This window comes from Eutrigla gurnardus (genome assembly GCF_963514095.1).
Source record: "Eutrigla gurnardus genome assembly, chromosome: 21".
NCBI classification, from domain to species: Eukaryota; Metazoa; Chordata; class Actinopteri; order Perciformes; family Triglidae; genus Eutrigla; species Eutrigla gurnardus.
In genome coordinates, this window is record NC_139932.1 from 13,657,349 (window position 1) to 13,718,296 (window position 60,948).

Here is a 60,948-nt window from a genome sequence, read left to right on the forward strand (position 1 = left end):
CGTTCTGTGACATATGTTGGAGGCCCCATTTGTGAGGCCTCAGAAAGAAATACAGCAAAAGTAAAGCAAGAGAGTAGAGAGGCTAAGCAGTGAAGCCTCACACCCTGATCAGGCTTGGCTAGAGAGTGTGTTTTTTTTTTCCCCCCCTTCTTCTTCTTCTTCTTTTGCCACAGCAGTTGCCTGGGTGACGCTTCACAGACTGCGCTGACCTTCCACAATTTCCAACCGTCAATCTAAATGGGAGCCCCTTATCTCATCTCCTCTCCCACTCACACCCCCTTTTCTTTGTAGATGTGCACATCTTTTTATTCTAAATCCAGTCATTATTGTTCCTCTCCACTGGCCAGCAGGAAAAGCCCTGCTGAAGTTGGAGAGTTAATTGAGCATGTCTCTCTCACTGCAGGCTCTGAGGGCTGTAGCGACTGGCTCCACTGTCTGGCTGCTTGGTTTGCTGGCGAGCCTCTTTCTGCTCGATGTATTTGCCTAGATTGCCAATGCGGGGCCTGGCTGAGGATGTCTTGTCCACCGGACTTCACTTGAGCATTCATGTCTCGGCTGCGGCAGCATCCGCTCATTACGGAGAGAGAAGTGTCAGAACCGGAGAAACCAGACGGCTAAGACTCCTCTAATGTAATCTGGACATAGAACTTTTTCCTCCTTAATGATATGATAGCCTGACTTTATTTGAACTGGTGCCTTGTCAGGCCTAACAGCTTGAAGTTACAGGACTACGGCGCTCCCAGCGTTGCAGGATTCAAGGAAGAGTTTCCCTCCCAAAACCGCTTGGCTATGCAAGTCCTGTGTGCTTTTATGATGTGAAATCCACATAATCTGGTACAACTGGTTACCTAGGCAACAATTAAAAAACACACTGAACGGACTGATGTATCTCAGAAAGATTTAAAGCCTAATCTGGAATGTTTTCCCCCTCCTTGGGGGAACTAAAGGTGAAGTCAGTTATCTGCCATTATTTGGTTTTAAAACATTCCCAGCAGTATCCAACATCTCTGCCTATTTGATTCACTTTGAGCATGTCTCTCTCCTGGATGCATTCATCCTCCCTAAACTCCTGAGTTGGAGTGGTTCGCCTCAGGCAGAGGAAGCAATAATGTGAACCCTGGAGAGCTATTCAGAGTGAAGAGGAGAGTGGAGAGGAGCCTCCTCCACTGTTCTCCTCCAGCGGGCCGTTTGGGAGGCTAAACGGCGCAGATATCCCTTATTAAACCATCTGGCTGATGCTAATTAGATTATCAGAGATAAAGAGAAGGAGTTTTCTTTGTACATTTTAATGAGATAATGTGTCAGGCGATTGCGGGGAGAAGCGTTATTTTCCGAGTGCAAAGACTTTTCAGGTGAAAGTGTATAGGAATGAACAGATGCGGAGGAGTGATTAATAGTGCTTATCTGGAAAACATCTTACCTGCATAAGTGGAAAAAAAGGTCTTTTAGTAGCTTTCTTACGATATGAGTTTGACAAAAGTGCCTCCCTTGGCTTCAAAGACAGTTTGGAGAACGAAAAAACATATCCTCAAACATAATAACAAATAATGTGACCATGTCAAACATGAAACTGAAACTACCACTTGTCCGACCTCTGCATATCGCATCATTTTTAGCAAAAATCTTCAGCTGCAGTTGCTGAACTCGACCACCGAGTGGTCCTGCAGCCATCCAGGCATACAGACGGCCACACTTCCAAGCTAAAGATAGTCTTTGAAGCTCTTGCCCCTAATGAGCGTGAGGAGGGGGGACTATTGATTAGGCTTGTCACCAGAGAAGAACATAAAAGTACACATTCAATAAGGGACTTCATATCCCGTTCGGCTAGTGTAAAGGTTAAGTGCTGGAGAATATCGCCAGGATCAATAATTGTCTGCAACTTCACGTATGGTCCACTATCAGTGCCTACCCTTGCTGCTGCTGCTTCACATCACTAACTGAAGTCACATATGAAATGCCACACTTATGGGGCGTATGGGATCTAAAACAAACATCATTTTTGCATGTACCCCCTTACTGTACATCGAAGACAACGTGGTTGCGAGCCATCAACACATTGCAGCGGCGGAAATTGGAAGCTTATTAAGATTTAATAGCTTACGTACATAACCGCTGCGCATTCCCCTCTTACAATAAATAACCAACTCAATTTCCCTATGGTAATGGAAAGAGAGAGGCTCCTTAAGGAAGACAAATGAAGGGTTTGCAGCACCGGGTAACAACATTAGCTGGCTAATTAAACAACAATGGAGGATGCCGCTGACTCTCGCCATAATTATGCAATGTGGTTTAATGAAAAAGGTTAACTGTGCAGAAAGAAATAGAACCTCGGAGGCTCGTCACGCCAGGCGAGGACGGCTCCCAACAAACACAATTCCCCCTATTTGTCTCCCTCTTATCGAGGCAAAGCGATACGCATTTCTGCAACTGCATTGTCTCTTCCCTAATGGCAACTCTATCCACTTCACAGATGAATGCATGAAATGGAGATTTGTATTATGTGGCCCACAGTATTGCTGGGTTGTCCTCAGTGCTTGCAGAGGCTGAAAAGAGGAAGTTAGAAAGTATTGTTAAGCGATCAAGATGTTCAGTGAGTGTGTGATTGTGTCTTTTTTTTTGTTTTAAGCGGTTTTCACAGATTCTAAAAAGAAAAGACTGGCTGGGAAAGTAGAAAAAACTACAGCCCATTAGTCGTCTCAACAATCACACCTAAACAGAATGGTTTTCAATATGATTTAAAATGTCATTTCAGGCCGATGTGATCCGACTCAGTTTGCAAGAATAGGATGCGAACGGTTTGTTCCAAGCAGAGGCCCCTTCTTCCTGCTTCCTCTTCAAAATGCAATTAATTGCGGTTCCATGCTGTGAGGTGTTCATGGCTATTCCATGTGGACCCATTTTCATGCAGACACTTAAATATTCTATTAATTGATAATGTAAATACCCTTTGGGTTGGGAAGATCTCTGATGCGTTGCCACCGAGCCATGCTGGAGACTCCGGCATCAGCGGTTTATGCAGAAACGCTTTCAGTCCTGAACCCCGTCACCTACCGGGGAGAAAAAATGTGGGTTTGAGCTTATTTTAGATCACACAAAAGACTGTTTTTTACATTGTGGCCCATGTGCCCATTAGACACGCGTGTGAATGTGTTTTTATTGCGTTAGAGGTTGCACTTCAAACTGTTGGGTTATGTGCTTGCCATGAACCTTTTTCCCCTCCAATAAAAACCTGGGGAATGCTGGGAACGGGACGCAGGTGGGAGAAAGACCAAGAGAAAGATGTCTCTAGCTGATTTCACATGTTTATCCTCCAAAAAAAAAAGAGAAACTAATGATTTCATCTCTATAAATAAGGCAGTAACTGTCACATGTCCGCGTAAAGCCGAGGAAATCATGTTTTGATTCCTCGATCTGTTTATCACCACTAATAAATGCATTAATTACTCCTTAATTGTTTATTATCGCTCCCTGAATAAGCGTTTATGAGGTTCCGGCTGCCACTGTTTGCACTCCATTAAAAAGATAATTCATCAAGCTACAGACTGGCATTCATCTTCAGCAACTAATGAGATAAAGCAACAGCGAAAATCATCCAAATCCAAAGTGAAGAAGTCTGATTGTCACCTATATCAAAAACACATTTTCTGAGCAACAACTGATCTTCAGGCTCCAACAAGTGGAACTGATTACACCAACAAATATCATGCATGGACACTCATTTTGCAGCCTTCCCTCACACCCCATGCTGGCATTCTCTCTTTCTAGGTTATCTGTCAAAATATATGACTTAAATCACAAACAAGACGAAGACTGTCTATGATGAAAACGTCAGCAGCTCCAAGTTCTAGAGATATTTCATAAGCATGACCTCGTCTGACAAGGGAATAATAAGTGTGTGCTTTTCAACAAAAAAGCCATATATTCGTCTCATGCCGCGGATTAAGTAAGGTAAGCAAGTTGCTTCTTGTGCGTGTCGACAAGCTCCTAAAAGCACTCGCCCAACAGAGCCCGGCGTACTGCATGCAATCTCCTGCCGAGGCAGCCGGTTATTTATTCACAGCAAGCCGCTGCTGCTGAGGAAGATTTGAAAAACAACTGTAATGATCAATTATACAATTCTGTGATTGTACATATTGTATAAGTGTTAATTATTCACTAAACAAAGTGACATAAAAGTCCATTAGTGCTGCTCCTCCACTAAACAAGAAATCACTCCCAGCGTAAGCCCAATCTTAGGAATTATGTTTTATTGGTGTGGTGTTTAAAAAATGCATGATACAAAATATTTATCTTTATTTTTTCAAAGGCCCGGGATGCAAATCTCTGATGATGAGCTTCTAAATGGATGGTGTCTTTTCAAAAATGTATGCGCCTGCACAAAGCCCCCCTCCCAGCATGCCGCGCGAGAGGCTTTTTTCATGAATTTGTTATGAAATGTGGGTTGACAAATACGAAAACATGAATATTGAAAGCATTTACAGCATTTTACTTTATGAGTTGACACATTTAATATGCTGATTAAAAGCCTACAGTACTAAATTACTGTGCGTGACTGCGTGTGTGAGGCTGCCCATGTATTAGGCACTCAAAATGCATTCTGCAGAGAGAGGCTCACTTAGAAAACATTCTCGTACCTCAAGGCTTCACAAACACACTTGCATTACATAGATAAGATGCTGTTGTGCATTTTGTACAACTTCACAATATGCACTCATTGCATTCATCAAACCCCCCCCTCATGCCTTATTTGAATGGAAGTGCATTAAGCTTTAATACGGACGCCTAAACACAAGCGAGCAGCTAGCGCACAAGCACGCACACATCAGCAACGCGGACACAAAAGGCAGCCAAAGATTACCATTTAACTGCTTTAATGTAACCGCGCGTGTTTGATTCTTGAAAATTATCACAAAAGCAAGGAGGCAGATGTTGAAAAGAAACGCATTGATAAGCAAATTTGCAATGATGTTCTTTTGTGTTTGCGATCGAATGAGTCACAGTGTGAGCTGCGGTTTGACTATTTGACAGAAAAATCCAGAACAAAAGATGCTAACGGATATAGTGAGCTGCGGATGACATTTCAGGGAAGGAGGGGAGAGAAAGGAAGTATAACAGAATTATTTTCTAATAGAGCACATCTACGGTAATTTAGAATTCTCACTACCCCTCATTCTTTTGCGGGTAACACACCTCACTGCAGGGAATTCCACTTCTTACTCTTTTTAATATTCAGTGTTTGAAAGGAAAGGAAAAAAAAAAAGCCCACTGCTTTGCTCAGAAAGAAAACGGGTAGATTGTCAGAGAAGAAAAACGATAAATAGCACTACAACTAGCGTGATTGAACCTTGTTGTGTGAAGATCAGAGTCCCAAAATCACACCTGACAATTCAAACACCAAAAGTTATACACACACACACACGCGCACACACACTTCACGTGTCCCCTGTCTCCCTCTCCGGGGTGCTGCTTTATTAATGACTTCGACACATAAAAAGCATCCGGAGGACGGGAAGTGTCACTCATCAAAAAAGGCTGTTTTTGAACAGTCTTGGCGCATGTTAAAGAATTATTCTCTTTCATAAGGACAAGAGACAATCAGTGATTGCCAGGGTGTTTTCAGATGACCAGACTGTGAATCCTCATTCTCAGACATGGCATGAATATTGTATGTAAAGTGTGCAAAGTTGGGATGCCTGGTGGGAGGAGAGGGAGGACTGAAGGCTGTAGACATTTGGTGCTGTTCATTATGACTGTTTGCAATGGGAAAGAGTGTGTGGTTTGTCAGTGTGTGTGTGTGTGTGGGGGGAAGAGACAACGAGAGAGTGATTAATTGCATTGATTTAATGCAATGTTTTGGGTAAATACAGATAGGCGTAAACCACAAATGAGTTGAACAGATCAATGGTATTGATTTTTTTTTTTTTTTTTGTGAATAAACTTTCGGGTCTGGCTCAATAACAGCTGCTTTTCTACAACACTGACCTGCCAAGGCCAGTAATAACAAACCCGCGATATGACAGGTGAGTGAAAGCCTCACTGCACACAATATACACAACAGAAAAATCAACCTGCAATCATTTGGCTCTTCGCTTACATAAAGACACACACACACACACACCACCTTATAAATAACACTGCTCATGCAAAGACCACACATATACATACACATAGGTGCATCACAGTCCCACACACAGGCACCGCCGTACAAATGCCAAGCAATGACACACACTCGAGTGCACACACACACACTGTATTCCTGTGTGATCTCGCCTGTGCCTTCCCGGACTGGAACAAATAATGGGGGGGAAGTCGACTTGAGATTTTGAAGCTCTCCCTGTCTGTGACACTGTGTCAGCCCTGCATCTCCCTCAACCAAACACACACCTTTGCTCCCCCCTTACTAAAACAGCATAGGGAACAAGGCCTTTGAATAATAAATACTCCCAAGTTTCCACACAACTCCGGCCAGAGATGCCCGTCCGCAAACAATGTTGATGTGTGGTGGAGGAGAGCCCGTGGAAGGAGCCAGGATGAATACAAGATACATGTTCAGACGCAACACAGGACTGAACAGGGGGGCTTCCAGGAAGCGAGTCGGGCCTGCAGAGCGAGAGAGCTAGTGGCCTGGAACTTCAAAATCCCTGTGTACACACAGACAACTGACATCCCTGCAGAAGGTGGAACAAGTGCAACATAAGCAGAAATAAAGAAAAGAATATTTTCCTTGTGAAATCTCAAAAAGGAAATCGGAGGAAGCGGATTCCCCCTAATGAAAGAAACAACGCAGGGAAAGAAACCTCAAATTTTGAAGGAAGTTCACACACATGTACATGGAATAAGCGTAGGGCAGAACTTCACCACCTGATGCACATGCTTTTCCAAACTTTTCTCTAAAAATCAGGCCTTGTTAGATAGTGTCCTGCCATTTTCCCGGTCAACATAAGATTCCTGAGAACTTAAAACGTCCCAAAGGCCATGAGGCATACAGTATTAACAGCTCACCCGCGAGACAGAGGGATGATAACGAAGCGGCCTTCCATGAGCTGCACAAGGTGGCCCCCATACTTCACTCCCCTTCGGGGGGTGCACCAGGGGAGGGTGAGGCTCGGGCTTGATGAACAGGGGGCCATTGTAGTAGTTGATGTGTCCATCGTCGGGGGCCGATATTTAATCCTCCGGTTCCGCAGCGTGGCCTGAACATGACAGAAAATCATTAGCCAGTGTGGGCTGTTAACTGTCACATGACTGATTGAATAGCCAGTGAGCCATGGAGTTTTTTGTATGGCAGTTAAACGTCTGTCCTGAGGACTCGTGGTGGCGGTCCATTGAGGTCAATGATGAGGCAGATTTGGCTGACAGCCACTCCTACCCTCTGAGGGATGGAGCTCCTTGATGTCTAGCATCTGAGGAGGGAGCAAGTAGGGGTCAAGCCAGCGGAGGCTGGATCAGTGGTGGAAGGTACCTCTGGAAATGAAGTACAGTACAACTGCCAGTATAATTCTGAGGTACAATTCCATGTTCTGCAACTGTGCACTTCTAATATTGTACTTTTACATGCACCTACTGTTCATTTACCTAAAGGTTTTATAGGAGTAGAGTGTTGAGGCTCATATAAACACTAAAAAAGAACTCATTGATTAAAGGATGTGGACGTTTTCTGACATACTGTATGCTTTGGAATGACAGCCTTTGACATTAAACATAGACAACAATCTAAAAAAAGATATTTCATTAAAATAACAGCATCCTTTACATCCCCTTTCCTCTTTTCTTTCTCTCCAGTGTTGAAGTCCAGCCCTTGCTTAGCTGCCCTCTGTAACCTAGACATGAGCTTGGTTGTGTTATTCACCAGGGCTGAATCTCCATACCATTCCCTTGTGGCCTCTGTCTGTCTTGGAGGAAGTCGGAGGCCTCCCTGGCTGGGGTGGGGGGTTGTGGGGGGGGGGGGGGGGGTTAAGAGGACGGATCACAGATGCCATTAATGCGAGACAATTCTGCCTCTCCTTTTCACCACGCTACATGTTCATTAAAGACCCCGCTGTTAAATGTTTCTCTCCATTTCCTCGTTTTTTATTAAAAGGAATACATGAAAGAAGGAGTGGAGAAAAAAAAAAGAGGTAGCAAATTGTCAAATTATAAATTAAGCTGCTGCTTCAATTATTTGCTTGGTTTGATAATAACGTGGTTAATTTTTGAACGAGGTTAATTACAAGAGGGTTAATGATATTCTAATAAAAACCAAGAACTCATCACATTTTCCCGCCTAAATTACACTGACATATATGAACCAAATATTTTCTTCAATTAATTCGTAATTGTTAATAAATATTTTACAATTCAAAGGGGGAGCACGGCGGTGCCGGGGCCGTGTTTTGGATGACATATTTGAACAGATTCTCGACACATTCTGTAACAATAATTGCGATAGCTGACTTCTCACCGGAGGTAATCTGACTCTTGCTGTCTTTGGTAGGTGGCCAATTTATTTCATGAAGTGGGGCAGATATTGCACTTGCTGCTCGTGGTGTTAGTGTGTGTGTGTGTGTGTGTGTGTGTGTGTGTGTGTGTAGGGGGGAGAGAGAGAGAGAGCGAGAGAGGGACAAACAGGGGGCAGGTAGATGTGATCGCTCATTCACACTATAGCTGCTTGACGTTGAGCCCTACGGGGCATGATTACTCGGCCCTGGGTGATCCTTCAGCTCTCCGCCTGACACTTACTGCCTGTCCCCTTCCCTCGCTCTCCTTGAATCCCACCGCCTTCATTCCTCTCCTCATCCATCTCTCTACATCTTCTTTCTTTAACTCTTATCTCACCTTCTCCCTCCTGTTTTTATGCTCACACCGTTTTTTTTTTTTTTATTTACACGCGTAGTCGTGAGTCTGTCTTGATAATGTCTTTCTGCCAGTCTGATAAATAAAGCTGTTTGTCTTTTTACAGTACCCGGGACACTTACAGTTTATGTGTCTTCATCCACCTCTACTATTTATCAGACTCCAGACATGCTTTCACTGTTTATGCGAGTCCCCCGTGGCACATTCCAACAAGACTATTAGATTTCATGTGCTGTGGAATAAGTAGTATGTGCACTGCAGACTTTAGGGGTAAACCACTTAGAAATTATAGTAAGTTATAAATAATAACAGTGAAATAAGTATTTTTACAGTTACATTTGAGGTATTGGTAGAATAAGTTATGTTGAATGAACATTGAAACCATTTCCACTCTTGATTGCTGCCAGTATAATATACTTTAATTAGACCGTTTACAGATTGCTCTGCTATTTTGTTTGTGTTTTTTTAAAAAGATAAATACAACAGGCCCAGACAAACGATCAAATAAATGTCAGATTGTTGCGGAGAGGAAATCATCACCCTGTTAGGCTAATGATTTGCTTTCCCCAACGAACTGACATTTTTACGATCGTTTTTATTTTCCTACGCCGCAAGTTTCTTTCTAACACCGCTGCCATCAGTTCATTAACTGTCACCGTAAGGACTGATCAGGAAGCAACACACGGTAAACCAAACAGCATGTGGCATAATCCACGGGAGATAGCTAACCTTCACATTAAATTAAAGAAGCCTGACATCTAAACATCATGGATTCATATTGAAAGAAGGAAGCATGTTTCCACATCAGATCTGACCGTCTCGAGCAAGACGCCATCCATCCACAAACCCTTTGCTCCTGCCATCAACTGGTTGTTGCTGCTTTTATGTCACAACTGAAAGGCACAGTACTGAATAAGTGCAGTGCAAACTAATGCTGGAAATAAACGATGGCAGTTGATATTTAAAGGCACGGGGAAGAGAACCAAAGTGATTGTAGGGAATGCTAATCGTAGGTATACGCAAACATTTTATCAATGGAAAGCAGTCCTTTTTTATGCTTGATGGAAATCAATCATCCACTCAATAGGCCCAAAATCATGTTCAGGAAAATCCTCCAAAAGGCATTTGTGTTTTATTGTGGATAAAATGTAATTTGGGTTAATCCAAAGTAGTAAGGGAGAAAGAATAAAGACTACTTTGCTTGATGTCCAACACCAGTCTCCTTTTTGACAAAAAAAAGTTGAGGGGATAAAACTGTTCGGAATCAGGGCTCATAGTCTAGGGTTTAATCTCCTCTTGTTAGGAGGACACAGGGGACTTGCGGTGACTTCTTTAGGGGCCTGAAATATTACCATGATGGGCTAGCAGCATCCTTTCATGCTCTATCCAACAGAGTTCATATAGACATGCTTGGCTTAAAACCACCTTGTTAACAAAAAAAAAAAAAAAGAGGAGAGGGAACAAAAAAATTGCACTCTGTAAAAATCCTGACACTTCTGCAATGTGCGTACTTGAATTTTTCAAACGCTTGTCTTTTCTTTACCATAATAGATGTCAGTTCCCTCTGATGTAGCTCAAGTAGGGGGAGCAGCACGTAGGGTCTCACTCTTTTTCTGCATTTGAAGCTATCACTCAATAGCGGATCTGTGTTGTTCGACATCAAACGGAGAAGACATTCGCGCCATCACCTGCAGAGTGCTCCAAAGGGATGAAGCAAAATATCTTCAAATCACTTGTCCAAGACATTTCCCCCTATTAAGGCTGCCTCCACACAGGCTTTTAGGCGGAGACAGGCCCTTTAGATAAGCTAACCAAACCCGAGTGTTACAGCTGGGAGATCAGACACACAGTCTGTGTTCCATTACAGAACTCTCTTACAATGGCATGCCATTAAAAAAACGAAGAAAGCTTAACATTTAACAGTGCTGAATGGATAGAATCACTTATTTTCTATTGAAGCAAACAGCTAAATATATTAGAAAAATTAAATATTGTCCACAATTCACATTTTTTGACACAAATACTGACTATACATCTGACTATCATAATATTTTATACTATATTTGCAGTTCATTCTCACAATACGTGGATTGATATCCAACAATCAAATGACAAGACATACAAAAGGTTGTGGATGGAAACTGAGTCAGTCATTTTGTTTTTGTTTTCATATTTTTGAACGTACTGAATTTACGAGGTCTCTGGTCAAAAGGGCCAAATTTTTGGTCAAATATCTGCTGTCATTTTGAGTAAAACGTGAAAACATTTCAACTCTTCACTGTGTGTGCGCCCATCTTTTCTGTATGAATGTGTATGACTCCCAACAGTGAATATGTGGTTCCAGCACTACACAGTGCTAGATGCGTTTTGGTGTGTGTGTGTGTGTGTGTGTGTGTGTGTGTGTGTGTGTGTGTGTGTGTGTGTGTGTGTGTGTGTTGTAATCTCAGCAGCAGATCATGTTTTCCAGGCCTCAGATGAGGCAAAGCAGCTTTGGCAGCAGGCCGTTTCATCTCAGGCACTGGGGCCCAAAACAAAGAGAAAATGATTGATTGGATGATGAATTATTTAGAGGTGGAGGGCTGAGGAACGAACCAGCCATGCTAGAGAGAGAGAGGGAGAGAGGGATAGAGAGAGCACGGAAACAGGAGAGAGAGAGCGCGAGTTCAGCTTCCCTTTATCACTTTCTCTCCTTGTAGAAGATGGGAATCCGAGTAAAAACTTGCCCCTAATTGTACTAATGCGTGTCACCGCAAATTTGCCAAAATAAAATATTGATGCGGACGCGGTGACAGGGCTGCACGGTGCCGAGCGCTGATTGGAGAGGAGAGGTGTTTGCTCAGGGATCTATAGGACGTTTGAACCTACATGTAACACTACACCGAAGACAGAGGGGGAACAGCCCTCCTCAGCATCACACATCCGTCCTTTTTCACCACTCTCCGTCTGCATCTCCACCACTTTGAGGGAGAAAACGCCGCCATCGCCGAATGTTTAGCCTGCAAGCTTACCTGCAGGTAAGCAAACATTATTTCGGATGGCAGCAATTACAGTCAACACACTTTCCTAAAAAAATGTCAGCGACAAAGCTCTTTGTGAGGGGAACGCAGCTCCACAGCACAGACCCTTATGCGATGCCCAGTCGGACCACAGGGGGCACTGATGTGATATGTGAGAAGGAGACAGACGAGTGGAGAGAGAGTGTGTGAGAGACGGAGGGAAAGAGAGTGTGGGAGACGGAGAGAGGGAGGGAGAGGAAGAGAGATGCAATGAGGCAAGGCTACAGGGATGAACGCAAAGCGTCTCTCTCCCTCCATTTTTTCAATATCCCCTCCTCATGAAATTTCATTTGGATTGTAAATGTTCAGTAATTTACCATCATAAATGTGTAATGGGCCCCTGAATCCAATGACATTGTGCTGGCTAATCAACTCATTTGAAAATGAATATAGATCTATTAAAGGGAACTCAGCATTTCCCTTTTGTTAAGACTGGCGTGCTGTCAAACATGGGAACACTTCCTAAAAGGGGTTTTTTTTTTTTTTTGGAAAAAGGGGATGCTCTTCGGGGAAAAGGGAAAATAATCTACTCATCACATGTTTTGATCTTAAACAGAGATGATGAAAGAGATTAAGTGCTTGCGCTAAATTCCGATTTGTTTTTGACGTTAGAAATCTGACATGTAATCGACTTAAAGAGAGAAAAAAAAAGGGCGGGGGGGGCTAATTTAAAACCTCATTCAAAAAATAAAAGCGGGGACAGGAAGTTAATGACACTTCATTTTCAGCTGGGAGAATATAGCAAAATTAAATTCTTGAATTTTAAACAGTTTCTCGGTCCCACAGCAGACAGCCACAGAATCCTCCAGAAAACATACAAAAACACACACACACACACACACACCAGGATTACTGCTTCTTATCTATGAGAGACGGGGCCCGAGGCGCTACCTACAAACACTTAATCAAAAACCAAGTTCAACTCGTGGCAGCCAGTGACTCTTAGAAATAGAGAGTGATGGAGAGTGCGGAATGCAAATTGCAAATGTTGGGAGTCTGTCGACGTGTGTGCATGTGTGTGTACAGTATGCCCAACTCTCAAAGCGAGTAAATCAGCCCCCTGGTGAAAACCAATAAGTTACAGTGTGTGTGTGTGAATTAAATTCACAGCCCTTTAACGGAGCATCAGTCGGGCACTTTGAGGACCCGTTTACAAACCTGACCACTGGGCCAGAAGACACCAAATGACAGCAGCTCAGGCTGAATCTACATGTTGTTTTTGATAAAAAAAAGTTGTGATACGTACTCTTCAAGCTTGATAATCATGCATTTTTCAAACAGACAAACGATTAAACCTCCAGCATTGGACAACAAAGCTGATATTGACATCCTTGACCTTAAAAATACAGAGACATTAAAACATTTTCCTTTCCATTTTTAGTTATCATACAATGCACAAATGTACACTGTTGCACACAAGTTTTAAAGACAAGATACATACTAAATTAAAACTACAATCAGGGCCTGATCCAAATGCAGTCTAAGTGGCACAATTATGTGCTTTCCGTTCACTTTCTCCTTCTTTCACACCCTTGCCTTCCTTTCCCTTTCCTCTCTGCCCGTATTCCCCTCTCGGTCCTGATGCAGCAATCAAGGAAAAGAACTAATTTATCAGGCCTGATGGCAGCAGGGGGTGTATTGTGCACCGGTGGGGGGGCGCTTGGTTAGCCTGAATGCACGGCTTAAAGGAAAACACCACCGCATTTCCATACTAAACTATGTTCTGCTCTGATCTTAGACGAGGTGATACATACCTCCCTCTCCTCTGTGCGTGCACTCAATGGCTCTTGCGCGCACTCCGCGCAGCGCTAATTTGCTAGCATGTAGCTTGTCCTTAGGATCCAAAGGGGGGTGAAGTTAGAAGCGACCAAGCACTTCCACGTTGTCCCTATTTAAATACGGTTACGTGAGTAGTTACACGACCCAAGTTTGGTTACACAAAATGAAACATGCCAATTTTTCTAAGCGGATAACAAGGATAACTATATAGTATGGCGGAATAACAACTGGAAGCACTTCGACGTCGGCGCAGTAATATCATCACTCAAAACATGACGGGACTATATACCTTCTGCTTGTTTTCACAACCCTGTACGATGCACGTTATAACCATGATGTTTGATTGTTCACAAACTATCTTACTACAACCTGATGCTTCCTCAACTGTGCACAAACTACTACAGCTGGTGCAGGCGACGGCGTGCAGGTCACGTAGGTTCTATTGACGGAAGTAAGAGGGGGAGCGGAGTGATGATATTACTGCGCCGACGTCGAAGTGCTTCCAGTTGTTATTCCGCCATACTATATAGTTATCCTTGTTATCCGCTTAGAAAAATTGGCATGTTTCATTTTGTGTAACCAAACTTGGGTCGTGTAACTACTCACGTAACCGTATTTAAATAGGGACAACGTGGAAGTGCTTGGTCGCTTCTAACTTCACCCCCCTTTGGATCCTAAGGACAAGCTACATGCTAGCAAATTAGCGCTGCACGGAGTGCGCGCAAGAGCCATTGAGTGCACGCACAGAGGAGAGGGAGGTATGTATCACCTCGTCTAAGATCAGAGCAGAACATAGTTCAGTATGGAAATGCGGTGGTGTTTTCCTTTAAGGCTACTGCCCTGTTGTAAGGTCATTGTAATTAAGTCTTGGCTCACAGTGGTTTGACTGTGCCTTTGAGGTTCAAATGTCTTTCCCCTCCATCCTCAAAAGTCCTTTCCAGCACCATTTGCTTATGAGATCATACATGAAAAAAAAAAAAAAAAAAATCTTATCCCACACCAAATATTAGGCTCGGTCTGTGAATATTGATTTATCTGTGGACTCAGATGGGTTGGAATGAGTTAGATTCCCCTAACTTCCTCAGTGATTACTTTGTGGAAATAGAATATTAGAGTTTCAGTGATTGCTGCAGATGGAAGGCGCAGGGCTCAAACGAACACTTAAGATTGCTAATCTCGGATCCTAAACTTGCTCTCACTTCAATTACAGGATTCCGGAGCGAGGAAGAAAAGCAAGGAGATGACCTATTGATACATTTACAAGACTGTACATCTGTGCCATCGCCCTCCTGCTCTCCATCTCTTCCTTTTGCTATCTCTTACAAACTTGCGCTTGTAGTCTGAGAAGTAAAGAAACAGATGCTGCAAACTTAGCCTTGACCACTCCAGTCGTATTACACCAACTCAAGTCCAATCCACTAAGAGCGGCCGGCTCAATCAAGTCCTTCTGTGATGGCGAAGTGGTCCAGATGTGGCTGCGTCATTGCACTGAGTAGCCCCAGGTGTTAGACGGCCATGCTCCCCTTTGCATTCTCTGCTTTTTCATCCTCCCCTTCCCTTCTTGTTGTTGTTGCTGTTTGCCCTCCTAAAACTGGGTGAGACCTTGTCGACCACCAAAGAAAAAAACGAAGATTCCCTCCTAAAGTTTTTACCCAACTGCTGACTTACACTGTATGTCAATCTCACTGTCGAGTGTGGCTCTGCACTTTATCACCAAGTGCTTGTTGTGCTCCTCAAAATGCTCATTATGAGAGCTAACATTCAGCATTTCTGGAAACAGGATGCATGAAGCTGAGTGTTCCTGCTGATGCAGTTTTCATAGTATCGTGATTTGATTCAGCCAAATGCTGAAAGCAAAGTTAGTGACCTAAAATAGCCAGAAATCAATGCATCAATGAAGCATATTTTCAGAATAGAAAGACAATCAAATAACTGTCATTCAGGGGTCAGTAAAGATGACCACCTGTGGGAAATACGCATACTGTATCCAAAACTCCTACTGCATAAAACAGTGCGACAAAAACCATGGAACCACAGCTGACTTATAGGATCACAGAACAAATTAAATACCACAATGAGAGGATTCATATAGTTTTTCCAGGACAAATCACATGTTTGGAAAAAACCCACGTTGTTACATAACACTAGAGGCCAAGTACAGGCGCTGGTGAAGCTCCATAGGGTATGGATTTTCTTTTTTTTCTACTACTTTCCAGGACACATGCACGTCAATGCAGACACACGCATACGGGAATTCAGTCCATCTATAGTGGATTCTTCCATGACGACAGTCATCACATTGACTGGGGAGTTACCGTTCCCAAAGGGAGGACAAAGACTGCCAGATGATGCAGAGGTCCAGGTTCAGTTCATCTTTCTCTGAGGAACTCTTGAGTATTGGAACAGTCTGAAGACAATGAATGCATAATTAGGCATACAAATTGAATGCAAAGATGCGAATTGATGCATCTTGCATGCATCATTTCGGTGTTGACACACCTTTAGGCTCAGACATGGTGGTGAAGTAGCACTTTAAATCCACAGACACCCCTCACACGCTTTTTTTAGACCAAAAAGTAAGAGCTTCTGAAATCTGTTTGGTACTTCATGAACACAAATATAACCACAAATTGCACTAAAGATTGCATAGACCATTAAACAGCTTTTGTAGCAAACAACAAAAAAAGGACGCCTCTGAAAAACACATTTCTTTGAATTTAAAGCATATAAATAAAAAGTTTTGCAGTCATTCGTGCAGTCCTTGTGACATGATGAACACAGGCACCCAACAATATACAAGGCTCTTATTCCACTTACATAACATAGTGGGATTATAACTTCTTCTTTTTTTTTTCCCTGTGCCTCAAAATGCTCCTCACACGTCTGACAGTGGGCTGAGCTGCATTTCAACTAGCGGTGTACTGTGGCGTATCTTTGAACAACCAAACAACTCAAGTGAAGTGCCTGCAGTCCTTTAAGCACTTTATCCTCAGAGCTTCATTGGGCAACAGACAGGCACAAAAAAAAAAACAAGACAAAAAATGCAAATTAACTCAACACTTCTATATGCCATTCAAAACCACCGCAAAAAAATAAAATAAAAAAGGCAGAGTACATTTAAAATGTTTTAGAATGCCAGACTCATAACTGCACTTTACAACAATGAGGAGAAGGGGGGAAAAAAAGATGGAGTTGTGAGGAGTTAGAGAGATGTGTTCTTTTCTGGGGCTCCTAGGCATCACGTTGGGGATTCCATGCGTCTCATCATCTTGTTTAGAGTGCATTAGCAGCCAGTGACACAGACTCCCTCCCTCCTCATCGCTCCAGTTTTCTTGTTGTCGGGCAAAGTGTCCTGAGGCATTAACAGCAACCCTCAGCACTCCTCCTCCTCCTACACCTCCTCTTCACGCAGAGATATGCCGGGGCCTAATTTTCCATCAGCAAAAGCATGAAATCAAGACAGAAAGCCGCACAACAAGCACTCTTAAGAGGGACGCGTTGCCAGTTCACCCACCCATACAAGCATACGCACACACACACTTGCAAACACAGAGGTGCGTGCGGGGGACGTGTCCTAACTTGTGAATAAATTATGAAACCAAGTGGATGCTAAGCTAAAGCGACAATCAGGAGACTTGTTGACGAGAGCGCGAATGTGACTTTGAGAGATGGTTTGACAAATTTCATGGAAGTCAGCAGCCCGTTGTTATTTTGAGACTTGAAATGATGCAAAATATTGTATCCAAACACTTGCTTTTACTTGTAACAGAGACAGAAAGTGATGTAAGGATTAATATAAAAGTGCCCTACTGTATGTCAACTATGTAGAGAATAACACATGAGACATGTTAAACTTTCCTTCCATACTTTCTGTTGAATTGTCACAATAGAGACACAGGAATACCAACCAGGGCACATCAAGAGAACTGACATCAGGTCTTGATTTTATAACATGACAGTTAATGCAAGCTTTTTATGAGTGGGTGCGTTAGGTCGCGAGTGTGACCACAGCCATACTGACTTAATTATCTTTCTGAAACGGACAAGAAAACTAAGATAACGACAGAAGAGCTGAAAAATAAGCTTCTTTGAAGAAGTTCTTGTGACTCAAGAGGACCAGATTCCCCCCTCCCTCCCCCATTTTTTTTTTTTTTTTTTTTCAGAGCAGAGACACTGAGCATATGTTATCAGAGACGATCTGCTCGGCTAAACTGGAAAGTACTGTTTCTTAGTTTTCCGCCAACTGAAAAACAAGGCAGTTAGTTATTAGGACAGTAACACTGACAAACACGGCGGAGAGCGGGAAACTCTTTTTCGACTACACACAAACACAGAGCGGAGAGAAAGGGAGCTCACAGTGCTGACTGACAAAGATGCCCTGCAATATAGATGACGAGAACAAAGCTCCCCATAACAAACTCCAGTCATATTGAGACGATTTCCTTTTCAATAATGAATCGCCATCAGCATCGGGCGTCAATACTGCCTCTGTGTGTTGTGTGTGCCAGCGTGTGTGTGTGTGTGAGTGAAGGGGAAGAGGAAGAAGAAGAAAAAAAAAAACATCTATCCTCAACGAGAACAAAACTTCTATATTTAATCTGTGCTGAGAACAAGCAGCCATGCAAAGTCAAAAACAAAACGGGGATGGCAAGCTGAGGCTTTATGTGGCATGCAAATCACATCCGGACCAACCAGCTGCTGTGAGCTTATCCCCCACATCTTCGTGATTGACAGGATTTTTAAAATGTGTAGATTATAAATATTTATAATTGACTTAATATTGACTGTATTCTCTCTGTTTGGTTGAACTTGTGTGGGGGGGGGGAAGAAAAAAATAAGGCAAAATAAAAAAAAAAGCTTTAATTTCTCAAAAAAAGCACAATCCAGTTCATCTGTAGCTCCATCTTCACATAAATTACGCTCCCTGTGCGCCCCACAGTGTGTGTGCGTGAATGTTCAGTAGCCTGTTTTCCTCGCTGAGGATAATGAGCGTTGCTTTGAATTTTTCTGGAGCTGTCAGGTCTCCTTGAGAGCTCCAGTGTTCTCAGAGAGGGTCAGCACGGTCACTGTAAAGTCACGCCTCGCCTTATAGAAGGTGACAGTTGGAAACGTGGGCCGGATCTCCAAAAAATTACACCAATAAAAACACCACGAGGAAAGCCTAATCATGGCTGGGACGGGAGCCCAGTCTGGAGAAAGGGCAAATATTTAGAGTGGTTGCAGCAGGGGCAGAGCTTGCCCGTTGTCGTACCTCCTCCGTTGTACCCGATGACCTCGCACTCACCCACTGAGCATTCCAGCATCCAGTGCACACGGCCTCCTGTCCTCTATGTCATCCTGTTGACGACGAGCTATTTCCCAGAAAAAGAAACACTAAAGACAATCTGACCTGAATAGCTTTTTGATTTTTGCTTCGGTTCTGACTAGAGGAGGACTTTTTCAGACTTTCTCCACTTGCTCCTCTACTTATTTCCCAAATCAAAGGTCATATTCCATTGACTGCCAAGGTGTTATCACAGTCCAGCTCCAGAAGAAAAAGCTACAGTTGGGTGGAGGACAGGTGGAGGAAGCGCGGTGCCAGTGTCGAAACGGGGATGGGCCCCAACCTCTAAGAAATTGAAATAGCTTTTGCCCTTTGATTGAATTGCGCTATGTGAGCTCACTACACTGTGTAAGCCCTCTCTGTGTCCGTCTGTCTGTCTAACTCTCTTTCAGCTCCACATCAAAAAGGCCATCTGCAGTAAAAAAAAAGAAAAGAAAGGCCAGCCAACACACCATGCGCTCCCATCTCATCCACAAGTTTCCTCCTGCCCAGCATCCAGACACGGCACTGCCCACCGTCTCATCAATTTTCCTCTTTGATTTAATCACAGAGTGAAACTAAAGTGGCATTACAAAGTTTTATGTGTTCCACAACCGAAACCATCTGAAAACCAGAAATGCCAAGTTACGATCTAATATAATAATAACAATAAAATAATAAAAAGAAAGAAATTAAGTCTTATTAAAAAAGTGTGGTGCCAAACAAGTATACAAGGATTTATTTTACAGTCTCAATAATGCAAACTGCTTCCTATCCCACAGAGCATTAGGATTTTAAGTGAGCATGAAACACAAACCCTTCAAGCAGATTAAATTTCAAATCAAGCAGGCCATGTAAATGATGTGGTGACAGGGGGCCCAGTGCAATTAGCATGCCAGGCTAGTGTTAAAGCAATTAGGCAAAACAGACGGCTAGAGCACCAGGGCTAAGCATGGGAAGGGAGGAAGGACGAACATTTCCATATTCTTCTTCAGGACATGAGTGTATGCGCATGTACGCACGATGTGTCTGCGCGCGTACGGTTTGTTTGAGGTCGTTTCGGCTCTCAACTTGTTTGTGGATTTCTCAGAGGGAATCGGAGGTTAATGGGAACTAGACTTTGTTTACTGAAATCCTATCCAGCCATTTTGGAGAGCAAAGGCAGGAAAGAAAAGACTAAATAACAAACGCCGCTTTCCTCAGAACAAAAAAAGAAAACAAAAGGAATAAAAAAAAACACTGACTCTCCAGTTGCTTTGGGGATTCACGAAAACATTTACTGGTAAACAAGCCCAGAGCGGAAACTCTGGGAAACACGTTGGGGAAAAAGCAGACACATTTGGGTAAATCTCTGAGTTGGAGCTATCAAAAGCGGTGTCGCACGCGGAGACGTGGCAGGAAAGGACCACCTGGAGACGAGGGATGACATCCGTTTGAGCGTAAATTACTCAAACAAGCATGCCAGGGAATGGCATTTTATGCTTGATGTTTCCCCAGTGGGAACGCTGGCGGATGCCGCTAATTCAAACAAGGAGTTAGGATACACAGATGCAACTAGAAAACAAACACGTCGCACGGCGAGTTGTGTATGATGGCGACACGGGCCTTTTGGGATGCAAAGTAGGACAGCGACTCATCTCTGTCTTCAGCGACGTGGGAAGAACACCAGCGATAATGAGGAGGAGGACATGGAAGTAGGATCGTACCACTATGTTTTGTTTTAGTGCACAGTATCATTCTCTGTGGTGTTGTGTGCACAGTCGAGTACGCTACAGTAAACAATACGCTTCCCTGGTACAGAGAGACTGCTTACATTTAATATCTAAAATCACGCTTTCAAATGAAATAAACAGCACTGCTTCCATTGTCCATATTGCACTATTCCTGATAATATACAAATATTTGTATCAAAATAAAACATAAGAGGTCCGTCATCTGACTTTAGCGCAATTTCGTTTTGTCTGCTTTCTGTTAAAATGAGTAGTATACAGTATATAATCTTCAGTTTCTCTCATCAATGAGACGTTGATTTAATGATATGGCCAATTTTGTGAGAATGTTTAAATTTAATTGCATTAAAGAGGTCTCTTTAATTGTCTGGGTCCAGTGTGTATGTAAATGGGGGTAGAGGATACAGGATTTAGAGTAAGGGTTATCTATCAAATTAACCGAAACATGAAGGAGATGTATTAAAATGCCACATTCTTGCAAATTACAAACAACAATGGATTTTATGCATTTCAGGATATATCATTTAGGCTTATAGTGTTAAGACACATACTTGATGAAACCAGCAATTTGCACTAATCTGGATCTTTTTCCACAATCATAAGTACACATTATGAAGCAGGGGAAGGGACAGGCTCATAAAGGAAGTGACTCATGCTGGCAATCTAACATTTGTTGACTCTTAAATTGTCTGGTGGCTGTCAATTTTTTGGACAAAAAAATGCTTGAGTGTGTACGTGTGCGTTCTCCTGTCACAGTTTCCTGCATGCCGTTAAAGTGTGTGACCTGAGAGAACAGCCAATCGGGAATAACACAAGCCAGGACATGTGCTGTAGCCTGTGTGTGTGTGTAAGCCAGGGGTTGCTTAGATACCACTTTCCATACAGTGAACCGAGGTGAAACATAATTACAGATCTCAGTGTGTATTAGGACAAGGTAAATAATAAACGCCAACTCTGGAGAATGTAACAGCAGCAACGGTTCGCCTCAGCGTCACACGACAGACCATCTCCTGCCACGCTATTATTTCACAAACCTCTTCATTTTTACAATACCACCATGTAACCGTTAAATGAGTGAAATCACAGCAGCAGGAGCCCCACAAAAAAAGAAATACCCTACTTTCACTATCACACATTTTTAACACGGCTACCGATGATTAATGGGCTCCAAAGAAACCCTTACGCAGAAAATTTCCTTTAAAAACATCTTAATGCTCACAACTCAATTAAATGAAAATTTAATGAAATGGAGTTTCCAGAGACCGTGCTAATTAGTTCCCGTTCAAGTCACCGTCGTGAATGCATGCTATGTCGTACAACCTATCACACTATGTAGTGCCATATGGTCGACATGGCCTATGGGCTTTGTGAGAATTACTTTATGGAGAGGGTCCAAGCCGAGCTGGTGGAGCACTGTTTGGTCGCAGCAGGCAAGGAGACCAAGAGTGAATGTTTATCAGTTGAAAAATGTGTATTCTAAAGAACACACTAAATGAGAACAACAAAGAACAACAAATAAGGTCAAATAGACAGAGAGGATGTGGCTCTCATTAAAAAAAAACACCTCTAAACTGAGCAACACAATGCAGCCTTGGCTTGTAGCCAAGTGAAACAAATGACATAATGTAGCTGACTAATGTATCCTGGTAACACAAAGCCCAAATTAAAAAAAAATATATATAAAAAAAAACAATATAAGACTGCAAATTACTCCCACACAGAAGTAATTTCCCCCTCTCCACAACAGGAAAGATGACAGTTAGAGAAGGGTATTTTTCACACCGCACAAAACATGCTAGCATGCTAACAACTCATTAGCATGAGAGCTAAGCGGCTAGCTTATGGTTACTCAAGTTCACCCACCGAGTAAATGATAGCGCCCCCTTTTGTTCGGTTGAACGTGCAGACAACGTTGTTGTTTGTTTTACTTGTTGTGGAAAACATTTAAGGAACTTACTTGCTGGAAGAGTTCTCCCTTTATGCAGATGTTTGTCCGCGGCCTTCGTCATTACTTCCGGTCCGTCCATGTTTGTTTGTTTTTACAGAAAGAGGAAATGCAATGACGCCTTCTCCGACGTGCTCTCTTTCTTCTTTTACACGTTATTTACGGCAGATATTATTATTTTTTACTTATGGACATCAAGTCCAGCGCGCGAGCCAGCGTGCGCAACACGTGCACGCGCCTTCGTTTTCACCGCTATGACGTTAAATGTCCGCCTCGAAAAGACTTTGCCACACAGATATTTCAAAATAAAAGCTCAAAACCACAATAGAGTCACACACACAAACAAATGTTTTTTCTTGTTAACTGAAGAAGTGGTGTCACTCTTTTCATGCTCTGATTTGTAATTACAGTACAGTCTGTGAGGCATAAACGAAGAAGGATATTTGAATCCTACTGGGCTCACAGTAACTACAAAATTGCAGGGTACTGTACACACAAGTGGTCTAGGGTCTAACAAATCACTGTGATTGCACGTCTTGAAATTTCCCACAAATGTCCAAAACCATCAAGTCATTACCGTGGATTATAACGTAGATCGTGTCAGCCTGGATATAAGTTGAACACTGTATTTGCAGGCAACAATATTGTGTTGGTAAGTGCAGTGAATAGCCTCTGCTGGGACATTTCAGTTGGACTCAATGATCAACTGAGAGCTTGGGATTATGTTGTGGCTTCCATGACTGGTTCATGACATGAGTCCCCCCAATGAGGCACGGTATGGCCTCACGGTGGACTCCGATCTCCGCTCTCCCTACCCAGAATGCAACTGAAAAGAAACGTATCTAGTTATGAACTACAAACAGGCAAAATCACACAGAAAGATGTAGACTCCGATGAGAAACTGGCATGATTTGTGGAACAAAGTTTGGCGTAATGATGCAAGAATGGAGCTCGGGTGCAGACAGAGGCAGGGAAGAGACTGGATGTTTGCATTCACCTGTCACATGCCTCACATGCAGCCATTTCCTAATTTCCAGACTATCATGAACAAGGTTGGGGTTTAGAAACAAAGGGCCCACTAACAAAGCTTCCCATGGAGAATTGACTGTGGCCTTGGTTGCTATTTACATACAGATGCACTGTTGAGAATTTGCATAATGTTTTTTTTTTTCCACCCCCGTAGCTGGGTGCTCAGGGGAGCGGCATTGTAACATATTGGTGCCTAATGAACTCTGAAAAAAATTGATTTTCCACAGAGTAAATTAAGAAATGCATTATAGCTGTTAAAGCAATCTTGGGGGAAATCGGAGCCTTCCTCTGCTAAACTACGCTTGATAAGTAATAAATTACATGTTACACTTATTTGCTTTAATTCATGCTAATTTCACCCAATTAATGTATCACTGTAGTTCTGAGGGTAGCCACTGGAGATTTAATTATTTATTGGATTTGGGTGTGTGTGTTGGTGTGTGTGCTTGTGTTGTTGGCATATGATGCATTCAAGAATATAGCAAAGGACTGTGGGTATTGTGTTGTACATGCAATTGTATTTTATAGCTTTAATTGTGAGTGTCTGACAGCAAGAGAGCTACAGACTTCCTGACAGAGGCCTGATTGTCTGTGACTGCAGTCTCTCAAGGCTCTCCCTCACACTTGGACTAGTTCTGGCTGCCTTCCTCCCCGTCCTTCCTTCCCCTCCCTCGCTAGCTAGCCGGGTGAGTCATTGTTTACAGGCCTTTCGCTGTGCTGTCCTATCACCCTGCCCTGACGCTACTTTTCCATTTGATCACCGCCCTTGCATCTGCTGACATGACACCGGCGCTGGCCTCGCATTTCCTCCCCGAGCCGTCTCCTGGGCTTCTGTCCGCGTGATAATCCGACTGCAACTGGCTGCAACTTTTCATCACTTTTCTTCATCCTTCTTGTTTATTTTTTAACATTAGGCCGAGCATAATAATGCATGCTGTTGGACGGCATTTCACCTGTGACCGTCCACATCCTCACTAAGCTAACCCTAATGGAGCACGACCAAGAAGCACAACAGAAATCAGGTTTTTTTACGTGTGAAATAAGAGGGAAACGCTGTAATTAGGGAAGTAACAAGGGAAAACGGTGACGCTTTGCCCCTATCTGAATATCAACTGTCAAATGATTCAAGTGCATGCACACACCTTACTGGAAGAGCGAATGGAATCTGAGGCCACGGCTGAATGTTTTGCAAGCATTTGGCGAAGCGGCTGGAAAAATTTACTGTTGAATTAGCCTTTTGTTTCAGGCAGGCTGAAACAGAGAATAGGCCTCTGTTTCCCACCCCCTCGCAACCTGCCGAGGAGGACGTTTTCTCCGTAGCAAGCAATGCTGCTAGAAAAATAAGTTCAACCAGAGAACCACACACGGCGGCGTTGCAGTCGGAAACTATATGCATATCCGACTACTGAGGCGATCTCCATGCGTACCTGCGCAACACACAACACACAACGCAAACAAGAATGACTCAAAGGCCCAGTTAGCTGTCAGCCTGCTGTCAAACCTAATAGGAATTAGAAGGAGTTAGCGCTACTTTGTTTCTCTCCCCTTCAAGTACTCTCTCTACCTCTGCACTCACTTCTGAGGCATCCACTAAGTATCCACCCTCATCACGGCAATATTAAAAAGCTTAGCTGGCAATGGTTTTTCAAGTAAATTAGAGAAAACAAAATCTCTCAGATTAGTCAATTAAGTGGCACATTAGCCTGAGACTTAATTAAAAGATAGCAGGGCATACAGTCTTTAAGGATATTGAGAGGCGACGGGAGTGTTTAAACAGCAGATTGAACAAATGGCACTTATTAAAAACTTGACTGTGAGTCACTTGACACCTCACATATCCCCTGCACCTTGAGCTACATAAACAGAGTGTCAGCTCCCTGGGTTCCCGCTATGCAAATCTCGGGGATGAGGCAAAGAGAGGAAGTGCACTCGTCATACAGCATCCCCGCCTGGAACGTCAAGATGCCCTCCTACAATCAGCGGCTTAGCAACGGGAGCAGAAACACGCCGTCGACTATCTCATACTTTTCTTTCCCCGAACGAGGCCCGCTACGCCACTTTTGGATAGTGGTTATCGATGTTTTTCAAGGTGAAATAGAAGGTAAACGAAGCAAAAAAAGAAGACACTGAAGTGAGGGGTTATGATGCATCTTGTAACACAGAAAGTGTCTCCAAAGAAAAATGTATTCTCACGAACACAAGCCCCTCCTGTGCGTGTGCATGCATAGTGTCAACCTCTCTTTGAAAGGCATCCTTAATTAAACCTTTTGTTCCTCGGAAATGACAAAAAGAAAAAAAGAAAGAAGAAGAAGAAGCAGAGCCAGGCGAGCAAAAGGCAGTTATTGTGTCAAGAGTGCCGAGACTGAAGAGCAAGGTACACTAAAACATCACAGTTCACTGCTCGTGTTGCCATCTCAGCGTCACTTTCTATCCGGAACAATGCGACAGCTGACAGCTCGCACCCAAGAATTATCACGCTAAACTGAATTATTTCTGCCACGTGTTAATTTATTAACAACCTGTGCATGCTCTAATGTAGCCCGCATTTGCATATACATTTTTAACCTGCGAAGCTCAATCGTCTTTGAATATTCTTGCGGGGGATGAGAATATTTCAAACCGACGCCTTTTGTTGAGCTGATTTTTTTTGTTGAAGATTTGAGTGAGGGAAAAATAAAAAATAAAGAGACACATAAATCTCACACATGTCCGCAGGGCACGTATTCTTTAAGGGCAGATATCTGCATTTCATCACCTTGCAACATATGAGCTGTGGCGTCTCCGATCTGAAGCCTCCCTTCGACTCCTTGGCTTGTTCTGTGCCTTTGCACGGTTCCCTCTCTATCACAAAGACGCACCTATGACTGCTTTCAGACGACTTCAAATGCTGACTTGTTTAGATGGCTCCCCAGGACTTTTCTGTTTAAGAAGAGCAAACATACAGTATTAATAAGCGCCAATGAACTATTCATGTCAACGGCTTCAATGCACCAGATGGGATATGGAACTGTGCATATACTCAAATATAACACAAATATCAAATATATCTGTTAAAAATGCAAAACTGGGATTAAATGTTTGTGCTTTTTTTTTAAAAGTTGGAAAGTATCCTCAAATGTTGAGTATCATCTGGCAGACAAAGAAGCTTAAGAGGTATCTGGAAAAAAAAAAATTCCCACACTGACACCCTACACCTCAAGGATCGGACCAGATGCACCAATAAACATGCCAAGAAAATGACGTGTCCCACCCGGCCAACTCACTCTCATCCACCTTTACAATAACAGATGGCTCCCTGTGTCCTAACCAGTTATTCATAATGCACTCCCATTTGTATTTCATTGTATTTGTGAGGTAATCAAATCACACTTAAAGGCTCAGCTAACCCTAACAGTTTCTGCAGGCGCCCTTTTACATTGGAGAATTTTTGCACCATTTTCCACCAAAGAAATAGTCCCTGTGAAAACTGGAGAAAGAAATGAGGACACTGTTTTTGGGAAAAGATGCTTTTACTGATTTTATGTCATTTTTCAGGCCTGTGAGCACCTAAATCAGTCACCTTTATCTTGTTGGTGGATAAAATCTGAAAGAGGCAACTAAAACTGTATGTATTCTTCTGTTTTTTACAATGTAATATCCCAATGTTTTATGTTGCTTTATGTTTGAGGACTGCGGCTAGAAATTAGCTTCTAGCTAAATTTGGCCTTTGAAATTTTGTTGCATTTGGATGCAGGAGGCCTTTAAAGCTTTGCTCAAAAAGCAAAAAATAAGTCATCACATGTAGGTGATAATGGCATTCACCCCCGACCATAAACCGCTGCAGCACACACACACACACACACACACGTTTTAATTTACACTTTATGAAGTTCCCTTCCGGATGAGCATGCAAGCAGGTGTTGCCGCCGCACACCTGTACGCGTCGTCTGCATATCGAATTCCCCGCGGCGTGTGTACAAAACACCCCGCCGCCGACGCCTAGCATGCCTTTCTTTTACAAACCGGCGCCAGCACGCCACACATCGGCGGAAGCCAACTGTCACCGCGGCGGTTGGTAAACAAAGATGCAACAGGAGATGTGTTTATTCGTAGCAGATGAAACAATTAAGAACGCCTGACAGGCAAACAAACACAAAGAGGCGAAGCATCTGGTAGCACGCCGGGGTTACCGCTGCTTTATTGTTGCTGTTTGGCACACGACGTGGCGGCGAAAAACAATTTAACGGATCTGACAAAGAATTAATTTCGTTTATTTACGTGTTCAAGGAAAAGGGGAGACAACAGCTTTGACTTCGCCTGGGAAAACACTCACATGTTTGTTTGATCTCGTGTTTGCCTGTTGTTGGAAAGCATGTCGGAGCCAGCCTATTTGTGTGTGTGTGTGTGTGTGTGTGTGAGAGAGAGAGACAGAGGCTTTGCCTGTCAGTCATGTTAACTCAATGTGAAGAGGCTGTTCCAAGCGGAAAGTTGAGTCCTATATATTTGCCACAATGGCTGGTGTTATTAAGACCTTGATCCGTGTTTTCTTTCTGCATGGAGGGAGGTAAGCTACTAGATGCTCTCACACTCTCTCTCTGTGTGTGTGTGTGTGTGTGTGTGTGTGTGTGTGTGTGTGTGTGTGTGTGTGTGTGTGTGTGTGTGTGTGTGTGTGTCGGGGCGGCATGGTTTGGTTCAGTGGGGCTGGGAGGAGACACACACACACACACACACAAACACGCATCTCGGCTCTGTAAACATCCCTTTTTTTCCTCCAAACCACCGCGAGGGAAGTTTTCCGTTTGTGCTCATGTTTATGCTCAATTTAAAGCATTTTCCAGTGGAAGCTGTGTAAAAACTAAATATGGTCCGATGTACCAAAAAAGGACACATCCGAACGTGTGAAATTTATTTTACATTGTGAAATAAAACCTGTTTTTATTTCGAAATTTGGGTATTTTCTTCATAAATCTGCACAAGGCAAATGGAGCAGCTGATTTGATCATAAACATGCACGGGGTTTGTAAATGCCCTGATGAACTCCAACAGAACATGCTCGCCTGCCAAACAACCTGCCAATCACCCACCGGATCCAGATGACTGGAGGCCAGCGGAGAACCCGAGTTCATTTAAGTGATGTTAAGAACAAACAATCAAAAGTGCTGCTCGGGAGACCGCAACACGTCCACATCGGCAAATGACATGTAACAATGGTGACATCTAATTTATAGCTCAAGGAGCGTGTACAAGCAAATAAACAGGCATCCCCTGGTCCGCACGTCCCTCTCAATTTGCCTCTCCCACGGTCTATTGCCTTTCAGACACAAAGGGGGGGGTTGGAAAAGTTGAAAGTGCAACAACTTTAAGCTGATGTCTAAATTACACGTCCAAGACCTCCTTGCTTCTGTTTCTTTCTCTGAAAACACGAAACCTCCTTGAGCACAAATAAATATATTCCACTTGCACGTTCAGTTTAAGATGCCACAACATCTGAACTGGTGAGGCGGGGAGGAGGGATGTTTTCAGCATCGTGGAAGAAGAAAGGAAGTGATTTGGAGACATCTCAGCGTCTCTTCTCCCCTTTCATTCCCGTCTGCTTCTCTTCAGGCAGATGTTGTCGGCGGCGTCTGAGCGGGGCAGAAACTTTGAACCTCACCGTGCCCCCCCCCCATCCTCCTCCCCAACATCCATGGGTTGTTTTGTTTTTTTCAAGCTCCAGTCTCGTGATCTCGCTAACCGCCGCGTTATCTCCACGCCGCCGTGGCGACGCCTCCAGGTAACAAGGAGATTAGAAGCAGTCAGAGGCCCATGTACCACAGCAAAGCTTTAGCAAAAGGGGGTCTTTAAATATTTAAGGTGTGAGTACGATCACACATTGTCACTCTTAAGAAGAGACGGGGAACAAAGAACACAAACGTTCCACTTGGAAATCATTTACATTTCAGTGCTGGGAATGTTCCGAGTCTGATGCAATTTCCGAATGTTGAATTTGAGGAGTTTTTGAGGAGTAAAAAGTATATAAAAGCACTTCCTGTTGGCTTAAAATAACCCCCGTCACCTCTGTCACCTTAAATGTGACATGTTTATGCATTCATCCCGTCGGCAACCACATCGATCATTTGTAAGGGAGAAATAACAAGTCAACAATAAACACGTGGCGTAAGAAGGCGGGCTTCTTCGGCCTCTTGTCAAAGTCAATTAGAGTCCTCAGGTAATGACCCTATTTGCATTGTAAAGCGGGCCCTTGTGTGAGAGGGCTAATGGGGCCACTACCTGAGGAGATTAATTGAAAGTGACATTACTTGAACTCTCCTCTTTTTTCTTTTCTTTTTTTTTACTTGCACAGTCCTCTGAAATATCGTCTCATCATATTTTAATGTCGTGCCACAAGTCTAAACAGCGAGGTCAAGTCTTTTCAAACTTTGATGCATGTGAGTTAGAAAGGGAGGGGGGGGGAGTGGTCTGTTAAGAGTTCACGCATGTCCACCATGTTGGGTGTGTGCAAAGGGGAAAAAAGGTGCTGCATTTCGATTTTACAAAGATTTAAGTCCACGTGCTTTTTTGTATCTCACCAACAATTACAAACAGTGTTTACGGTCCATTATGACACACGCCATAATGCCATAATGCATGTCATTTTCTGATGTGCTCACTAAGCCACTGGCAGTTACTGTATCTGTATAATTATCTTTAATGACTCACAACAGAATATCACACAAAATGATAAAAAAAAACACTTCCTCTCCGTATGACAAAAACAAGCATTGATGTTCCATCTGGGATATTTATAAATATATATAAAAAAACACAGATGGTGAAGAAAGAAGCATCACATGTTACTGCCACCGCCTCGTGTCCTGTCTAATTGGTCATATTATATGTAATTAGAATATAATCTCATCAGTATACAACTCTCAGGTCTAGCTGTGATATAAAAATGAAGGAAACAAAACACCGTTAAAGGTGCCCATCTGCTTTTTTCCCCCTTATTCTCATATGAAGCAAAAACAGTAATTTGCAGTCGCGGCCGAGGGCAGCAGACTTTCATTTTCTGAGTGAAAGAGTTGTATCCCACCCAATGGGATGGATGGATGGATTAATACGCAGTTAGGAGGAGGAGGTGGCCGCCGCCGCCGCCGTCGCACTCTAATTTATTTAATATTGTAAGAGAAATGACCTTGAGATCAGAGAAGTGCTGAATTTTCTCCCCAGACAGCAAACAGAAACAATGGAGCCGTCCTAATTGTGACATTACAATCCGGCACACAGTGAGCGATCAGAGGGGGATTGATTAGAGGAGTGGAAAGGTGGACGACTTTGTGAAAAGGTCACTGCACACTCTACCTGGAGTTTTTAATATTTTTTATCATCCCCCCCCCCCCCCCCCCCCCCCGCCTTCTCTGTGGACGTGGGAGAAAGTGAAAGAAAGAAAAAGTACAACTCCTGTGTGATCAGACTTTTCTGGACAGTGATATCCCCCCACCCCCCAACACATTAGTGAAATAAGATGGTAATTTCCTGGGGCCAGGGTGTATCCAGGCAGAAAATGATAAAAGGAAATAAAGATAGAATGAAAAGGGGGGTCTCTTCCTCCATGCTCTTCCAGCAGGGGGGCTGACGCCGAGGTTAATTGAGGGGTTAACAGGGGGTGGTGTCGGCTGAAGGTCAGACTGCTGTTCCAGCCAGCGGGAGGTCCCTGCTCCCTCGTGAACCCGTCGAGTGTTGTTGGCCGTGTTCCCGTGTTAGTGCAAGCGCCGGTGCCAGGTGAGTAGCACCCTCTCTAATAGAGGAAGGAGCAGAGGAGGAGGGCTGGGCGGCGCAGAGGTTAGGCATGCGGCCATCATGAAACCTCACAGCTGCCGCGGCTCACGGGGGGTTAGCGAGAAAACACAAGTACACAAGTCGCCCATAAACAGGGAGGAATGTCGGGCGTTATGATAGAATTTAAGGGTGCAACCAGTTGCTGTAATGGTAACGCAGGTTGAGCCAGACACAGTTTCTATAAATGATACAGATTAGGATGGAAAACAAATTGATACACATTGTTTTAACGAGACAAACAATAAAAATGGAGAGAAATGGCAACAGCTGGAGTACAGATGTTGTTAAACTCCATTTGATTTTAGTACTATCCGTTATTCAACAGTCTGTTGAGGATTTTTTCGACTAAATCGATTAACCGGTTGGTCTATAAAGTGTGTGAGAAATGCCCATTAGAATTCCCCACAGCCCTAAGAGATGAATTCCTGTTTTTATTTGGACCAAACATCCAAAACCCAGATATCCAGTGAAATCGCATATACAGGGTCGCCCATAAAGTTGGAATAATTTGTCTTTTGTAGCGCCAAACAAATGCTATGCATGAATACATTTTCACCTGGTAATTGGGACACATAGTGAAATCATTGCACCTGGTCAAAAGTGATTATTGATGCATTTAAATAGGAATAAACAGAGGATTGTGTCTGAAAACACAACAGTGAATAACAAAGAAAAGACATCTGAGAAGCTGGAACCAGCAAATGTTTGGCATTTTTGCTTGGATAATGACTGTAATGATCAAAATAGTTGCCATATTGCTGGAGCTCGATATCAATGTGATTACTGAATATTTCAAGATGTTCCTTTAACTCGGTTTACTGTCGACTGCACACGTTTTTGAAGTTGATACCTTAGAAATAAAAAAGCACAAAAGTGCTGTAAATGACTGTTTAGTCTGTGCATGCACACGGGCATCGGTATCTGAGGAAACAAAGACATTTTATCATTTTGGAGCTTTAACACTAATCTTCAAAATGGAAATTACAAGATGCACGATACACAAGAATCTCCAAGAGGAGAGGCTTGTTTTGCCCCGAGGCGGTTTGCTAGTCGAACAACATAATGAAGAGCTGATGGTTGCAAAAAAAAAAAAGTATTGCAATACAAACATGCATTTTTGGAAATGTTTTATTTATTTTTTTTATATAAAACGGTTCTCTTTGAGATGGAAGATAATGTACAAAAACTAAGAAAAGTGGAGAAACGATGCATTGAGATGAAAACGAGAGAAGAAGATAAACACAGAACAGCATAGTGTAAGAAGACGACGAGCTACGTAGCTAACATTTTTTCTCTTATTTAGTTGAACTCTTCACATTATCTATTTTCTTTGACACTCGGTGTGAGTTAATCATAAACATGAAAATGAGGTTTTTAAACTTTCGGCACATTATCTGCTGCGGAGGTGCACATCCGACCTCCTGACGCACAATAACGCCATCAAGACGAGCTCTGCGTGACAGCACATTATCTTCGTTGGCGTTAGGAAGGGACTTTTTTTTTTTTTTTTTGGTTTTGTTGTAACCGGTTAGCAACTGTGCTAATGAAGGCCGGCATTAAGTAGCATCACTTAAACAACATCAAAGCGGATCTGGGAGACGAGGAAATGACTCGGCTGGTGAATCACCACAAACTCATCTCGAGAAACACAGAATTAAGGGGGAAGAAAACTGCCTTTACCCTGCATTGGTTTACCAGTTCAACATGACAGCTCGTGATTCCCTTTTTTTTTTTTTTTGTATTGTGAGTCACCGCGCTTGATACCACAAAGCCGCTTATACGGCAACCAGGGTCACCGGTTTTTAATTCCGTATCACACCCGAGCGCAGTTCAACAAGTCACACTTCCGCAGCGTGTATGTAAAAGAGCATCAAAGAAAATACTTGTGCCATATGCAGCTGACAAAGCCTAATCGCCGATGGCTGACATTAGAGGAGGACATTGTTTATCTTTACGCTGCAGGGTGAGTGTCCAACGCTGCATTTCCAGTATAAAAAACCCCCAGAGGCTTAAATACAGCCAAATGGGGAGAGAGGTGAAACATTTTCAATGACCTTCCAGCATGATTTAGTAAACAAATATGGGGTTATCAGCAATTTTGTGCAGTTTTTTTGTTTCCTTCTGTAACCACTTCAATATAAGATAACATTCTTTACATTTGCTTTTTTTTTTTTTTAAAAGTAGTGATGTCCTGATTCCCCCTTTGGTATTTCACCGGTTTCAACTGTTCTACAGTGCTACAGTAGGTAACTGTTAATGAGATAGACAGACATACAGTATGCAACTAAGAATGTAGGAACTGTCACATAAACCTTTTACAGTGTACAGTACTAAGACCGCAACATACGTTTTGGAGTAAAAAATATTTTTTAAAAAGTAAGAGTAAATATTTCATTTCAAATAGTTTGGTTTCGCGACACGTTGGTCCTCAAAATGAAAAAAAAAACAAACAAAAAAAGTTAAGATAAATGTAACAGCATTCCTGATGAAACAATAAAATCTGCGATAATAAATCTTACGCAAAGGGTAGAAAACTAAAAAAGGCACAATGAGTAGGATTTTCCCCAAAAAAATACTGTTTAGACCAGAGGTCTTCAACGATATATTGTATAAAATTGTGTTGCTTATTAAACTGGGACAATAATAATGTGTATTGCCTATAATAGTGCCTTGCATAAAAGTACTTCGTAATGATGTACGTAAACAATACTAATATTTATAGAACATATTTGGATTCTATATTGGCTTTTCTACACAATCGTCACAATTTCACAACATAACATTTAACAAATACAAATATTTATATTTGCTTATCATAGGTTCTAGTCATGTTAATGTGTATTTTTGTACATATTTACATTTTTGAAAAAAAAAATAAAAAAAAGAATCTGTATCTGGGGTGCACCGTTGTTGAGCCTGAAGGAGGAGGCGGGGCCTACTTTGAAATGTTACAAACCGCAACCGGACAAATCCTACTCATTGTGCCTTTAACAGATACAACTAACTACACACTGAAGATTTAATGGACACGTTCATATATCTGGAGTTACTTCAAGCTCCTGCTAAGCTGGTTTTGATGAAGAAGCCCAGTGTCAAAATACATCTTTCAAAGCATGCTTTACTCAGCCGACACCTCGTACTGCACACTCAGTCAGTCAGCACGCATAAGTACAACAACACACATGTCTACAATCACACACACACACGCGTTTCCTGTTGCTGAATTCAAAGTGACAGCAGCAGCAGTTTCCCCTCCCGTCTTCCATCCAGGGTCCAGTTATCCCCCCGCAGAGGCACGCAGGTCTACACCGGCGCCGGCGCCCCCCCTATGTGGGGAAGCAGATGCCGCAGCACTCCATACAGATCTCCAGGCAGTCCGACGACTCGCAGCAGGCGTCCATGATGCCGCAGTCCATGTCGCAGGGGCTGCTGCAGTCGTCGCCCAGGTCGTCGGTGCAGCAGCAGCAGCAGCAGGCCTCCGGGGCGCAGGCGCCGCACGAGGCCTGCGTCGCCACCATGTTGCAGAGCGTCAGGAACTCGCAGAAGAGGCAGGCCAAGATGCAGTGGACGCAGCAGTCTGGGTGGACGTCGAGGGGAAGGTGGAATTTAGCCAGGGGGAGGTAAAACAAACACATGGATCAAATGAATGAGTTGAATTAAAAGCAAACAGACATAAAGCATATAAAAAGATGTATCTGGAATAAATGAATATGTAGAAAAGCAGGCTGACAGGTGGAAGAGGGAAGGTATGCGGTAAAAAGGGTGAGGGTTAACTCGGTGGGAGGGGGGCTGAAGGAATAAGAGAAATTCAAAGAAATTAATTCCTCTCCTGCAGCTTTGATTAACCGACTGTTAAATAATTGTGGCATTATCATGCAAACTGCCGGGTTGATCACACAAAGACGATTAGCAAAAGTCCAAGAGTGTCTCCCGGTAAATAGGTGGATTAATGCAGGCAACGCTCACGCCACTGATTAACATTTAACCTCCGCCCACCTCCCGTCTTTAAATAGCCGGTGGCAAGTATCAGCTTGTTGTCGCACGGCAATAGAGGTTCCCCTTTAAATTACCAATATACCCATTAACCACCAGGAATCTGGATCAGTTTCATTAAAACGCTTCTGTCTTAAATGAAATGTTATGCAGGATGGTGGCGATGCAAGTACAAGAGTTAACATTCTTTAACTCGAGTCAGAAAAAACGGCATTAGATGAAATGCTAATTTGATATTTCATCAAATCATAGACCTCAATTTACTTGTTTTTGTCAAAGACATGAACTCAATTATTTAGTTATTCTAATATAAGTGATTATCACTTTACAAGTTACTTTTGAAATTGGATCATTTGTGCTTAGCCCACAGATTCCATCACTGCTTATTTACCGTTTCTAACCCTAACCCTTCCACACCTGAACTCGTGTCACTGAGCATCGTGCTTTAAGTGAGCCTGGCAGCCGTCTTTAAACCGAGGCCGGTGCAGCAACACCGCTTTGGAGTGTTAAAGAGACATGATGTGGATGCATGCAGGAAAAATAGCATTACAAACAGGGCACATTTGCATAACTTTCATCAGCCCATCTCGAACCGTCAGAAGGGGCTGTTACTGATTGAGTTAGAGGGAGAGCGAAAAAAGGAGGAGAGTGTGGAGGACGGCATGGGGAAGGCAAGCTGAGGACCGCTGGATGCTCATGTTTGATTAATCAAAGTAGAGGAGGTTTTTTTTTTTTTTTTTTTTACCCTATTTTTGTGGCGCTCTGGGCTGCGGAGCTGACCAGAAGCACTAGCTGACTGTGATACAAACAAGATAGAGAAGGGAACATGAAACGAGCAAGTGCTTGCGTGCACGTGTGTGTGTGTGTGTGTGTGTGTCTGAAGTTTGAATGCATCTTATTATCCTTATCTGAGGCCATAACACTGGCAGTGCTGGAAGATGCATGAGAATAAATTCTCAACATCTGGTGTGGACATCCGAGGAAATCGCTGTCGGGCTGGATTGTGGATTTTGTTTCATGGCGGCATAACAAAACTCACACTACGTTCTACTCTGGCGTCCGCCGCAGCAATACGAGTGCCACCGAGAACAATAAACGCTGCCCGGGCCGAAGCTCCACGCACCAAAAAACCCCCTCAAAGTTCACCCTAACAAACTTTGAAGGACCCAGAGGGTATAGCCATGCCAGCGTTCAGAACGTAACAGGCTGTGAATACGGTATAAACACAGTACATAGGCATTAAGCAGCGGCCGGCCATCTCAGCTATTCACTTGGATGTATAATTCAACACCAGCGATTAGTCTGGATCTTAGAGAAAGCCAGCGAGGAGGAGGAGGGGAACGAGGGAGGAAGGAGGGGGGGTCGTATACTGTACACAAGAGAGCCGGACGAGAGGCACATCTCGGAAAAACAGAGAGAGACAGACGGATAGAAAAGGCAGGCGGAGGAGAGTGAAACCAACCAACAGACAAGACATAACGGCGCACGCTGACACCGCTCCTGTTTAATGTCAGCGAGCGGCGATGAAGCCCAGAGTTTTTTTTTGCAAGGGTCCAAAAAAAAACAGCGTCCGGCGCCTCTGAGGAAATACTTTGAGACATCTGGAAAGCTTGCATCAAAAAACGAGGAGAAAAAAAAGGGAGAGGCATGACACAAAACAAGCTGGATGGGCCTCAGAGCGGCAAGCTGTGCAAAACATTCAAACTCACAAAGAGGGAGAGAGAGAGGGCAAGATGGACTGACGGATGAGAGAGAGAGAGAGGTTGATCAGACGAAGCCTTGGTGGCCGTGGGGATGCACAGAAGGCACACGTGGGTCAAGAGGGCACAGGATGTGGGCTGAATAGTGAAGGTCCACCACATGCACTTCAAAAGCAGGCCTGTTCATAATGTATGACTGAGGACTTAATGGATTACACACAATTAACAAAAAAAAATGAAGAAAAAACAAACCGGATGACAAGCCGCCCCGGCTGAACAAAAGCAACGCTTGCTAAACGGCTCCTCAGAAGGCGCCGCCGCCGGCGTTATCGCAGATTCTTGGCGTGTGCCAAGAATCGGGGAGCAGGGCAGAATCCCCAGAGCTAGCTCCTGCTAGCTTACGCCTCTTTCTATTTCCTGTGTTCAGGGAGGCTGTTTAGGAGGCTAATTTCACAGGCAAACAGATTATGCTAATCCGTGTAAACATTTCAAACGCCACAGCTTGGCTGTTTTTCCGGGGGGAAATAAATAGTTGAGAGGGAACATATTGATTTCCGAGAGCTCTCGTGTCTGCAAATAAGCAACACGAAAGCCGTAACGAGACGAGACTTGTTGAGCTGCTTTATTTCCCTGTTTTTTTTCTGCTCTTGATGATGGAGATCGTCTGGAGGATCTCCGGTGGATGCATCCCACCTCAACGTGTTGTGGATGCGGGCGGGAGCCTCCTTGTTTTTGTTCGATGCGATGCATATTTCAAGTCGAGCGTCATCAAATAAAGATCTGACCGCACACTTTTCTCCTCCCATTTCAACTTTGTATCTCAACCTGACCACTGTGAGCGTTTTTAATAACGCATCGCATTATTTCTCCGTCTTCACCTTGGAGCAGGAGAGCATCGTGAAAAAAAAAGAAGAAGAAGAAAAAAGGCAAAAAGCGTAAAGCCCTTGAGTTGGATGAATAGATAGGAATCTCTGCTTTTAAAGAAACACGCCTGAACCCTCATATTGTCCACAAACACATGCACAGCTCAGAGCGGTCGGAGGAGGGATGCAACGTTAATGAGGGGCCGGGGTGCTGACGTGATGTAGGGAGAGCCAAAAAGGGCCCAGAGAGGTGTGAGGGGCCGTGAGGGGCCCCAAGAAGGCTGGTCATGACTTTTAATAGGCACCCCGTGCTCTCGGTCCTCGTTAGACGGTCACACCTATCTCCCCAATGGAAAAAGGGGCCAGCCGCCCGCCTTCATTACCCGACTCACCTCCGCCTCGCACCTGACAGAAGTGATGGCTTCCCTGCATGGCCAACGCTCTCCGACTTGTTGTTAAGAGAAAATAAAAGCCACAGGAGCGGGACAAGATGTCATTTGTTTGACGGGGGTGATAAATACGAGAGGTCATGCACTCCCATCATTAAAAAGTGAGAGAAGGTAAGAATTTATTATCAATAGCTCGTGAGGCAGTATTTCAGCAGAGCCTTCAAAGAATAGCCCGTTGGACGGGGAAATCAGTGTGATGGCACTGTTGATTAGGGATGACATTTTTAACGACACGATATTTGTATTTAGAGAATAAAAGCATGTTGCATTTCTCTCTTTTAATTCATTATTTAAGTGATTTTATCAAAATAAATCTACCAATTTACGTTTTTTTTTTCTATAACATGGAAAGATGACAAAAAAAATCATCAGTAGTGCAATTATCAGGAGAATTATCATTATCGGGTATCAGAGCACAATTCATTATCATAAACTGGATCTGCCTTTTCATACATAATACAAATTCATTTGATCATTTAATTGACAGGCCTTTATTCTTGAGACATCCCTGCGGACGATACGATGGATTTATGACAACAGATGCAGAAAGAGAAGCACTCAAGCAGAAGTTGGTATGGATGCGTCTGTGCTCTCTCCTCCTCGCCATCATCACCTCGCGTGTGGGCACTCACCCTCTGGTAGCGGAGCTTTCTGGGAGCCCGTGGAGCTGCCTTTACTGCGTCGGCTGCTGTCACTGTTGACCGACAGGCTGGACCTCAGCTTCCTCTGCATCCTCTGTGACACCGGCGTGGACGGCTGCCTCCTGGGCTGCTCTGTCGTCATCGCAGCGGCCGCCGCTGCTGCTCCAGCGCCGCGGCCCGACTTGCCCGTGGCGGCGCCCGTGCTGATGTTGGCACCGCAGGAACACGTGGCCCCGGCTACGCCAGGGTGGATGCCGTTGCCATTACTCAGCGCGGGCGTGCCGGTGCCGTTGTGGCGAAAGCCATTTTGGTCCTTCCCAGCGTCTCCCTCGGCGGGCTTCGAGGGCCCCGGCTGGGGCTGGGGTTGAGCTGGAGGAAACAAAAAGGATTGTGTTTATTGTTTAATGACAGTAAAGTGATCACATTCTCTTTTATTTAGCCGAAACTACTGCAAGCTCAGCATCTTATTACAAGACAATCAAATTAAACAGTAGACTGCTTGATTATTGATGCATGTTTTTGGTTAAAATGTGGAGGAAAAAGCACCAAGGATGAAAAGGAACTCGTGGTTTAGTTTAATAACTTCCTTAATATGTGTAGGATCTACTTTTATGGAAGCCAAAGAGTTGTGGGTTCCTTTCACGCTGTAACTTTATTTTCTAACTGAAGACAACTTTGTCGGCACTCTTTGCTCTTGTGATGTGCCTACACGGCAACGGAGACGCGCCTAAATCACTTCTCAGCAAACCCTGCCAGCATTTCCTAACGTGATCATATCGATCACATGGCAAACATCTCAAGCGGGAGTGACAGGGAAAGCGAGCGGAGAGATATAGGAAGCGTACATGTGACAGGTGCACAGAAGCCAGCGCTGTAGGCAGACAGGCGTTTGCGGGTGCAGCACCCAGGGTGAGTTACGGCGGAGAAAAAGGGGAGATTAATGCGTAAAAAAAAAAAAGAAAGAAAAAGGAAAGGCAGCCTGTGATACTGTGCATATACAAAAAAAAAAAAAAAAAAGCTGCTGTCTGCAACGGTAATGATCTCCTTTCCTCTGAAAGCAAGGAGATGGCCTTTCTAAGTGTATGTGTGACAGCCACAGAAAGTCAGGAGACAGCGACCTGTCTGATAAGAAAGGAGGCGAAAGATGTGAGTGAGCAAAAGGAGGTGGCATTTTACTGAGAGGAACACCTGCACATTCAGCTCTACTGGGAGTTACTCCTACATTACCTTCCCTCCACATCAGAGCCAGCGTGTGTGTGTGTGCGTGTGTGTGTGCGTGTGTGTGTGTGTGTGTGTGTGTGTGTGCGTGTGTGTGTGTGTGTGTGTGTGCACGAGCACGGTTAACTTGAGATTTGGTGAATTATTCATCTCTTTTTAAGTCTGTCTGTGTGAACCATACTTACTCCGGTTCCCCCCTATTCTATACTTTCTGTATATACATCGGATATCTCCTCCTTACTCAACAGCTGTTGGAGCTTGTTGAAGTGTCCCGATAGAATAATCAACAAATCTTCTAAAGTGGATGTAAACAGGGAGTGAACTTAATGTGAAGCTGGTCATTTTTCCTCCCATCTGTATATTCTTGCTGTCAGCTCACCAACAAGTGCAATTACAGTTAACAAGAGAGGGAGGGAATCTCAGGCCTCATGCTTTTTAACAACACATCACCCTGGGAGAGGTCGACATGAACGCGGATGTAAAGCAAAGCAATTAAATACACACACTGGGGTTTTTTTTTTTTTTTTTTTTTTGCCTTCTCCTCATTCGGGTTTCCGCGCGCTGCCTCGATAAACAAATATAGACTTTAGGGATCAGGATTTCATGCAATTTGAATTAGACAACTGGGTAGCGCACGATAGAATTCATTATGCAGTGATTTAAGACCAGGTTGATGGATTTTCTTCTCCAAAAGGCAAAAGCCTCGCAGCCCTGCTCGTGACAGTGCGGGGAGAGAGACTTAAAGCTGGCTAACAAGGAGACCCGGAGTAGGCTGCATCTGTTGTTGTTCTGGAGTTTTACCTCTGACAGCTCGCCATGTTATTCGCCCCCTTTTTTTTAATATATGCACTTCACTAGTCGTTTGCTTTAATGCTCGGCAAACCATTATCATAAAGGAAGCGAGGAACACACACACACACACACACACACACAGTGGGCCTTACATGGGTCAGCCAAAAGAGAAAAAAATCAATCACCCACAGTGTCTTCCATAATAACACAGTAGTCCTTCCCATCTAGGTTAAACTCAAATACACATAAACACACGCTCACGCACAAAAAGGCCAAAGTAGACCGGGACGGTATAATTACGTCTCCTTTTGAGGAAGTCAAGCTTTCAATTTCCCGAAGTATAAATAGTTATTAAGGAAACCGCCACGTAAAAAAGCGGCGACTCAGGTTTCTGACACGCTGCAAAGCCCTAAAAAAGTGGTCGGAGTGTGCGGAGAGAAAGTGTGCCTCGGCAAAAGGTCCCTGCATGGCTTTATTTTTAATCTTGATGAGCGCCGTGACCGAGATGAATGGACACGATGGATAAATATTCATAATCATTGATCATGATAATGATGATGCTGTCAAAGATGGCAATGAAGGACTTGTAGAGTCAATGTGAGATGAATGAAGAGGAAGTCCTGCAGTACAGCGAAAGAAGAAGCATTAGCACACGTTAAAGAGTACTTTGCTGTTGTGTGCTGTAAAACTACAGAGAATATAGATTCAGGAAAAAAAATACAGCATTCGTCAAGTCCACTTTGAAATGGATCCAACAGCTGCTGGATTGAAAAAATCTAAATGAATCAGACTGTGAACTGTAGTATGTATGCTTAAAAGTGTGCATACGACTTCTTTGAGCTTTTACTATGGGTTGACACTAGAGCCCGACCGATATATCGGCGGGCCGATATTAGGCATTTTCCAAACTATCGGTATCGGCATTTATCATGGCTGATAAATGAATACAAAACACCCTCATAGAACTTAACAGAATTTGTCTCCAGTCTTGTTCGAAGTTATATTTATGAAGTTTACCAAGTCTTTTAATACCGGTAACTTTGTGTTTGGTTGTTGTAAGATAAATAAGCAAGTTAATTTTTAAATTGCGTTATCATATTATTTTTGTGAAGACTCATAAATAACTACAAATAACTAAATCTGTTAATGTTTTGTTACGCGTTTCTGAAATAAAAAAAAATATCGGCCGATATATCGGAGTATCGGATTTTTAAATCAAACATTTGTATCGGTATCGTCCTTCAAAATCCTGTATCGGTCGGGCTCTAGTTGACACATGATTGGACTTCATAATTTCATAGTAATGTGGTTATGACATTTCTGAACATATAGTTGAATTCTGCACCTCAGGATTCGGCCGATTAATGCAAATATGAGCTGGTGTTTTGCTAAATCCTGTCAGAGTAACACACACACACAGCGGGAAACAAAAACAGCATCAAAATTCGATACTAACAACTCCCGGCAACTTTTTAAAAAAGTTGTGCAGTTGCCACAAGATTGTTGAGATGGGTAGGTGTCCTGAGATAACCGAAAGCACAAAACCTGACAGGTTGCAATGAAACACCATGTTTTGGAGAAAGAAGTGGACGCACGCATGCACACACACCACACACACACACTTCAAATTGGACTTGTAACCGCCCTATTTCGAGCACATCAACAACTGTTGAGGGTGTACATTTGTAGTTGAATAAAACATGGTACTCCCCTGCACACGCTGTCACACACATCACAAGGGAAACTAGGGGGTGAGTGGTTCTTGACTGTCTAAGCAGCATCCCAATTTGGTCCCAGCTACTAGTAGCTGACAGGCTCAAATATCTGGGGAGCATTTTTAAAAGGCCAGTGTTTGATGGATTCATGAAGAACACACAAATATAATTGCCATTTGTCACTGAGTCTTCAGTGGCGGGGCGCCACACAGGGACCGGAGCGCCGGAGTGCCTGGAGAGCGCCGGAGCCGCGCCGGAGCTGCACGCGCTCTGTATGTAAAACCGAGTATATAAACACCTCCGTTTTTTTTTTGTCACGGAAAATAGGTCCTACAGGAGGGAGCCGGAAATTGTACCCAAAAGACAGAAGAAAGGAGAGGAAGAGTACGTATATAAATATATATATATGTATATGTCACATGCCTACTGGATCCCACCCACACACCCACATAAAGAGGCAGACCTACCAGGAAGGAATATGCATGCATGCATGTCAACTGAAACAGAACTGCATAAACAAGAATTCTAAAATAGTCAAAGAACGTGCAAATATAACACAGAGGTCAAAGAGGGCGGCGTGGAGATTCTCATTTGCACACGGCGTTGCCTAGAGTCGCAGGTAAGGCGGGGGAGAGGATCGGGCATCCACGCCAGCTCCGGCTTTCTAAAGCTCAGTCCCTTTTTAATATTAATGCCCCGGAGACCGAGAGAAGAAGGAGAAAGGAAGAAGAAGAAAAAAAAAAGGTGTTTGCCGAGGCTTATTAGAACGCCCATCATAGAGAGCATACAGTTATTCAAATGTCACATCATGTCAGCCAAATAAACACCGCCATCCAGATCTTGTATTTATCTCCTAATAGCCGTTATTACGCGCCGCGGCGAGATTGCGAGTTAAAAACCAGGGGAATTGGAATACGGGAGCGCCTTTTATTTTGGCGTTATGAATCCCAAACAAGCGGCGGGGGCAGAATGCACGGGCGACAGTTAGCTCTGAAATGCAAATTCTACTAACATGGCCGGTGTTTTGTTTATCTTTTTTTTTGGTGCCTTGTATTAGAAAAACATGTATATTTTCTGCTCGGCTGGCCATGTACCTGCATGATTGAAATGCTAATTTGTAAATGTGCAATGACCTAGCCAGACTCCTCTCTCACCGCCAGCCGCCGCCCCTCCTCTCTCTGCCAAAACAGCCTGAGGTATCATCTCTCCTCCTAACAAACAGCAGCGTGTGGAACAGCCCCTGCCTTTCAATCCAAAGGGATATATTTTCTCATTAGAAATTATACATCTTCCCTGTCCATATTTATAGACGCAAAACCAGGGGAATTATACGGCGGAGAGAGAGTGAGAGTGAGAGAGGAAAATAGTACAATGAATGTTATTACAAAAGGGCTCTGATTGAAATTTTCCTTGGGCGTATCAAAGCCTCGTTTACCGTTTGACCTTAAACTCCGGGACAAGGACTTCCTTTATTGTCTAGAAGGACGCATCGGGAGGAACAGACGAGCGACTCCGGGATCATCATTCAAGTGTCCCAGCACAACAACAAAAAACCTGCAAACTGTGATCAGCATCAATATAATGCAGACATGAGCGGCGTGAAAAGAGAGCAAATTGGCGGTGTCAACTGATGACCAACTTGCTTTTGATTAAAAAACATGAAATAAATGAGATGTGGGACGCCATGCAAACCTCATTGTCTTGAGTCGTTTACAGAGTGGACACGAGCTAACAGAAATGTCACTTGTTCCGACAGATATGGAGGAAAAAAACAACTGGACATCACACAGCAATCCTGGCCCTGTCATTCCAAACGCACGCACACAATGTTTTGTATTTGCCCGAGATAAAACGGCGATGATGGCGGGCGGCGATGATGATGACCGCTGAGGATAGCTAAATTACCTGCTCTGATATTGGATCCTCATCAGCGAGTGACATGTGTGCGTGGGCGTGTTATGGCAAACCTGCAACAGGAACTCTATTAGCTGTCTTCACCTGTCACGGCTGATCACGTTGTGTTGCATCTCATTTAAACAGGAAACATCACATTTTTTTTTCATTTTTTTTTTCGGTCCATCCCCATTCCGGGGCGATCAGTCAATATTGCTCAGCTCGTTTTAATTCTCGGTGACAGCCGTTCAAATTTGGCTCCTCCAACCTGCTAAAAGGGGGAGTGACACGTTTACACACCCCCTCGCCGCCGCCGCCGCCGCCGCCCAACAAAGAAAGCAGGGCGTCGGGGATTTACTCATTTCGAATTTTTGCTGCTGATTGAGTGGAAAAAAAGGGAAGTCCCTCGGACCTTGTTCTGCTTAATTACATTTTACAGTAGCGGAGGCAACTTGAAAGACAAGTGCTCGACTTGACGACGCCAACCTCTCGGCGTACGCCGTGCGTGAAGACGATGGCGAAGGTGTGTGTGCTGGGAAGGGGGGGTCGGTGGTGGGTCATCAATTATCCTTTGATTTCCAAATGGAACATTTTCCCAGATTAATACGTCTGACTGCTATCTAAATCATTGAAAGTCCCAATGAGATGCCATTTTCTCTTACATGAATCATGTTGAGGGGAAGTCATTCACACCAACCCCCCCCCCGAGCTCCGACCGCAGAACTCTCCGGTCTCTCCACTGTTGTGTGGAATTTGGCGCCGTGCTAATTTGAGTGCTACTAATGCAGCAGAAGGCGAGACACCGATGAGCGTTCAAAGCCGGCTGCTGTGAGAGACGCTAAACGCCGCCTTATTCTCGCCCTCTCCTCATTCCTTAGATGAATTTGTACAAGCCTGTTTCTGCATTAAGCTTTTGTCAAACGCCCCCCCCCCCCCCCCCCCTCATCTGTTTCTCACCATCCGAGAGAGGAGAAGCATGAAGTCGGTATCTTTTAAAAAAGCTGCACATCTTGCACGGATTTAGGCTTTACACGGGCTAGCTCCCCACAATTTCTAGAAAGATCAATTATGACGTGACTCAGAGCAGGCCTGAGGGAGCTGCCAGGCTCCGTACTCCCACCCCCCCGAAAAAAAACGTGCTCCACCCTCTCCTCGCTGACGACTCAAAACAAAAAAAAAAGGAGCAACAGAGCGGGAGTGAAAAGGGAGGGGAAGGGGGAGTATTTTCAGTTTCAGTTACATCGATGACTCAAATATTCCAACAGCTTCAAAATCTCCCCGCCGAAACAGAAGTTCCACAGGAAACTCACCCGTTTTGAAATCCGACGGCGTGCACATGCGCACATTTGTGCCCGTACACATATACAGGCACGCATGCAAAGCAGCGGACAGCCACACGCACAGCAAACAAACACAGTGTGCGTCGGAGGCAGATCCACTCCTGGAGTCAGGGATGAGGGATCTGGCAGCAGCGCTAACCACTCCCTTAAAGCCAAAATACAACCGAGGTCTGACTCCGGGTCAGAGGGGGGGATAGACAGTCTATCAAAATACCCCCACACCTAGTTCCTTTATTTGCTCAGTATCAATCTCAGCATTAACCCTCTGCTAATGGGACAGCTGTGGGTCAGCGCCTCGGATCTTCGGGACGCCAATCAAGGCCTTAAGCTGAGAGATCAGCCTCTGGGACGGAGGTGCTCGTCTGCCTCTGAGTGGCTTTTTAAACACGGAGACGCCCGTATCGATTTTAGCTCCAGACCTGAAAAAGAGTGGAGGTAGGGAGGGAGGGGATCGCACGAGCCAGGGTCAGTGTCAGCTGCGGCTGTCTGGACGGGAGCCTTCCAACCCCCTCCCCTGGTCCCCGGTCACCCTCCGCTGATCAGGGGGGCCTGACAGAATGACCTAGCAGGGAGGCACTGAACCTGCAAACACGAAGGGGCCAAAGAGCTGGAAGCTCGAGAGGGCCGGGGCTGTGCGGGGGCAACACCAGCAGAGATCTCAGTAATAGAAAAGGGTTTTAACCTTAATGTTGGAGCCAAAACCCTGTTAGAGGCCAAGTAATCCACCCCAACCCCCTGCACTGCTCTCATTTGAAAAGGCAGGTTTTTTTCTCTCCATCTACCTCGACGCTGTCATCGGTTGGGAGGCGGTAAACATGAGCCACGCCACCTACCTCTCCTTGAAATGAGCCTGTGTGTTGTGTAGGACTTACCAACTAACCATCAATAACTGCAAGTATATATTAGTCTTTAATATAAAGTCCGTACTTTTATAAAAAGGTAATATTTTGGATGTTGCTGCCAAAAGAACCAGCTAGACACAAAGGTCAACCGGTGTTAAAAGGACTTTGAAAGATGAGTCTTTATGTTCAGATTCTCTGCAATAAAAAGAAAATAGACATATGTAGTAAGTAAGTACTGCAGTCTTTTGCAGTTCATGAATTGAGGTATGCATATCTATCATCATTTGGCTCAAGTATTTTGAATATCTTTAAAAAAAAAAATTAACAGTGAATAGGCTCGGGCACTTCGGGTAAAATATGCTAATTAACACACTTGAAATTTCCCATATGAAATCCATCTGCATCAAGACAATGAGAAAATAATTACAACAGAGGTAGAATTACAATGGCCATGTTAATCAACCCCTACACTAGCATTTCACCCTATTTATACAGTTTTTGATTCTGTGACCCACTGGTAAGTAATCACTTGAAAATGATGGTTCCGTTTATAATAGGTCTATGCTTTAGACACATTATTCCTGCAGAGGCAGGCCCTATGAGGATTACAATAAAGATGTGAATCTTGCATACCAACAAATCGGCCTCCCTATGGCTGGTAAAAAAAAATCTGAGAAAAGAACAACTGGCTTGGGGTTAAAAAGCCTTTAAGTACTTAAGTAACTTTGGAATATATAGCCAATGAGGAAGAGTGTGACAGCCTGAGAGTGTTGATTCAACACTTCAGCAAAAATATCTCCGCGCTGATGATGAAATTAATGACGAAGAGGCACTTGCCCTTTGTTTTATCTTAGTCCAACTCTGCCAACTGTCTGGTATCATAACACTTTATAGTTTTGTGTATAAATCTTGATTGTTGCACTGTCGAGGAATCTTTCCTTGGGAGAAAAAGGTGGGAGTGCGAGACGCTCCCCCTCCCTGTTAAACAATCCCTTTTACGGCATTTATTAGGGGTCACAAATTCACTTCCGAAAGGTCAATTCTGCGCACAGATAATAACCTTGAAGGTGTGCCACTAAAGAGTCCAATCAGGGATTCACACAAAGGCCAGACTAATGTCTACCTTAAAAAAAAAAAAAAAAAAACAGAGTCATGCTATTTGACCTTCCTCTCTCACTACAGACTTTAAATGATAAAAAAAAAAAAAACAGGCCCTGTTCTTGCGGGAGCTAGTAAGGTCATCTTTATCAACCGCAGAAGCGTTTAAAGAAAGAAAAAGTATTTGACAATCCGGTGAATAATGTGACGATTAAACTCCGAAAACTGGTGCTGGGTGGTAGCAATTTATTCTGGAGGCAAAGGGAGGCTGGGCCCCTGTTTGCAGGAGATATCAGCTGCTTGAAAAACCCAGAACGGTCTCTTGAGGAATGTCCGTCTCCCCCACAAGATCATCCCTCCTCCCCCAGGATGGGGGAGCCACAGAGGAACCGTCCGCTCACAAGGGCCAAACAGGAAAGGCAGAATTCATTCCATCCAACAAGCCGCAGTGGTTTAAAACCGTGTGAATTTATGATCACAAAGATAATTTCAGCTTTTTAGGTCACACCTGATGATTCATTGTGTGGCACGGTTCAGTTACTCACCCTTGAACACGCTCTCCTGAACGCTTAAACGTGGAGGCGCCGCCATGTTTACATTCCTTCTTTGAGGGGACCCGCTGCTCAAAAAGAAGCAACTTGTCAAAACAATGTTGTCATAACTGAAATAGGATATGCGCTGTTATTGCAACGTTACAATAGGCTTCCTCTTGTTGTGAAAAGTCCACGTCCGCAAAACTGGACACAACTGGAAAAACAGCGAGGGGCCAGGATGTAGGCAGGCAGATGATTTCTTATTGATTTCCTGTTTCCGCGGCGAAGAGGGGCTCTCAATTACTCCCCCCAGCCCCCGCCCGCCTGCGATGCAATCTGATTGGTCACCTCAACAAACAAAACCACAGTGACACTATGACACAAATAGGTTATGTTGAGCCCCTGAAATGGAAGAACTTCCAGCTTGGATTTAACCGCAGACAGAAAGAACTGTCACAAAGATTACAATTTATTATCATAGCACAGATTTGGGGTCTCGCCTTTGTTTGACATGACTATTTATGCTCTGTTAACCCTCAAAGTAGCATATCTTCATCCCTGCAACATTCCCTTTTACCGAGCAGTGTGTGCTTATAAGAAAGGATGTCGAGGTGTGTGTGTGGGGGGGGGAGCGACATCAATTACAACGCAAAACTGTTGTCACAGGGGCTTATCTGCCGAGATGAAAGGAAAGCATGCCTCCCTGCAGAAGTGCAACACACCTGCCAAGCTAGAAAGACCCCTTGACAGAAAATCTTTCTTTTTCTTGCAACTGAATCTCTTTTCCTCGCTGATTCAGTAAACAAGCCGCCGGCAGGTCATTAAGTCGATACGAAAATAAATGCAAAAAAAAAAAAAAAAAAGTAGGAAAAATGGCGCCCTGGAAAAAGTTAACAACCTCAAACTGTAAATGCAAACACAATCCTTATTATAGCTCGCCACTTACATGGATGGAAGCAATCAGCTGCTATTAGTCTCTGCTGACACATCTCACTCTTCTTAAGAACAATAAAACACACACACAGCTTTTACTTCTCCCTTTTGTGACCTGCACTCTGTAGCTCGGTATCAAACTAATTTCACTGCAACGAGAGTGCATGGAGACTTAATTAGACCTGCTTGTAACTCGAGCACTTTCAATGCAGAATAATTGTTTTGTTCGCGTCAGGACATTTGCATGAAACAAATGTGATTGTTTCAGTTATAATACAGGTTTCTAAAGTAACCCAAGTTCATAAAGTCACATTATAAGATGCAGGAAAAGCCAACCCATCGTTTAACGATCTCAAATGTATGTTATTGGTGTGGTGGATTACTGGGAGGAACAATATGCCCCAATGTTGTGTTAACAAGCTGACATTCCTACAGCACCATTCTGCCCCCCAATAGGTAAATGTTTGGTATAAGGGGGGAAATGTGGCTAAGATGCAATCAGTGCGTAGAAAGAGTCGATGCCAGAACCACAAACAGGATTTCCCTACTTCCAAAACACTGGGCTGCAAAGAAGAAGGAGAAGGGGAAAAAAAGAGGACCGAGAGTTCTGGCAGAACAAGGGCGCATACCAGGAGACCTCGCTGCCATCTTGGTTTTTTGATTGCCAATATTGAAGTTGGCCAATCCTAACAACCACCAAAGATTATAACCATTTCAATGTGAAATAAAACTGAAAAACGGCCGCCGCATTAAGCGCAACCATCTGATTACACAAAAGCAAAGCATGTTAACCATTTTCCCCCTCCCTCCAATTAAACGGCTCATCATTAAAATAACACCAGGACATCCTTCTGTCCACACACACACACACCTTTCCCCATGTCATTAAAACTTACTTCTTACAGGCTGGCGGCAATTAGGCGTCTCCTCGGTCACGTGACTCTGTCCGTCGGCGGCCGGTTTCTCTGTTCTTCCCGACGATTCGCCGTCGCGAGCATCTGGGATCACGAAGCGTTTCATGTTAAAAAGGAAACAAACCTGTTGCACACAAATATGATGCTGTGCAGAGACGTACAAGAGGGGGCTCCGGTTGTTTAATTTTACGTTATCCTATTATGAGCTTAACGTGCATTACAGCCATTCCTCCCTCCCAAAAAACCACATGTAAACTTTTACTGCACGGTCAGGCCCCGGTGGGCCAAATACCAGGGAGAGCACGGCGAGCCAGGAGGTGCAGAGGCCACTTATTTTCGCCAGAAACAACACAGGCGGCTGGCAAACGGTTGCACAACATGGCATGGCGGTTCAGGTAAAAAAAAAAAGGCCTTGCCAGAGCTCTGGATCTCATTTTCTTCCCTTCGGTTCCCGGGTGTGCTTCGACCTGCCAAGCGTCTTTTTCACTGCCATAAAGGCCGCATTCATATAAATTGGAACAAGTATGCGGGGCGAAGAGTCGAAGCCAGATAGCTGTGCAAAAAAACAAAACAAAACACGAGAGACGGTTTCACTCATCTCTCTAAACCGCGTCCTCGACTTCAAGACTCACTGACGCTTTTGCTGGTTGCACACTGCTGCTTTGTTCAGTAAATAAACCTTCCACACTGACTTTATTCACCGGTCAGGTGCCAGGCGCCTGCTGCTCGTGGCTCGCACGTTCATTTTTTTTCAGTTAAATACCGTCTCTTGAGCCACTTTTGCTGCTCTAAAGACGAAGAAGAAGAAGAAGAAAAAAAGAAAGTGAGGAATGATTCAGCAAAAGCTAGCGATGTCGTTTACCAAAGCTTGATGCGTTTGTTCCAGTGCTACAACACTCTCTGTTTGTAAGCAGTGATGGATGGGCGAGCGGAACGGATGAGGCCCGGAGATAGATATGGCGCATATCTCAACCCGGCGCTGATGTATGGTAGCGGCAGTTGCCTTAGCAGTACTGTGTGATGCATCGCAGTATTTAGTGATCACAGTTAGAAATAAATTGGTCTATTCTCAGTACATCCACAGTCCCCTGAGAGGGGAAATCCAGTCTTAACTGCACGCGCCTTTGAAGGTCCGGCGAAAATCCATTCGCAATCCAGCAGCCCCAGTGATTGCTTACTTTGTCCTACTTTGCTATTTTTTGACAGTGCCATAATGATGCTTGGTATAAATAGGATGGTTAACGCTTCATTGCTTGTTTGAAGAAAAATGAAAAAAGGGGGTGTTGGGGGGTAAGCTTATTTTACATGTGATAATCTTAGGGGGCAACTAGGAAGTTAATTAAAAACTATAATTGGCTGTGGTTGCTGTTAATAGTCACCAGGGCGTTTCTTCAGACTTTATTAAGGGGGGAAAAAGCAAAAACATTATCAAAGCTTAACACTAGAGCACAGATACTGATGTATACTAAAAAAAAAAAAAAATCATGATTATAATTTTAAAAAAAAGACAAGGCTGATATTGTTCCAAGCAGAACGATGAATGCTGATATGCACCAGTAATCTGTTAGTGTAATCTGTTCATTTTCTATATGCCACACCCCCCCTTATTTTGTATTCCACCATGTTAGAATGTACAACACAAGTTCTTGACAGAATATGTCACTGACATTTATAGCTGGGCTGCGTTGCCAGTGCACTCGCTCCAAAAACACGCAACTTTTTTCTCAACTTGTGCATTTGCAGTGTCGGGATTCTTTGAACGCAACACGTTTGTGGCATGTAAATAAAAGAAGGGTGACAGCATTGACAGCAGAACTATGTTGGAGGGTGTGAACCAGCACAGAGGCATATTTACACTTGGAAGTTAAATTACGTGTTGCTGGAGTACCTCTGGGAGCCTATCTTGGTCCCCTTGGGAAACTGACCCCCCAAAACTTTAGCCACCTAATTACAACTAATTCCCCATGCCAGTGGCCTGCATCCTTACCTGATGTTGACAGCAGGGGCCTCGTCTCTCGCTGAGGGCCCTTCCCCGGCCCTGGCGGCCCATCCGGAGGAAGAACGGTCTCCTTAGACATGAGACTCTCGTCTTTTTTTTCTGGGGGAGGGGGGGCAGAAAGAAGACGCTGTTCCTTCCCTTCCCCTCAGCGCCGTGAACGTCTCATCGCCAGCTCAGTCTTGAGGACACAAAGCAACACCGTGTCATGACTCAACTCGAGACAGCAGACAAAAAAAAAAAAAAAAAAGTGACGTCGAGCTGTAAAAAAAAAAAAAAAAAAAGTGTGGAAATTTCCCTTCTCTCGCTTACTTTTTTTCTTTTTACATAAACTTGCCGAAAGTATGTTTGTACACACGCTTCCTCTTTTTTTTGGGAGCGCCGTTTCTAACTACGTGTTGTTAAGAAAGTTAACTTACCTTTCAAACATGACAACTCGCTTCAAATCCCATCCTTTCCTTCTTCCGACTCTTTTCCTCGAGGCGTTTGGGGGAAAAAAGTCCGAAAACTTTTTGTTTCCGGTAACTTTCCTCGTCCCACTTCGACGTTGTTGACGTAAATATATGTGAATGTATATCAATAATAATCCTCTGGACGCTGTCGACGTTCAGTGTTGGTAGTTCGCTGCGGATAATTGCGTCTCGAACATTTTCATCATATCCGGATTCCTGCAGAGCAGCAGCCAGTGGAGCGACTCTTCTCTGCCTTCGCTTCCCTTCATTGGCGGCGGGGGAAGCGAACAAAGCACCTCCCTGAACATGTGTCCCCAAAAATAAAGTTAGGAACAACTGCAAAACTAATTAAAGCGGACGTTGTGTTTATTCGACATGAAATTACGTTGGGAGAAAAAACAAAATGTAATTAAAAAAATCTGTCAAAATAGCATATTTAGATGAGAAGAAAACATTAAATACAGATGTAATGAATAACAAAAATAAAACTGTCAAAATCTAAACATCTGTTTGCTCAGTTGCCATGGCGAAGGTTTAATTGTGATCATGTGGCCTGTGGAACTCATCACGTGGCTTTCACTGAGTAAGACATGAGATGTGTTCTATTTATATGTGTATGTACTCATTCATTTATTAATTTGTGATATATTCAAAGTTGAGAATGCATCCTATGACTTTTTTCTAGAATTTTTTTCATTCAATAACATAAAGTGCTTTGAACACATCTGATATAAGCTAAGATAAATAAAATTAAATTCCCACTGTGCACAAGGACAGTAACATAGATGCATTCAGTAAAAAAATAAAGCTAAAATATATAATATCATATACATATAATGGAGAATTAAACCACAAGAGCATTTGGATACATCATTTACAGTGATCATTCAAAATTGTGTCCAAATTTAGCATTTAGTGAAACTTTATTTGTCTAAAAAGGATTTGTTTCAAAGTTGCAATAAGATTGAATGACCCTGGAGTTGAGATTCGCTTTCACAGCTGAAGAAACATTATTTTATCAGCTTGATACTACACATTTCCTAATTTTACTAGAATGGTTTATAAACATCATGAACTGAACTGATGACATATTTCACACGCTCGCTGTGGGGAACTCCACCTTACTACTGTTCGGGGTCTCAGATACTCCGGCTGTAAATCATGGTTATAGATGGATTTTCATACGCTCTATATCCGTGGTTGTGTTGACCCTTTCCCTCCCAGATCCCAAGTTCAGGAAGTCTATCAGGATTTATTAGAGTTTTATTTATCGGAGGCTTAAGGTAGATACACCTCTCTGGGGTCTTATTCACCCCAAACATAATAATAATCTAGGATAAAATAATGTATTTTTTATTCTTCTTTTTTCTACTGTGCTTCACTGAAACTTCCAGTAACTGGTGTGTAGTTGGTTGGATCCTGGCCAAGCCTGTGGAATAAGAACAAAACTGGAAGTCAGCTGAAAAGTTGGCCAACATGAGTTAAAAGTTGAAACAACTATAAATATACGCTACAGGCCGCAATTATAATCTAAACAACCTCCTTGGTTCATCTTTTTACTTTTCTTACTATGAATTCATAGGATTCACTTTAAATAAACGGCCCGTGCTGTGTCCTCTGCGTAGTCACTAGGGTATTGTTAGTGCACCGTCTTGCCTGATTGCCATTATAGCCATTGAACCCCATTGGTAACAGTATAAGTGAGATTTAAACCTCGGTAACATGAGAGTGTGGAGGTGATTGATGTGAAATATGCCCTCCCTCATTGACTGGCTGAACTCCATTTTCTGCTCCTAATGCAGAAATCACTCCGGGTCCCCAGCATAATGATTTACGATGAATCTGTGTCAATGTTGAACTCGGCAAACCCCACGTAATCCATCTTGCAGATATACCTACCTACCCCGCCCCACCTTGCCTGCTCTCGCCCGCCCGTCCCCTTGCTTTCCGATGGGAAGGTAGGGAATGCGTTTTCTCTCTCTCTCTCTCCCTCCGTCTATAAGTGTTGAATCCATTACAGGGCTGATGTGTAATCACAGAGGACCTCTGTGCCCCCTCAGACTGTAATTACCTGGATACGGATACTCCCTCACTCCATCCCCTGGAGTTGCTCAAAGCCAAGAACTCTGTTAACCAGCATGCAGTGCTTTCAGCTGGCCTATCTCTGTGGCACTGTGGAGAGATATATTTCAGAGATGGGGCCTGTAAGGAAAAAAAAAAAGAAAAAAAAAGAAATCAAGGATAAAAATTGCATTTAAGTAATGGGATTTTGACCTTGCAGTGTGTAATGGCCATAGTTCACCTCGGAGATTGAATCATGCACAGAGCAAATCAAAGACTGCACCTCGAGAAAAAAAAAACGTATCCCCCCCTCCCTTACCCCCCCAACACATATGGAAATCTTTTGAGGACTGTACACGCAGCATGACTGCACCGTGAAATCAACCCCCGTTGTCAGTCTTTGTCTCTCTTACACGGTGACATCGCTGTTGCTGCTGACAAACATTATCTTGTGTGTGATCATGTGCATAGTGTCACCCCCCCCCCTCCTCCTTCAAAATAAGTCAAAGTGGAGCCGGCTGTGTAGACACAGTAGGCTGTCACACTGTGTCAAGCGGCGGTGTCAGCGTTGCATCTGTTGCAGTCACATCTCAGAAGACACGAGGAAAGCGTCTCTCTGTTGACTTCATCTGTTTGTTTGGCGGTCTGCCTGATTGCTGGAGTGTGCGGTGGCGAAGAGGAGCGCCCGGCTCAGACGCTGTCAACAAGCCTAATCCTTCCTTTTTTTTTTTTTTTAGCTGGCAAAAGGAGAGAACACGCCCCCCTCCCCCTCCAAACAAACACACATCTCTGTTTGTGGTCTTGAATGCAAGAAAAAATCTCAGCGGCCCAAATTGAGTTTCTTGATCCACCTTTATCATTAACCGTGAGGCTCCCCGATCATCATGAGCTTCTTCTTTGGGTTTTTTTTTTGTGACGGAGTCAAACTTTTGCAGAAACTTAGCAGAAATGGAGAAAAACGGCTGCAGGACAGAATATCTTGTAATTATCCCTAACAAGCGGTATCCCTGAGCAGGCTGCGACGCTAATAGAAATGCAAAAGTTGGCCCGCGTTGACCTTCCGCGTCTGCTTTAATGGCCAAAGAGTTGAGGTTGCCGCTTTGAACGGCGAGAACCAGCACCTGTACCTGATCAACTCTTCAAACATTTCACACACACAAGTCCACGGCGAATGAGTGGAACTTAATAAGTAAGGCTTTTTGAAGCTGACCGCGACACCAGCCGAACCCCGACGCCCTCACATGATTAATAGCATTATGGTAAGTCCTTTTTGTTCCCCCTCTAAGTAAAGGATTGTTTGAGGCTGTCTGATCAAAACATTCAACCGTTTTATTGGTCCGACTGTCAAAGGAGGCGGTCTTTGTGTTTAGCGGGTTTGAAGCATTCTGTCTGGACGGATATGAAGGGGGGGCACGAATTGACGGACTCATTAAAGAGAAATGTCTCTGTGATCAGAATAAAGCCCAGCAAACAAACAGCCCATTCCTCGAGCTGAATAATTGACTTTCCTGCTTGCCTAGCTGCACATCTGGACAAGTTTGGAGCGAGAAGAGAACGTAATCAGTTGCAAATGTTCACGCGAAAAAAAGCTCCAGACTTCATGAATATGTATCCCGGGGATAAAGAAAGCAGAATAGCAGGTGATTGACGATTAATAGTGACGTTAAAAACAGCCCACTCGGCGGGTTATCACAATAACTTGGCCGGGGCGATGTGAAATCCACATGTGAGGGGAAAAGAACGCCTGCGCCACAGCTTTAGAAAAGGGGATTCAAAATGGCTTCCGCCAGCTCCTGGAAGAACACGAGATCAAAGTTGACGTCCATCTGTGATTAATTTCACTTTTATTTGACAATCAGCCAAAGTCACCGAGACAGAAACTGCGTTTGACCCGTCATTCGGGTGGGGGGGCCTCATTGCTCTTCCACATGTTGATGTTTTGATGATATGTGAAAACCAGATTCAATCTGGTTTAAAACTTAAGGTCTAATTGCGGGGAGCGCTTTTATACGAGGAGCGTTTATTGATACGCATGCCAGCGTCAAATCCGCGGCTTATTAGCCGCCTCTTCATTTCCGCGGCATCATAACACGGGGAACAAACACACGTCTCGCACGGTGACACCGCCGTGTAATGACATGCTACTTTGCATTACACACATGCCACTCACACTCACGGCGGCATTGACTCGTCAGGCGATATTGTGACAACTGACGCGATGCTACACGTTTGTGACGAAGATGGCTTATAGCTGCTTATGCGATCCGAACCGTAGCACCGTATTACTGAGGAATTCTCATGATTAGCCATGTCTTGTTTGTCCAAATGACTTTCATATCTAATATGTTTTACTCCCTGAAAGTTTGTCTTCTTCGTCCTCTGCTGCCTTTGTTGTCCAATGTGGGAATGGTAATCAAAAATGTCAGACTGTTTGGATTTCTATGATCCTTTGCAGATTTAGCGATTAGCATAAACTATAAGCCATGCTAGAGCGACACTGGCTAAAATCACAGCGGGATCCTTATTTGTTAAGGCGTGATGCCTCATAGCCTGCATGTCCTGCTTTGAGCTTTTTCACATGGTGCCGGCACGTACCCCTGAGTCCTGTTAGCGAAGCCCCACGGGTTGAGGCAGATCAACTTTTACCCAAATGCACATGAACCCAAAACAGAAATCATGCACAACAAAGCACAAATAGGCTCCCATATTCATATAATAATTCTCTCTGCCACACACTCATTTCCCTGCACGCTCCTCCACCGTCCACAAACATACCTATTCCTTGATTAATTGGATGCCCTGCCTAAGCTTCCTAAATTAGGCTTTGACATAGGTTATAATTAAATAAGACAAATTCTGGGAAGTGTATGAAATCTCTCATTTCCCGAGCAGAAATGTGATTTTTAATTTACCTCATGCGGAGACGAGCTGTGGTCACCTGCAGAGAGCCAATTCACTGTGCATCACTCGGCGCATGATGTCTGGCTTGGACGGAATGCGTGGTTGAAATAAACCCCCCCAATGCCAATTTATGGAACAGCAGTCAAATATTTATCCAGTTGATGAGCTGGGCTGTGTGTTCCTCGCCGACAATAATTAAAGACAAACCCCGAACTAAAGGTGAGCGGCAGCCATGACATCACTTCACGACGGCCTACTTTGAATAGTGGACAATGCAAAAAAAAAAAAGGTGCTATGATGCCTTTTTCTTTATAGAAGTCTTGGCCGGATGTTGTTTTTTTTCTCCCCCATCTGTTAGCGTGTGCTGATGCACGCTGGGTAAACAACGTAAATGTCAGAGTAGCTGCTTATTCAAACTAATATAACCTCCTCAACAGCTGCTGCGAGAATAAGCACGGGCCAGTCTGGAAATAAATGAGCTCGCCTTTGTTGATTTGAACCTTTCACCTCCACCAAAGCACAACACCCCACCTCCCGCTCCACATGACGCAGTGGAAAAAAATCAGTCTCAATTCTCTCAACTGGAAAAAAGGAGTATATCCCCCCCCCATCTTCCTCTGCACACGGAATAGACTTCCAAGATGTGAGAATGAGCCTCGGTGGCCTAATTCCCCATATGGTTGCCCGTTACCTCCTCGGCGGAAGCTATTGAGACGTAGGCATGAATGGGTATGAATGGGGTGCGGTGGGAAGGGCCCTGTTGCGAGGGCCGGGGAGTTTCTCAGACGGGGGATCACAGCCCGAGGTGCTGCGTGTGTCCAATGAGCAGCACTCAGCACCCTGGGATAACAATGGGCGCAGAGCAGTTCTGAAAATCAATAAACTGCTGGAGCTCTCCTTCATAGAGAAATAACAGCATGCCAGAGTCGATCTGTGTCTTCTTCTTTTCAGCTTTTTTTTTTTTCATATAAATACACTCACATAAAAATAAAAAAACAAGGCACATGAAGTGCAGAAAGGTCAAAATAAGTTAGTGATACAGCATACAGCAAATACGAACTGCATTTAATTTATGTGCTGAGGATATTTTCTATACATCTTTCAGTTCAACATGCCCTTATAAATGTCACATCTAATCCACGGACTCCCGGCATTAATGTGACGATTGCGAGACGTGCATGGCAACAAGTCGGGACGGCAGAAATAGTGGGGGATTTTGTAAATCTCCCATCAAAGTTGTCTAATTATGTTAATCAAGAATTCTCCAAATGTCAGCGTCGCTGGAGAGGATGAGATTTGGGGAAAAGGGAGTCGTGTAAATGATGAACCAACCGAATCAGTTGGACCACAATGACGGTAATGACATTAATTAATTTAAGTTGGACATACAAAAGAGGCAGGCTTAAATCATGGGCGCACTTCAAGGAGTGAACACATGAATTAATATCGCGAATCAATTTGTTGGCGAGATAAATGTTTTTCTTGCGCTGAATCAGCACAGATTCCCGCTCGGTGGTTATGTGGAAATAAGAGGGGTTTTTTTGTTCCTGAATGAGAAATCTGAGTGATGTCCACTAGAAGTGACTGATAGAACTAAATTAATAGAAGCATGTGTGTGAAACAACTCTTAAATAATCACATTTTAATAACTCAAATATGATATCAGAGCTGCATTCAACAGAAGCTGTTGAACAGAAGATCATTCTGGAAGACTGAGACCAATCCGACCGCAACATAAAAGTTTAGAACTTTAATAAAGTAACCTTAAAAAGGAAAAGTTTGACTTTCGGGGGAATATATTTTTATGCTTTCTGGCTCATAGTTAGATGAAAAGATTGATGGGACTACCATGTCAAACAGAAGACTACAGCCAGCAATCGGTTAGCTTAGCTTAGCATAAAAGCTGCTTGGAAACATGACAAAGAGAAACAGCTAGCCAGGCAGCTAGCCTTCAATACATTTGAACTTTCTGCCTTCCTCTTCAACTGAATATACAACCAGATGTCGCACAAAGTTCTTGAAGTTTGAATATGAAGAGAAAGTAGCATTTTATAGCTAAAATAATGACATAAAATGGAATAGAATAATAAATACACGTCAACACTACAACATCACCGTAGCAACATATTGTCACTATTTGTCTTTCCTGTGCTGTTCAGAAGGTTTTTGAGTCATATTTAGTGCACAGACATGAGAGTGTTTTTTTTTTAAAAAGATCTCAACTGCTCTCGACATGGTGACGGTTGAGCCGGCTGCTTGTTGCAAACAGTGCCAACAGTGCAGAAAGTGTTAATCAAGAAGCTAAAATGTCCAGTTAGATTGTAAAAATTAGTTTGTTCAAGTGAAGGAGTTTCTGAAAGGATTATCAATGTGCTCTGGAGCCCGCCGTGAGCATTAAACGTGCGTTCAGCAGAGCGGCGGGGGGAAAGCGTCGTTGCATGTGGGAAAGCGTCGAGTAGCAGACATTAAAAACAATCAAGCTGTTTATTGTGTTTGCAATAATTAGATCTTTTAACAGCGGGAGGCTTTTACAGTATCATCTCATCGCCGTGCCGCAGGTTAGCCACATAGGGAGGAAACATTAATCTAATCTAACACTTCATTCAAAACTCCAGGGGATCTTCTGCTTAGTGTCGCAATCTCTGACTATTAAATTAATGTTGTTGTTTGTTTCATGACGGAACAAATAGGATACGCCTTGGCGAATTAGCTCCGTCGCCGAGCAGAAAATTGGACACTCTAATGATGCGCCGCAGCGGTCGGAGCGTTTATTAGCATATACCTGCGTGTGCAATATTGGATAACAAACAGACTGGGATTGAAATATAGTGTTTTCACTTCATGTTAGTATTTATATCAATTTGATGAAGTGAATCATATTGAGCCTCGGAGCTTTTTCATGTGATATATGATCATTTCCAGAGGACACATAAATAATTTGTTAGATGCGTTGCCAGGGCACCACTTGTAATTCTTGATTACTGTGTGCATGTAATACAGGTGATTAACGCTCTCCTTACATGCATTTTAAATGAAAGTGGTTGAGAGCGCCGGATAAGATGAAAATGAAAAATCTTCATATCAAACCGGGCAAAACTCGAACACGTTGGCGATGCCGAGCCATCGGTGACGTGTCGGCCATCT

At 43.7% G+C, this 60,948-nt stretch overlaps 1 protein-coding gene across 1 annotated transcript; it reads right to left on the reverse strand.

Moving 5' to 3' along the window:
- Nucleotides 1-32,580: 32,580 nt before the first annotated feature.
- On the reverse strand, nucleotides 32,581-53,124 carry mdfic (MyoD family inhibitor domain containing). The gene is made up of 5 exons (XM_084038973.1): nucleotides 52,810-53,124; nucleotides 52,382-52,571; nucleotides 50,377-50,478; nucleotides 39,108-39,485; nucleotides 32,581-35,047 (listed from the first exon to the last, which is right to left on the reverse strand). The coding sequence occupies exons 2-5, from the start codon at nucleotides 52,470-52,472 to the stop codon at nucleotides 34,797-34,799; spliced, it is 822 nt and encodes a 273-aa protein (XP_083895099.1). The 5' UTR covers nucleotides 52,473-52,571; nucleotides 52,810-53,124; the 3' UTR covers nucleotides 32,581-34,796.
- Between the last annotated feature and the right edge of the window lie 7,824 nt (nucleotides 53,125-60,948).

What these genes read in the sequence shown, in the direction of transcription:
- mdfic (XM_084038973.1), bottom strand. Translation starts at nt 52,472, where the DNA reads ATGTCTAAGGAGACCGTTCTTCCTCCGGATGGGCCGCCAGGGCCGGGG. An exon ending in GCCCCTGCTGTCAACATCAG is followed by an intron (nt 50,479 to 52,381) that starts GTAAGGATGCAG and finishes TCGTGATCCCAG; the next exon opens with ATGCTCGCGACGGCGAATCG. An exon ending in GAAAGCTCCGCTACCAGAGG is followed by an intron (nt 35,048 to 39,107) that starts GTGAGTGCCCAC and finishes ACGTCCACCCAG; the next exon opens with ACTGCTGCGTCCACTGCATC.